Source organism: Thalia democratica, chromosome 8 (assembly GCF_965202585.1).
Source record: "Thalia democratica chromosome 8, ktThaDemo2.hap1.1, whole genome shotgun sequence".
In the NCBI taxonomy this organism is placed as follows: Eukaryota; Metazoa; Chordata; class Thaliacea; order Salpida; family Salpidae; genus Thalia; species Thalia democratica.
In genome coordinates, this window is record NC_139172.1 from 8,352,599 (window position 1) to 8,413,546 (window position 60,948).

At 26.5% G+C, this 60,948-nt stretch overlaps 3 protein-coding genes across 3 annotated transcripts in view; all 3 read left to right on the top strand.

Annotated features, from left to right (window-relative positions):
* LOC145842868 (uncharacterized) overlaps positions 1 to 532 on the top strand; it is a 15,355-nt gene extending 14,823 nt beyond the window's left edge. Inside the window, exons 10-11 of the mRNA XM_082950344.1 lie at positions 157 to 243; positions 436 to 532. Of these exons, the coding sequence (XP_082806470.1) occupies positions 157 to 243; positions 436 to 532 (184 nt within the window). The remainder of the gene's footprint in view (positions 1 to 156; positions 244 to 435) is intronic.
* Positions 533 to 9,426: 8,894 nt separating this feature from the next.
* Positions 9,427 to 37,057, top strand: LOC145842869 (galactosylceramide sulfotransferase-like). The gene is made up of 7 exons (XM_082950345.1): positions 9,427 to 9,526; positions 20,395 to 20,561; positions 20,902 to 21,016; positions 26,545 to 26,728; positions 29,132 to 29,233; positions 35,502 to 35,709; positions 35,946 to 37,057. The coding sequence occupies exons 1-7, from the start codon at positions 9,427 to 9,429 to the stop codon at positions 36,291 to 36,293; spliced, it is 1,224 nt and encodes a 407-aa protein (XP_082806471.1). The 3' UTR covers positions 36,294 to 37,057.
* Positions 37,058 to 37,330: 273 nt separating this feature from the next.
* On the top strand, positions 37,331 to 39,803 carry LOC145842870 (sphingomyelin phosphodiesterase 4-like). Its single transcript, XM_082950347.1, has one exon. The coding sequence runs from the start codon at positions 37,331 to 37,333 to the stop codon at positions 39,518 to 39,520; it is 2,190 nt and encodes a 729-aa protein (XP_082806473.1). The 3' UTR covers positions 39,521 to 39,803.
* Positions 39,804 to 60,948: the final 21,145 nt, after the last annotated feature.

The following is a 60,948-nucleotide window of genomic DNA, read 5'->3' on the forward strand; positions in this document are numbered from 1 at the left end:
TTTTTATATGATATTTAAAAAAGGCTGTTTGGCTATTAACAATAGTTTAAAAGTTTGTAGGTTAAGCTGTAAAATACAGTTTTGCGACTAGTTTCACATTTTAAGTACTAAATAAATAAATAAATAAAAAGTATTTAATCGACATATTAAAACTAGCTACAAAAATCTGGACTCTAACTTGAATGTTTATACTAATGGACTCAACGTTAAAGAATCTAATGTTCAAGAAACAATAATGAGCAAGTGAGTAAAAACGTAAATAACAAATATGCAGTTTAAGAAATAGTTATACAGACTTTACTGTGTATTACTTGGACTCTATCAATTAAAGGTTTTTGAAAAACTTAAAACACTTTCTTATGCAATAAATACTGAATTAATGAAAAGATATGTTTAACAAACTTCCTAAATTTGGTATTGCTACAAAATGAACAGATTCTTCAATCCAATAGTTGTTAAAGACTGGGAAGGTTTAGAGCTTAAAAAGTACAGGAAAGCAATGAAAGAAGGCCGGTATAATGACACTTTGTAATTGCAACTTGGTCGCACTATAGCTGGTTTAAAAAATAAAACACTTACTTATCTTAATATCTAACTGAACTATCGTTACTATATTTTAAATGAATTTAATGAATTTACTTTTGAAAAATAATGTTGCTTAGTAATTTTTTACAGACATTTTTTTTAATGATGATTAAAGCTTAATTTCCTATTTTGAGTGTTTTGAGTTGTTTCAAACTGTATTTGAACAAACTTTTATTAAAATTCCTTTTCATATTTTTGTTCTATTGTTTTAGTAATACCTAGCTTTTATTATTTTATTCTTTTATGAAAATGTATATACATAATTTCGCACCATAAAACTTAGCAGGCTAGTCCCCACAAGAAATTTTTCAGAACAGGACTCGAATATTAAAAACTTTAAAAAAAAAATTCAAATTGTAACTGACAGTTTGTTTAAAAATTAACTTAATTATTTAATCCAGTGGTATTCACAGTATGCACCTGGGTGCATTGTACGTAAGTGTAAATATAAATTGTTTTAGTTTACAGCAGTAACAACGCGTAGTACTTTTGTTAAGGGGTGTTGAAAATTTACAAATATTTAAAAAACTCCTTGATTTGATATTTTTTCAAACTAGTTTAGTTAAGCGTAGTTTACTGTACTACAAACGCTAGGTTCTTTTAATTCCTTAAACAGGCTTCTACGGAAAATGTTTGAGAGTCTCACTTGATAAGAGTTCGTCATTTATTATAACTATTGATTGAGTACAACAAAATTTACTTCTGTGAAGTTCATAGAACTTAAGTTAAAAAAAAATCAATAATGACAAATACAATATAATGTACTGACAACATTGTTGAAGATAGTGATATCTAGTTGTTTCGATTTGTAACAAAGTAACTAACACACGTCTAAGTTGGTTCCGACCGGTTCAGTTGCAATCCATTCATAACAAACTGTTCTTTTTTTAGTTTGTATTTGATTAAGTTTAAACTAACTATGACTATTATTGAAGATAAGTTGAGGTAATGGGTTGATTTGTTTGTTAGTTTACGGTAGACTTCTTTGTAGAACTTATTTTTCTCAGATAAAAAGAAAAAAACTTCAACTGTATTTTTTTATCGAGATGATAGTTTAAACAAATTTTGATAGATTTTTATCATAATCAAAACTAAATATAGTGAATATTCAAGCAAACGTAAACAAATTTGAACAATGAAGCCGTTGACTTAGCCAACCGAAAACTAACGTCTTTTCAACGTAAAATCACTGAAAGTTAATTGAAAGCTTCAGTATTATTATTTTAAATATGCTTGGAAATTTTTAAAGACTTGTACATTTCAAAAGAACTCATTGGACAAGAAATAATTCAGGTGTGAATTGATCAAGATTAGACTTAAATATTGCTAGTTATTATTGGTAAATATTTTTTGGCAAAATATAGTTTTTAGTGATAAATTGCACTTATTAATTTGTTCTATATAAAAGAAATCATAATAATTTATTGGTACACATTAAGTTGTACCGTGTTTTAACAAAAAAGTAGCTTACCACCAAAATGACTAAATAACTTGAAGAAAATAAGTTAAGTAGATTATTTATTTTAATATTTTTGTAGTACAAACGTTTTTTAAAAACTTTAAAATTTTACTTTTACATATTTTTGTTTATAAGGAACAATACTTCTAAGTAGATAACAATTTTACCGTTTTAAGTACACTTTATTTTCCTTTTCACAAAACTTTTATCACTAACTAACTTAACGGTAACCGTATGTTATGTAGTAGTTATTTTTTTCAATTTTCTGAAGTTATAGTTTTAACATAAGTTAATTAAAAACAATAACAAAGTTTTTATATAGGATTACTAACCAAGTTTTTTTTTTGTGTACAAAGTCCGCCCTAAACATTTTACTTTAAGTAGTAATAATAATTCTCATTTTTAAATCGCCTCATAATTCATTTTTATAAGAATTTTTCATTTATGAATTCTTAAAGAAAACACTAAATAAAAAGTTTCAAAATCCTAAAGTTATTTAAAATCAAAGATTATCACATTGTCTAAGTGTAAAGATTTAAAAATTGAAGTATAAACTTAATTCAACTTTAATTTATTTGACGAATTTACATGCCAACTTAAAATATATTTTGTTGCCAAAGTACTTTCTTTGAATTGTTTAAGTAAAATGTTAAAATATTCATCTTAATATCTGTTCTTTTTACAAATTAACTTTAATCAATTATGTTATTTCTTAAAGATATATTTTTAATAAATTTGATCGTTTTACCACACATTTTTGGAAAAATATTTTTTTTCAAACTAATTCAAAGGTTAATTAAATAAAAGCTTTATTAAAAGTAAAGTTTAAAAATTTATTACAAAAAACTATAATGATGTTTTTTTTTAGTTTTTTTGTTAATATTAGAATTAAACTACTGCCTAAATTACTTAAGATACCGATAACTAAGGTTTTGTGCTCTACATATCGGCAACCTTTGTTTTAAAACTACTTCGTCAGATTCATTCAAAAAAGACGTACTTAAGGCGCTAAGTTAAAAAAAGAAGTTTTAGTTAAACATTAAGATATACATAAAAGCAAATGTGTAACCAAATAAACATTATTTAGGTAGAAGTTTACTCGAAAATATTAAAAAAAAAAAGCATACTTGTGAAAATATTCAAGTAAAAAAGTTAGAAGTTGCTTTTACATTTTGAGATGCTTTTGCCTAAAACGGAGCACGTCGCGGAAAAGGTGGTTGGCTGCGTTTCGCTGACCCCTGATCTAGCAGACAACATCTATTACTTATCTAATAATTGAACCTGGTAAAAATCATAAAAAGTTTCTCTGCATAGTAAAAAGGATACTATTAACTTTAGTACCACTGATTTTTTAATCAGAAAACTTTCAAATCTTTCAACTTGTATGATTACTTTTATATCTACGTTTAGAGTGTGTTTTTATTTTTAAATTAAAATTTTTTTTTAATTTACCTAATACTCCACAACAGTAAGTTTCTTAATGTTATAGCTTATAGATTTAAATCTGCTATGTTTTATTAACACGAGTCTCAGGTAACTTAAATTTATAAAAACCTTATAACTGTTCAAAGTATAGGTTTAATCGTTTGCTAATAAAAGATCCTAGTGAAGTAACTTCACTGGAATATAAACAAAAACAAATTATACAGTAATCTTCCTTTATTCCACCAACATATGTTTCTGTGTGTTAACGAATCAACACACTTCAACTGGGTTCTGTAAAAAATAATTACTGTAATGAAAGAATAGAAGCATAGAATAAAGTGGATGCATACATGTTTTACATTAAGATAAAATAATTTCTACAGATAATAGTTGATAATAGGTAAAATACTTAATATTAAATCCGACTATTATAAAACTATAAAATATTTGTAATAATTAAGTCTAAAACAAGTAAAGTAAACTAAAATACACAACAAAACAACAAATCATAATGTAAACAAAGCACTCACGTTTAATGGGAAAGATAACTAATTGAATTATTGAATACTGTACTATATTTATATACTACAATTAGTGCAAGGCTTCAAGAGTTTTCATATAATATTTTATTTACACTATCAGACTACTAAACTTAGTAGTCTGATATGTTTTATTTTTTATCTTCTATTTTTTAGATACTGTTTAGACGAATGTTTTTCGAAACCTATTTATAAAATATATCTAATTTTAATCTTTTTTAAATCGAATACATAAGTTAAAAATATATATTTTTATATTAGAAATTAGTATTTTTTAAACTTTTGTCCCTGTCTAATGCTTATGGTTTTTTTAAATAGTAGATTTAAATTAGCAGAAAATGAATGCATGTTCAAGGTGAGATCCATATCCTAAATTCAAAAAAAAAAATTTTCTATGCTAGAAAAACCAGACTTACTTTTACCTCTACAAAGATAAACGTTTTTTTAAGGTCAATATACCTGTATCCCTACCTGCCCCTTTAAAACTAACCAAAAAATAAATAAAAACATTCTATTAAACAAAAAAAAATCCCTTGGTGACAAGTCATTTGGCAAAAACTCACAAGCTTGAAATCTCAACACTAAAAACCATAAATTGTGGGAAAAACAATGAAGCTCAAATCCTAAAGCAAGTATCTGCAATACTGCAACAATAAAAAAACCTTCACGCAGTGAAAAGTGTAAAGTAATATGGAACACGATTTCAGTAAAGTTACTTGTTAACTGTTCTTGAAATTTGTAAACGGCCTCTGCACGATGTTAGTACCGATAGAAATAAAAATCAACTTGGTTCTTTTGTTATTTTGACGTCACCATAGAAATCAAGAATTTGCTTTGGAACTTGATTCCAGCAAAGTTACTTGTTTATTATTTATGAAAAATTGCATAAGTCCTCTACACAACGTTAGTAATAATTTAAACTAAAATTAACTAAATTCTTTCATTGTTGTGACTTTACGATCAAAAAAAATTTACATTTACAAGATTATAATAAAATTTACTGTTTTAGTGTTTATAAGATGTAACGTTATAAGGCGTTAAATCCTGGAGATCCTGATAAGCTAAGCTTATCGGAATGTATATCACAGATGTTCTTGTGCTAAAACTTTATTTCAACTAACGGCGTTTCACTGCTCTCAACTAAGCAAACTACCTAGATAAACACTATACATAATTATACATGCTTTTTTCTGCTTTTTTTCTAATGTGTGTTAACATTTTATAGACTCCGTAGATCTGTTCTTAAATTTATTTGAGAGCAGTGAAACGCCGTTAGTTGAAATAAAGTTTTAGCACAAGAACATCTGTTTTAGTGTTTATAAAAGTCTGTTTATGTCTTATACACGATAAGACTTTAATAATCGTCGTTAAGTAAAAGAAAAATAATTTGTTGTTTAATGTGAATTTAACTTTGTAGTTAGGCATCATTTAGTATAACTTTAATTTAAAAATAAGTTTTAATTTTTTTACTCACGATAGCTTAAAACAGTAATTTTCACTTTAATTTAAAAGTATACACTAATGAACAATTAAAACTACAACTGGTAATACTTTTTTACTGTTAATAATAGTTTAACTATAATTACTTTAAAAAAGGTCGATTATCAGTTTTTTTATTTTATTTTGTAAAAATATTTATAACTTTGAACACCTTTTTTGGTTTTTCAACTGAATTTGTTACTTCAACTTAATTTAATATAATTAATTTCTTAAATACATTTAGATATACTTCTTTTTGGAGTGTAGTTAAAAATTAATGATTACCAGAAGGCCCTTAAATGTAATTTATAAAGATCATACTGCCGATCTCGAAAAAAAGTAAAGTCATTTATAAGTACAAATACCACTGTGACAATGTGTACATCGGCAGAAAGTCCCAGAGATTTCATATTAGAACAGACCAACATATTTTTAAATTCCTCAGAAGTTGGATGGACACGGATTTGAAAAAACCATCTAACAGATCATCGGCGATTGCAGAACACTTACTAAACAATTTAGATTGTGCAAGGAATTATAGTGATAGTAATTTTTCAATTATAAGTAAAGCTCGTAATGATTATCACCTAAACGTTTTAGGATCTTTATTTATAAAAACGTTCAAACCTAACTTGTGCTAGCAACAATACGTTCATAACTCTAATCTTTATAAGTTGTTATAAATCAAAATAAAATAAAATTTTAGATTTTATTTTGTTTTATTTGAATTTTTTCCGCTTAATTTATTGTTTTTTTTTTTTCATTGTTGCTTATCTTAGTTTAATTACTGTTTAAATATTTTCAAATATGTAGTTATGAATTATGAATGTCTAACTAATTTTTGGTTAATTATGCTAATTAGTAATAATAGATTGTTTTTCTGATGACATCTATAAATATTTATTTACTCAAAACTTAATCTTAAAATTAGTTGCTAACAGAAGTAGTTAAAAAGCGTTAGCCAAGATCGATTTTATTTGTTGTTTGTTTTAATAAATATGTTTTTGAATGAATTCTGTCTTAGATTTCTGTATAAATTATAAATAAATAAAGTATTGCTATGTTACAAACATACAGAACAAATTAAATTTGTTTGATGCTGAAAAAAAATCAATAGTAACAAGTTTTCACTACTAAATGTGCGGTAGCTTGGAAAATTTTAAGGTATATGACTTAAAATATTTAAATATGTGACAATAATAAAGTTCTTAGACAAAAACAGTTTTTGACGTTATGGCATAAATACTTAACACTCTGACTAAAATTTTAGATACTCTTAAATAAAGGTTATCATAAGTGAGTTGTTTTTCACTTAACAAAATCAGACTGGACAAGGATTTCTAATAAAAACAACTTAAATTCTTCAGACATGTTGTCGTATGTACATGTATGATCCTGTTTGTTTTTATTGGTCTATTTGCTCAGTCATCCATGGCTAAAAATTGTATTATGGATATTGTGCGTTTTTTGTATAAAAATGTATGTATTACAACTTCTTACACTTAGTTTTTAAAATTGTCTCAATAACTACTAAAGCAGCTACTTTCGAGCTTTTTTAGTTCTGCAATATCCGTGGATAAAATGTAAGGCCTCGCTGACTTACGCAAACTTTATTTAGTAACTTTATTAAAACAATGCTAATAAACTATTAATTTAGATGAAATATATAAAAGTCAGTTATAAATTATTAGTCTTGTTTGTTAGTTATTAAATGTTCTAAAAATTGTATACCTATTTGATTTTTTTTTTTAGTTTTGATCTTTTTATATCTTTAATTGTAGTGGTCATGTTTGAAAGCTATTGTTTTAGAGATGAAAAAAATAATCAAGGTATGAGAGTTATGTCCTTATTCGAAAAAACTAATGCATTCCATTCAAAAATATATTCAAATTTTATTAAAAATTTGTAAAAAGTTAAAAGATTAAATTTTAAAGTTAAGGTTTAACTATTTTAAGTTTTATATGAAATAAATAAATTTTACTGCAATAAACCATTTTGTGAAAACATGTTTCGCTTAATATTTACGTAAAAGTTTCTTTAGTTGTCAAGTTTGCTATAAAAATTATTCAAACAAAAGCAATGTATACAACACATAAAATTAAAGCTCACGAATAATTAAAATCATACAATTGTAATATTTGCTTAAAGTGTTGTCAGCAACCAAAACTTTTGTAAAAATTGTTAAAATTTTTAGAAATTTTTTTTTTTGGTAACTGTTGAAAATTTTAGAAAGTGAATTTAAAGCATTAATCTGCAGAACAACTATTTTTGAAGAAATTTATGCTTTCCCTATTTTTAATTATGCATTTAATTTTATATAATTGGTGTGTGCTTTGTAAGATATGGTTTGAGACTGTTAAAAGGTTATTTTACTATTGCTTTGAATTTAAACAAAAATGCTAAGCTAATAAAAAAAAGCTCCAAAAATCAAAATTGAAAACTTACAATTTAAATAAAAATACTTCAATCAGAAAAAGTTTATGACTTATTCTAAGATTTAAGTGTTTTTTCTAGTCGCATTGATTTGTTTTGTCAAAGAAAATAAAAATTAACAAACTTTGTTAATGATAAAAACTTATTTTTAGAGAGAGTACTAATTAAAAATTTAAATCAAGTATTACAATTTCAGTCAAATAAAAAACTGGTGTTATTTTTCTAACAGTGTTTTCGAGTTTGATACTTTATAACTACTAATTTTAATTTTAACACCTATATACGAAAGATAAAGTTTTAAAAAGTCAAAAAAATTAGTAGATATAGGCGAACTTACCTAAAAGATTATTTAAGTATGCGTTTTTAATTTACTGCGAAAAAATTATATTTATCTTAAATAGTTTTTAAGTTTTTGAATTTTTGAAAACATAAAAAACTTATTTTAACTTAAAATGAGCTAAACAAAATGTTTAACAATTAAAAATTTTTCAATATTTGTCAAAGCCAAAAACTGTACAAGTCTCATTCAAACAAACAGTTTTCAATAAAACAAAATTTATAGGCTTTTTTTTTTAGGAAGTCAAGTAAGTATAACATAATTAAAAATAAATACAAAGATAGATAGTTTTTCAAGAATTAGGTAGTGCAGAAGCATAAATTAATTTTTTAAGAACTTTATTTGTATATATATATATAACTATAGTTTTGAAGTTAATCAAACTTTTTATCAAACCCACCCTGTTAACTTTATTTCAAACTATAAAAAGGTAGCTTTTATTGAAGTACATAACTCATGTATAACTAGTTCAAAATTTTTTATGAATTAAATTCATCAATAAGCTATAAAAGAAATTTTTTAAAAATCATTTTTTTTTAATTTGTGTTTGAATTTAAAATTGTAACTTTATGTTAACAAAAAATATTTCTATAATTTTGATAACATAGGGAAATGTTAAGTATTATTCTATTGTTTTATTTCAGATATGATTATAATAAGATTTTAGAAAATAAAAAAAGTGAATTTGTCATAGGCTTAGACAGCAATTTTGTTTTTTTTTTTTACAAGTTTAAGCTTCAAAACTACACAAAGTAAAGTTAATGACGTCATCAAAATATTTGGTACTTTTTTTTTTGCAAATTTGCTGCAATTGAAAGTACTCAATATTTAAAACTACCTATAAAAATTCCTACCGTTTAATGAATGTTTTCTTGGTTCACACAAGTGGCAAGACATAAAGAGTCATAGGGGGTGTGGAGCAAATTAAATTGCCTTGTATACAGTTATCACTCGTACCTCAACATTCCATTTTTGATGTATTAACATAACTGCATTTTTCAGATTAAATTCATAAACATTAGAGGTAGTTTAAATTAGTGTGTTCCCTCTAGGACAGGGATCGGCAGGCAATTGGTTGTCGCGGGCCTAATTTCAAGTTTCAAAATTTTCCGCGGGCCGCAGTTTTAGTTTTAGTCAGACACTTTATGATAAAATGACGATGTGCAGAAATGTCGCAGCATCCTAAAATGACGCTTCGTGCTAAAGTGACGGTGTGCTTACTGACCTACCGTGCTAAAGTGATGCCGTGCAAATGTGACGCACCGTGCAGTATTGACGCAATTAAATTTTGACTCGCTATTGTATTTTTATGTTTAATATTTAAACAGAATAGTTTTAAGTTTAAAAACTATATGCAAAAAGTTTAAGTTTTGAATTATCAAAAAAGTAAGCAGAAATAAGCGAATTTATCTTAAAGATAAAATTTGTTTGTATTTTACTGTGATAAAGTTATATAAATGTTCAAAAATTTTTAAGTTTTTAAGTGTTTAAAAAAGTAAAAAGTCTTATTTTTATTTAGAATAAGCTAATTAAAAGGTTTATCAATAAAATAGTTATCAATATTTGTCTAAGTCACATGAATCTAAGCCAAAAGTTGTACAAGTCTTAAGTGAACAAACAGTTTTCAATAAAATAAAACTTATAGGATTAGTTTTATTTTCGTAAGTCAAATAAGTATAACATGATTAAAAATAGATAGAACAAGCAAGAAGTATGTGATGTAGAAGCAGAAAGTAATTCTTAGAATACTTTATATTGTATATATAAACTAGGTTAATTATCTTTCCATAATTAGTTAAACTTTTTATTGTAAATAGTTTGGTCTGCACCGTACAAAAATTCATTTTTAATGTGCATATCTTTTGAAAATTAGGCGATCCGCTGCTTTTAAAAGCTTCAAAAAAAACTAAATTTATTTACTTTTAAAACAAACAAAGTAAGCAAGCTGCACTTATTGTACACTTTACGCCTACCTACTTGCTCATTACCAATCAGCTAATAAGCAGGAAGCTTTTATGAAGTCAACAGTTAGTCATCCGCTTGTAAGTACAATAAGCTTTCTTCTCGTTTATTATGCTTGTGTGTTGTAAGCAGCCTTATTAGTTCGTAAGTTATGTAAAGATTAAATTATGAATTAAGTTTTGTAGATCAGCTGCACAACAAACTTTTTTTTGTGTTTATAATTCAAAATTTCATTGCTAAAAAATTGATTTAAAATGTGTTTTCAGACAGAACGGTTTACAGGATTTGTTTGTTTTGCTGCTCGTAAGGCAAGTATTTTAGAATCGTTAATTATATCATTCGTAGAATATAAATATGAATAAAAACTAACGCTAAAACTTTAAGCAGCCTGTTTATAATATCAAGAACTGAATACAAATAAATAAATAAAAGTTTTATTGGCAACTACTCTGTTATTTTACACCAGGGGTCGGCAGGCAATTAATTCTCGCGGGCCAAATTTCAAGTTTCATGCGGGCCGCAGTTTTAGTTTTAGTCAATTTTTAATTTCAATCGGTTTTAGTTATATTTAGCTACTTATAAGGGTCTGGCCAGTTCCATTTAAAATATTTTTTTTTTGTTTTAGAGTATAAAATTAATATTTGATATGATACTTATGTCCTAGAACTATTTCTATCATTATTTATATATTTATTTGAATAATATAACAATTTTGTTCTTTTCATTACTACCTAACTCTTTAACAATGAAATAAGCAATCTATCAGACGTTTTGTGTTTGAAAAAAAATTACACGTTACACAACAATAAAAGATCAACTGCAAACACAGTGATGCAGTAAAACAATTGATAAAATTTGATATCCATTTCCTATTCTAGTTCAGTTTCATATCGTGTTCTTTTCATATAGTGTTGTTTTTTCTCTTTCTTTTAGTCTTTTGCATTTTGTAGATAGTATTTCACGTAGTCATTTACAAGCAACTCTTACTGACATCTGAAAAAAATTAGCTTAAAAAACAGATGTGGATCACTTTGTAAACTTTTAATATAATCAACTTCTGTTTATTTAGTTATTGTTTTATTTTAAGTTTTTGAAAATAATCTTTATATATTCAATACATTACACATCACATGTTTAAAGTTACAGTTATTTTGTTAAGTTAATTAAAATACAAACAAACCTTATAGTATTAATTTAATTTTGAACAGCCTAAGTTTTTCTTTTAAAACCCTTAAATACTTTAATAATCTATTTAAAGTTTTCCTGTTTGCAACTTTTCGAAACAAAAAAGTTAAAATCAGTTACATCAAATTAGTCAGTGTTTTAAAGAATAAAATAAATGTAAAAAAGCCAAGATTCAAAAACTTAGCCATTTAAACAAAGTAATTTACAAATTAAAAAAAAAAATGCTGAATAGTTTTTGATTTCTTTTAAATGTTTCTTTACAAATTTCACTATAGTGATAAAATAATTATGAAAGAAACATTTTTATAATTACATGTCAAAGCAAAATACCTAAATCATGAAGAATTGACATGTTAGTAAAATACTGTGATATTTGTGCACATAAAAGCCTTTATACTAAATAAAATTACTTACTGCATTGTTAACTTACTAAAGCTAAAAAACTTTCCAATCCAAGTACGTAAGCTTTTGTATAAACTCCAAGATGTTGTTATTTGAAAAGAAAGTCAAAGTCTAAAATTTAAAAAAAAACTGCTAGAACTGCTATATGTCTTAATTCACATTTTTAAGCTTAAGCAATGAAGATAATAAACGGTTTTAAACAGTATCCAGGGACTAAAGGTAATAAAAATACAGTTTTTTTTCAAAAAAGTCAATTTAAAATATAGTTTTGTTTAGTGGCCCAAATTTTTATGTTCGAGGGCCACATTTACATGCTAGCGGGCCGAAGATTTTTACCTTCGCGGGCCGCATTCCATTTAAATAAAAACATGCTCGCGGGCCGCAGATTTACACATCGAGGGCCGCAGTTGGCCCGCGGGCCGCAGTTTGCCGACCCCTGCTTTAGGACGTTATCACGAGTTATTTCAGATGTTTTAATTTTTGCAGATTCGTAACTTTTTTGAGCTAGCTACCAGTGGCGTAGCGTAGTATTTTGGTCAAGGGGTGCGCAAATTTTTTTCTCAAAAAATCCCCTAAATAAAAACTTTTGGGCCGCAAATTTTTCGGGGTCAATTTTCTCGGAAATTTAAAAGATTACTAAAATCTAACTCTTGCCTCATTTTTCAAGCAATCTTCTTCAAATTTTAGAAAATTCTCCTTACATTACAAGAAAAAAACGTTACTTATTAATTTAGATATTTATAATAAATAAAAATTTTATAAATAAAAATAAATAAAAAAGTATTTATTTTCAAGAAAAAATTTTTACCATAAATCTTTAAATTCAAAAGTAATGTATATAGATTAAACTGTTAAAGTTTGAAGAAGGTTGCTTGAAAAATGTAGGAGGAGATAAATTTTAAACAAACTAGCTTTTTTCGCTGTTTTAGTTTTCCCTTCCCATAGGTAACCTATTATGCGGCCCGATTTTGACTGTTTATATCTCAAAAAATAATTCGAATTTTTTAAAGCAATAAAAAGCATCTTAAAGCTTATCAAAAAGCTTTAAAATAAGATCAATTTCGAAAAAACATGGCTTACCCCCCCATGGCCTTAAACTATAAATAAATAGTCAACTAAGTATAACAATTATTACCTCAAAACATCTTTCTCTGTGCAATTTCTAAATAATGTTTAATATCTATTTTACATCAACAAAAAAGAATTGTATTAAACTCAAAATAACTCATACTTTTAGTTTGTTGCAGCTTTTAATATACTATCTTTATTTTTTATATAAAAATGTTAAATCTTCAGTATTAAAATTGAAAGTTTTAAATTTTTTAATTTTTTGTAGAATAAATCTAAACTCTAGTTTTTTTTTTAACTTCTACATTTTTACCTATATTACAATATAAAACTGTAAAAATAAATTTTTGCAAATGAAGAAAATCTGAAAAAAAAAGAAAAATAAAAAATAAAAATTTCATACCACTTGGACAGTTCAAGGTAAAAATGTAGGTAAAAATGTAGAAGTTAAAAAAAAACTAGAGATTTATATTTATTCATGTCTTGATTAATAGCAATATCTGGTGTTGGTCTGCTATTTTTCAATTCAAGCTTTTGAACTTCAAATAGTTTTTCTATCTGACATAATTTAGACTCGCAACAATCCATAAAATATTACTTTGCATATATTTTTAAAATAATAATCTAAAAATTAATGAAAACAAATTTTTACTTTTTTTTTAGTATTATAAAACATGTTTTACAAAAAAAAAAACAAAAAAAAATTAACTTTAAAGATATCAAGATTACCTTGCCACTCTTTGAGTCAAAATAAATGTCCTGAGTTAGTTTAAAAATTTCATGTGTCATCATAAGCATTTCAAGTTATTTTAGAGAATTTTTTTATTGTTTTTAAACTAATAGAAACTAGGCATTATAACAAAGCTTTTAAAACCACTAAATCTACCCTGAGTAAAAAAATTACAGTTCTTTTCTTAGTCAGCCTGAGCTTAAAAATACTAAAAACATTCTGAGTTATCCTGATTTTTACTAAGTCATACTAAAGTTTTCCAAAACTTCATAAAATCCTAAGTTATCTTGAGTGTGTGGAAAGATTTTACTAAATGTTTCTGATACAAAACAAAATGTTTAAAATATAAATGTTTTAAGGTCAACTTTTTCAATGCTTTTTAAAATTCACAAGAAATATAACTTTTCACTTATCTTAAAATCAGTTTTCTAAGATCTTTAGGGAATAGCATTTTTTAAATACTACATACAGTTGATAAAAAGATTTTTTTTTAAATACCATTTAAAATTTGATTCTAAACTAAATAAATTTAAAATTAAAATTAATTAATTATGTCTATTAGACTATAAATTGATTGTAAAAATTTTGTTTTACAAGTTGCTAAAAATTTATTCATAATGTGACTAAAGAAATTTTAAAATAACTTGCTACAAAAATTGATTATTTTTTAAACTTTATGGGTGATAGAATAACAAAGTTTGATTTGTTTGTTATCTTAATAAAAAAAGAAACTACTTTTAATAAAAATTTTAAGTTTAGATAATTTAAACAATACTTCTTGTATAGTGAGATTAAAACTGTAATCACAGTATGAACTGTTTGTTTATTACTTATTTTATTTTTTATTTTTTTCATTTTTTTTTAATTATTTTATTAATATTTTTTATTATTATTATCAATTTATTTTTATTTTATTAGCAGTTGTTTATTGCTATTTTTACAACAATTTGTTTATTCTTGAATCATTAACACTATAAAACAGGTTTAGCTTTATGGTTTGTTAACAAAATGTATTTGTCCTTTTAAAAAAATTTGTCATAAGGTTATACTACTGCGGTGCACTAACTAGTTGCGTACTGTTTGAGTCTAAATTCTTATGAAGTTAATGAAGTTATAAAATTTTTCCTTATGGAATTTTTCATCAACATCGGTGCGCATTTGCAATTACACACCGAATCAGTATACTGGGTAATTTCCCTAACTTGTCACTAACTGGTATTAGAAATTACGAGCATAAAGTTATTGTTATAGGAAAATTTATTAATTTTTCAAAAAACATAAAACAAAAATGTCAATTATTTTCCTTATCTTAAAAGCTATCTAAAATTTTTTTTTTTATTTTAGAGAACGCACCTTTGCCTTTAATTAAAAAAAAAATTATTTAATTTGGGGTTGGAATTATTTCATGGGGTCCCTCCAAAAATAAAGGTTTTTTTTCGTTTTTTTTCATCAAATGGTATTAGAACCAAAAATAAATATTTTGTTTCAATTTTTTTTTTTTGATTTTCCTTAGTTTGCATGTTATAAAAACTCGTAAATAGTTATTTTATAAATAATGTTAATATCTTTTACGATTTGGCCCAAAATCAAAATGTAGTATATTACACTATCATTTGCCTTGGCCATTTCCTAGATAAAAAATTGATAAAAGGAAAAAAAAAGTTAATAAGAATGTGAATTACATCAAACTAAACTAAAATAAAATAATTTAATTAAATTTGTTGTATATTCACATTCTTATTAACTTTTTTTTTCCTTTTATCAATTTTTTATCTAGGAAATGGCCAAGGCAAATGATAGTGTAATATACTACATTTTGATTTTGGGCCAAATCGTAAAAGATATTAACATTATTTATAAAATAACTATTTACGAGTTTTTATAACATGCAAACTAAGGGAAATCAAAAAAAAAAAATTGAAAAAAAATATTTATTTTTGGTTCTAATACCATTTGATGAAAAAAAACGAAAAAAAACCTTTATTTTTGGAGGGACCCCATGAAATAATTCCAACCCCAAATTAAATAATTTTTTTTTTTAATTAAAGGCAAAGATGCGTTCTCTAAAATAAAATAAAAAATTTTAGATAGCTTTTAAGATAAGGAAAATAATTGACATTTTTGTTTTATGTTTTTTGAAAAATTAATAAATTTTCCTATAACAATAACTTTATGCTCGTTTAGAAATTTCGTTTTACTCTTCAAATACTAGAAAAACATAGTTGAAAAAAGGCAAATTAAGCAGAAAAAATAAATAAAGGATAAGGATTTTTTTACTTTTTTTTGGGTGGCACGCATGCACCAGTGTCCCTCCCCACGCTACGCCTCTGCTAGCTACGTCCCTGTAGTGGACGATAAATAATAAATAGCTATTACAAGAGTTTCGTCTTAAGTAGTCGATTATGACGTCAATAGTTGTTTTTTTTTTTGAAACTTATAATCCAAAGAATAGAGGTTTATTAGATCAGCATTACGAAATATTAGAAGGATATTATTAGTAAAAGTTGAAAAATTTCAAATAGTGTTGAATATTAATCTTCGCCTTTGAATATGGAGTCAACTATTGAATCGTATTTGTTTTTTTTGTTTATTCCAGTGAACTTGTTTAACTAGGATCTTTTGTTATCAAACAATTAAATCTATATTTTGAACAGTTAAGCTATGCATATGATTTATTATTTTTAATGTTATAATAAAGTTAAAAATTAAAAGATTTTTTCAAAGCAGTATAATATTTTGTTTGAAATACTGACTTTAACATAGTTGTTATATACTGTTTAATCAAAATATTTTACTAGTAATTCATAATTTTAGAATACTACAGATATTAAATAAATAACAACAGTTTAAGCTTTAACGTCCTACATGGTTAAGGAAAATGAAAATAAAAATAAAAAAGTTATTTATAAGAACCTTCCTAGGTCTGGTGATTTTATTATTACTATTTCTAGTTTACAGTAATTATAATGAACCGAATTTAAAGGAAACGAACAGAATGTGAGTTTTAAATTAATATTTAGTAAATTATTAAAACTTAAAGAAATAAAATATTTACTACTGTGTATAAAACTAAATTTTTTGTTTTTTAAGTATGCCTTTTTTTTAAATAAATAAACGGTTATGATTAACTTTAGGTGGGCACCAATATCGTTGTGTAATTCGATATACAGGAATTTTTCAGCTTTATTTTAACTAATTTTCAGTTTTATCTTCGCCCTACTTATGTACTTATACTACTGAATGCAATTTTAGGTGACTCTTTAACTGTATATAACAGTGTCATTTAAACAATGCGACTTTTAAACTATTTTTTGTTTTTTTATTATTATGGTTTATGTAGGTTACATTTCGCTGTAAATTAACTATAAAAATTAAGTTTGTTTTTAGATTTAGGCCTTATTTAACTCTAACGATAGTGTCATTTCAACTAAGCATCATTTCAATTTATATTTTACATTAATAGATAAATGGATTGTTTCTGTTCTTTTCAATTATACTATCATCGGAAAGCTAAATATATTTTATTATAACAAATACTTTTTTTTATAATATTATAAAAGCACAGATTTTTAAAATACTTGAAAATAAGTATATTAAATTAAATAAAGCACAAATAGTATTATTTTAAACTATCTACTATTTTTATAAAAATTATGTTAAATAGTTGTCATTTAAATACTATCCAAATACTATCTATAATTTAAGTTTTTTTCCTATGTCAAAAATGTAATAGTTTTATTTAACTTCGTTTAATAAATAAAGTCCTTGATATTACTGTAGTGTTGTACATAAAACCAAAAACTAGCTCTTTAATTTTAAAATAAGTTATTGTATTTGCTTAGTTAAAATGAAACTATCGTTAGAGTTAAATAAGGCCCAAAAACCGACTTAATTTTTATAATTAATTCACAGCGATATGTAACCTACATAAACCATAATACCAAAAGAATAAAAAATAGTTTAAAAGTCGCATTGTTGAAATGACACTGTAGTATACAGTTGAAGAGTCACCTAAAATTACATTCAGTAGTATAAAAATTTATTATTATAAAATATCTTTAGTTTTCCAATGTTAGTATTATTGAAAAGAACAGAAACAATCAATTTATCTATTATCGTAAAATATAATTTGAAATGACACTATCGATAGAGTTAAATAAGGCCTAAAAACCTATCGTACACTCAAGGACGATACTTGTCCAGTGGGACAAGCCCTGTCACGGAGTGCAGAGCATTGCGGGTCAATAGGCCGGGGCTCGACGCAGTCGGTTACTGACTCGTCTTGTAAAGTTAAGCTCACTCTCATTACTATTACTAGCCATGATGGAAACTATTTAGGGAATAAAGTGCTAAAGCCACACTATTGAATTGCCCTGATGATATTATTTAAACAGGGTATAGGGGTGCTAAGCCACACTATTAAACCATTAGTATCAAATTGATATAACTTAGTTTGATAGAAAAATGTTAACAAGTGAGAGAGACTGCTTGCAAATTATTTACTAAAATAACAATGATTTACACTTATGGATAATGGTAGCAAAAACTAAAACTTATTTAATTATAGCAACAACCGAATATAAATCAACTAACGGTTGGTTATTAGAATATTTTACTCAAAAAATTCAATTATTTTGAAACTCTTAGAACTAATCTTGACTGAGATAACTTTTAAGAGAAGCAAACTGTTTACAAATCTTATTAAATCTATAGCAAAAAACTTTTAACTAGTAATGTGAATGTAGCAACCATAAAGTTTATTTATTTATAGCAACTCACAACGTAAAAACAAATCAAAGAACTTATTATAACACGAAATTTACTGCAAAAACAATACCAAAACAGTATTAAATATACTCACTGCGTTTTATAGTCCACTTCTATGTAAAATTATATAAAAAAATCCAATCTAAAAACTCCAAAAAGCAAAACCTACTATCCAACTTTTGTTTGTTTGGCGGCAAAACAATATAACAAACCCCCTAATGTTTGCAATATTGAAAAGTTTAATTTTTTAGCCAGAGGCGTTACAAGCCGACTTAATTTTTATAATTAATTTACAGCGATATGTAACCTACATAAACCATAATAATAAAAGAACAAAAAATAGTTTAAAAGTCGCATTGTAGAAATGACACTGTTATATACAGTTGAAGAGTCACCTGATATTGCATTTAGTAGTATATGTGCTTCGCCCTGCTTATGTACTTTTCAAAAAAAAAACTGAAAATTATTAAAAATAAAGCTGAAAAATTTCTGTATATTGAATTACACTTTGATATCCGTGCCCACCTAAAGTTAATCATAACCGTTTTGTTTTTTATTAATAGCCTTGTTGTATATGAACTCTCTTAAATTTATGAGTTTAAATTTATTTAGAATAATAATTATTAAAACTCTGTTATAATTTATGAGCTACTTTAAAAATTAATTACTATTTTGTATAACGTAAAAGAGGGAATATCAGTTTAATATAAAGTAAAGATACTTTTTGACATACCAAAAAGTAAAAATAATTTTTCAAATTTGTTTAAACCAAAAATTAAATACTAACACCATTATAAACTTATATGTTTATTAGATAATAATCACTTTTCAAAACAAGCAAAATGTTTTATACAAAAACTGTAATACAATTAAGGTTGAGCTTTTTGTATTCTCAGAGTAGTTAAAATAAGTTGGAATGTTTAAAAAACATTTTAAACATAGACATATTTTGTCTTTTAATATTGGATTGAAATTTTATAATAAGTTAACTAAGTAACAATTTTTTCTCATATTTTTTATATCAACATAAAATTAAGACTAATAAAAACTTATTATATTTTATTCATGTACTATCATCCTACAATTTATATAAATATCTACAAATTAAATATTAGTTGTACAATAAAATTTAACACAAATTTCATTGCACATTTTCAGTTTAACAAATTTAAAATTTAACAGAAATTTTGTTGTACAAAAAGCTGAAGACACAAATCTTAAAGTAAAGACTGAAGAGAATAGTAGTGAGTGTAAGTATGTTAATATTATGTTAAAATCAGTTTCATTTAATAATTAGTTGTCTACTTATTTAAAAAAATTTAAATTTCTTGTTAATTTTAATAAAATATTAATCATAACAGATTTTAATGAAATAAAGCTAGCAACATTTATATATTTCAAATTAATAACACAGTTAGATTGATTTTTAAAATGTGCTATTGATTCAACATAGAAAATTAATTGAATAATTCAAAAGTTTTAATTGTTTTATTCAACTCAACTGTTTCTTTTGAATTTTTAATTACAAACCATCGTTGATAACTGATATTTTAAAGATTTCTAACATTTGTAATTGTTTAAACTTTAAAACAAAAATTTTAGAATTTATACAGACACTAGAAAAATACTAAATATTAGAAAAAAGTTGTATAAACATAATAAATCAACTGTATTTTTAATCAAACATTAGTTTATAATTTAAATCTTAAATAATCTAAGTATAATATTGCAATAAAAAAACACTTGATTTTCTTAACTAATAATATTTTTATGTTAAAAATTAAAATATTTAATAGAGAAAGTACTTATGAAGAAGTTTTGTAAAGTATATTACACTTATTTAAATCAGTTGTATATAAAATGTAAATGTATTTTAATAAACTAATGCAGTAAGTAAAAAGTGAGTCTGTTGGTAGCAAAAAAGAAGAAATAAAAGATGAAAATAAAAGTTTTGAAAATGATCAAGTTATACATAATGAAAGTAGTAAGGAAAAAATTAATAAAAAACACACTGATATTCCAGATAATGTCCTTAGTGAAAATGTATTGAAAGATGTAATACTTGACAAAAATGAAGTAACAGAAAGTATTAAAGACCAGTTGATTGAAAATTCAAACAGTGAAAAATGTGTACCAAGAAAAAACTTGGTGTATTTGAAAACTCACAAGACAGCCAGCAGTGCAGTTCAGGTTCATATAGTTTTAAAGTATTTTTTTCTTAAATAGAAAATTATTAAATTGTATCTAGTAATGAATTCTGAAAGTTTATTTGGTTTACCTAATTGTATTAATTTCTATATTTATATAAGTAGTAGAATGTTTATATTATTTGAAATATTTTAAATCTAAAGATAGAGAATACTCAAAGTCTTACAAAAGCTTGTATGTGTTTATCATTGCTAGTATTATCCATAAGTAGAAAATATATATTCTATTTATTGCTATTTAAATTAAAGTTTTTAATTGATTATTGTCTAAAAAGCAGCAAAAAACTGAAAACATGCACAATATTTTATAAACTTAAAAACAGAACATATTAATGAGAAAAGCGTGGAAGGAGAAATGGATTGTGTTGAGGCCTCAAAATGACCATGATTTTGGATATCCTGGATTCTTCACTGCGCCTCGCACAATGAATAACAAAGGTTCCCACAAAATTTTAAATCAAAAAATATTCTATATTAAGAATACTTTAGTACTTAGTAAACTACATCACACATACTAAAGTTACATCATACAAAATAAAATTCTAAAATAGTATTGAATATGTATTGACTAACACTTATTTTATCTAGTAAAACTAGCAAAATAGTTCATTTTAAATTTTCAAATTTTTTTGTAGGTAAACTTTTTACTATTTGTTTTATGGTTTAATAAACTAACTGACTAATAAAAGGTTTAGTTTTAAAGACATAGTTTTATTAATAGTTTTAATATTTTATGACAAGAATACAAATTAATTTAAAAATTACCTTAAATCTTTCCAGCACAGTATACTTTTCTTTATTGGATTTCTTTTTTCTTGATCGTAGTTAATTATTTAGGAAGTTGTACTTCAAAAATTTTTAAAAGAAATCTGCAATATTTTTGCTTAAAAAAATCTACGACTAGTTTCAAAAAATCATTCTCAAGTAGATATAAGAATTATGAACAGAGCATTTTTAGTTTAGTATAAAAAAGTGAAAACATGCAATATAGTGACGTAACATTCATTTTTAATTTTAAGTAAAAATTAATAACATTTTATACCACTTGAATTATTTTTCTTGAGATAAAGTACCTTTTTTACGTATTAATTGAAATTTTAAAAGTAAGGTTTAAATAAAAAAGGAGTACTCAAATTATTTAGGAAAGATTAAGGTACAAATTTTAAGAAACAAAAATAAGTTTAAGTATAATAAAGAAATTAAAAAGTTTTTTTAGTTTGAATGTTTATCTGTAAAAAGGTAGTATTGTTTTGTTTATATTAATTTTAACTTTTAGTTTATTTGTCCATTTGCTTTCTAAAAAATCTAGTTCTGTTTGATCTTCTGAGCTGTCCAAAAAAGTTATTGTAAAAGCATTTTCAAATTCTTTAAATATAGTTGGATGATTTTTGTTATAATGAAGTTTAAGTGCAGCTCGATCGTTTACCTCATTTTTATCCATGTTTTTCCAATTATATCTATGCGAGCACCACCTTTGCGAAAAGGATGTTATCGTCTGTCCAACATAATATTCATTACATTCCATGCATTCTGCCGCATAGATCCCAAAATTTTTACAATTTAATTTCTTTTTTAATTTAATTAATTATCCGGTTTTTAATTTCAAACTATCAGTGATTTTAACCTTTATTACCATTTTGATCGCACAGCATACATTTTCCACATGGGTAAGAAATACTTTTATCAGCATTTGGTTGATGAGCAATTATTTTATAATTGATAAGTAACGTTGCTAGTGTGTTTGGTCGTTTATATGTTATCATTGTGTTTGGGTAAGTTGTTTTTCTTTTTTTAGTTAGTTTTAATAAGTTAGGAAAATTTGTTGTCCATATGCTAATGTTTTCTTTAATGATATTTTGTTTTCTGTTGTTTTTAGGTGGTCCAAAGCGTTTTTTCCATTGTTTTGTAATTTCTGTCATATCGATGACTAAATCTTTACAAAAATACGAGTTTAAACATTTAACCTTTAAAACATTTAAAGCTTTTAAATAATCGTCATCACGTTCACAAAGCCTTCTCAATCGTATCGACTCGCTAAATACAATTGACTTGTATATAGAGCGTTGGTGATAAGACCTTCCATTGATGTATACACTATTTATTGCAGTTTGTTTTACATAATTCTTTACATAAAATCCACCTTTTTCTCCTTCATTCATAATGTGATTAAAATCCAAAAATTTTAATTGTTTTATATCACTATGTAGTGAGATTTCTCTAAAGATAAGTTTTAAATTATAATTAATAAATACATTTTCAAGTTTTTCTTTAATTTTATTTGTTGTTTCTTTAGTCTGTGAAATGAAAATTATGTCATCAATATACCTTTTAAAAATTATTGCTATTTTTAGAGTTGGGGCGATTTGTAATAAAACATGGTGTAGAGCAATATTTGCTATAGAAACCAAATTGTTAATTCCCGTTACAATGCCGTTAAGGCCATAGGGGGGGGGGGGGGTAGAAGCCATTTTTTGACCAAAAATAACATATAGACTTATATTAAGGTAAATTTCATAATCTTTCAGATGCTTTTTTTAGATTTTAAAAATATTAAGTAACTTTTTTTTTATGACCGATAATATAAAAATATTTATATAAAAAAATCAAACTTACCAAAACCTCAAAGCCGTTTTTCTCAAGTTTTTAAAAACGGACTATAAAATCTATCTTCTCCTTCATTTTTCAAGCAATCTTCTTCAAATTTTCAGGAAATGTTCCTTACATTATGAGAAAAAAACGTTATTTGTGAATTTTAATAATTTAAAAAATAAAAATTTTATGAAAAAAATTAGAAAAAAAAAGTGATTTTTTATCAAAAAAAAATTTTTTTTTTCAAAAAAAAGGTATTTTTACTTAAAATTTTTTAAAGTCACAATTAACGTTTTTTTGTTATTGTATAAAGAATAGACTGTGAAAGTTTGAAGAAGATTGCTTAAAAAATGAAGGAGGAGATAGATTTTGAATGCATTAGTCTTTTTTCGCCGTTTTAGTTTTTCCTTCCCCATAAGGAACCTGTTATGCGGCCCGACTTTGGCCGGTCATATCTCAAAAACTAATTCGAATTTTTTAAAACGGTAAAAAGCAACTTGAAGCTTAGTAAAAACTCTAAAAAATAAGATCAACTTGTAAAAAACATGGCCTACCCCCCCTATGGCCTTAATTTGTTTGTAGAAAGAATCTCCGTTCTGTACTATCACACTTTCTAAACAGAACATTGTGAGGTCGACTAAAATCTTACCCACCTGCTCTGAGTAGTTCGTGCATTTGTTAATCGCATTTAATAAACTTGTTTTTACCAAATTTCTGCTTATATTATGGTAAAGTCCCTGAACATCCGCTGCCACTAAATAAGTACTTTTGTTATTAAAATCTTTTAGAGATAAGTTGTTTTTCCATTTATCTAAATCTTCTAGATAGCTTTTACTGTCCTTGCAATATTCGTTTATTTCATATTTACAAAATTTTATACTTATAGGTTTTATTAGCATTTCTAAAAAACTTGTGATTCTTGAGGTAGTTATTTTTCCTGCGGATTGAATTAGTCTAGTTGGTATTTCGTAAATTGGTGTGTTTTTTATTTTTGATTTTTCTATTTTATGAGTTTTTAAAAGAGGGTAAGCGTATGCTGGTACATTACAATGAAAGTTTTTTGCTATTGTTCCTTTAATTTTAGAGTATATTCCATTTTTATATTTTATTCCAACAGAGTGTTTTAGTATATTGTCATCAATGCAATTTAATTTATGTAAGTTTATAATATAGTCATTAGCCCTTTTACGAATATTTTCAAAATGAATTGTAATGTCTGTTTGATTTAGATTGTTTAATTTGTGGAAAACTTTAAGTTCTCGATTCATAATTTTGTTGTAGTCATCGAAATTTAAAATAATTAATTTACCATCTTTGTCTGATCTGCATATTACTATACTTATGCTTCTAATTTTTTTGTTCAACTCATATAATGCAACTTTCAGTTTAATACTTAAATTGCTCATTTTAATATATTTCTCTTTTACTTGCGTATCTAAATTTCTAACTTTGTTTGTGGTAATACTGCAATAAGTTTTAATTTTTTCATCAACTAAAGTGTTAGGTGGTCTATTATGTTTTTATATTTTAAGCTTTTCAGGTAAATAAAGTCTATATTCTAAATTGTCTTTTTGATCTTTACTATTTAAAACATTTTGCCATTCTACAGATCTAATATGTTTCATTAATCTTAACCATTCTTGATCTTTTAATTTGTTATTCCACTTGGGTGTTGGTGCAAAGTTTAAGCCGTGCATTAATAAAATTTTATGATTATTGCTTAAGTTGAAATTTGATTTGTTGACTATTGTTGATTTTGCCTGTTCTAAAATATTGTTTTCTGAAACCCTTTCCTTTAACTTTTTACGATTTTTATACCTTTGATAACTTTTTTTATTTTTAATTGTCTGTTTTTTTTGCATTTAAAGCAATAATTTTGTCCTTTTGTTTATTGAATAGAAAATCAAAATTTTTTAAATAATGTTCTTTAAACTTATTTTGTGAGTATCTTAAGCGTAAACTGTCTAAATAGTTTATTCTTTGAACATACTCCTTTTTAAACTTCAATTCGTATTTTCTAGTTTCATTTTGTATAGACTTGAGTTTAAAATTTAAATTTCTTTTCTGTTGTATTAGTAATAAGTCATGGTCTATTCCTTTTTTAAAATTAGATTGAAGTACAATGTTATTCCTTATTATACGTTTTAAAAAAATGCTGAGTTCTTTAATTCTATAAAAATAAGCAAATTCTTTGTGATTGTGCATGTTTGAAAATGGAGATTTATAGTCTTAATCAGTTACAGAATACAAATTAATTTTAAAATTACCTTAAATCTTTCCAGCACAGTATACTTTTCTTTATTGGATTTCTTTTTTTCTTGATCGTAGTTAATTATTTAGGAAGTTGTACTTCAAAAATTTTTAAAAGAAATCTGCAATATTTTTGCTTAAAAAAATCTACGACTAGTTTCAAAAAATCATTCTCAAGTAGATATAAGAATTATGAACAGAGCATTTTTAGTTAAGTATAAAAAAGTGAAAACATGCAATATAGTGACGTAACATTCATCTTTAATTTTAAGTAAAAATTAATAACATTTTATACCACTTGAATTATTTTTCTTGAGATAAAGTAACTTTTTTACGTACTAATTGAAATTTTAAATATAAAGTTTAAATAAAAAAGGAGTACTCAAATTATTTTGGAAAGATTAAGGTACAATTTTTAATAAACAAAAATAAGTTTAAGTATAATAAAGAAATTAAAAAGTTTTTTTAGTTTGAATGTTTATCTGTAAAAAGGTAGTATTGTTTTGTTTATATTAATTTTAACTTTTAGTTTATTTGTCCATTTGCTTTCTAAAAAATCTAGTTCTGTTTGATCTTCTGAGCTGTCCAAAAAAGTTATTATAAAAGCATTTTCAAATTCTTTAAATATAGTAGGATGATTTTTGTTATAATGAAGTTAAAGTGCAGCTCGATCGTTTACCTCATTCTTATCCATGTTTTTCCAATTATATCTATGCAAGCACCACCTTTGCGAAAAGGATGTTATCGTCTGTCCAGCATAATATTCATTACATTCCATGCATTCTGCCGCATAGATCCCAAAATTTTTACAATTTAATTTCTTTTTTAATTTAATTAATTATCCGGTTTTTAATTTCAAACTATCAGTGATTTTAACCTTTATTACCATTTCGATCGCACAGCATACATTTCCCACATGGGTAAGAAATACTTTTATCAGCATTTGGTTGATGCTCAATTATTTTATAATTTATGATGAGCAAATATTTTATGAATAACTGTTTTTAAATTTTAGTTAAATTATGGTTTGAAATATGTCGTTTAGATAATAAATTTATTTAAAAGTTTAAAAAGCTTAAACAATGTTTCAAAGTACAGAAGTATGCACTACAATAACTCTTTTACAGCCAACATTTTGTGCCATCATACGAGATTTCATCACCAAAGTATTAAACAGTTAATGCCTGATGATTCATTGTGGGTTTCCAGTGTGAGAGAACCACTTTCTTTATACAGATCTTCCATCAAATACTTCAGACCTGTTGTTCCTGCCTTTGAAAGAATTGCAAAAAATGAGTCTATTGAAAATTGGTTTGTTTTTCAAAAACATTTAATGAAATAATTGTTCAAGCTAAAAATCTTTTATAATCTTTAAGAGAAATTTGACTATTATAAAAGAGCTAAATTAATTTTAAAAAGCATATAGATTTTGAAATCATAGATCTTTTAATTTTGAAAAATGTGCAACCCGATTGAAATAAATACTTACCTTAAATAAATAAAAAAATACTTTTTTTACTAGATTAGACATTCTAATACACTTTACTTGTACTTTTTCTATTTACATAAACTGCCACTAATGATTGTATAAATATAAGTTTTAGAAAATGAAAAATTCTCACCCTTGAAGTTATTAATACACTACTGGTTGTCACTAGTTAATGGCTAATTGCAACAAAAAATATTTCTTGGGTTTTTCTGATACATTTTCTATTTTGTTTTTCAAACAAGCAAATCAATTTCAAGATTACTGTAGTGCTAAGTTAACATTTATCTTTTTTTTATTCATTTTTTATAAGCTCAAAGTTGTTATTAACTAATGAGTATTTTTTTAAAATTAAGTATTTATATTCGAGTGCTTATAAAAACGCGACTTTTGAAGTTTTAACTTTTTTCAGCTTGGAAAATATCACAAAAGTTCCTTGTTTAAAACTTTAGCTTATTTAAAGAAACTTAAATTGAGAGGATTTTTTGAAAAAAAAGTTTTTTTGGCAGACTGTTGTTTTTAAGGATTTTTAAACAAACGTTCATTGTCTATTACAGGGTTGCCACTCGGTCAGGAAATCAGGAAAAGCCAGGAAAAATTAAAAAAAATGACAAAAGTCAGGAAAAAATGGGGGGTTTTGAAAAAAAGTCAGGAAATTTGATAAAATTACAAAAAAAGTCAGATTTTGTCAGTTTAAATTTACAAAATTCCTTGTTTTCCAAAGCCTTCAAATGGTAAAAACTTATTAAAAGTCCTTTAAAGTCAGAAAAAAAATCCAAAACTTTCCTAGAAATTTACAATAATATTTAATTTTATTTCAAATGCTTTCATTTTGTATAAATAAGTAAAATATCCTTTACAAAACTGAAATAATTTTCTATTAACATATTGAACAAGTACCCTACTTGAACAAGCAGATTTTGTAAGCTTTTTAGTATTGATGATCTGTAGCAAGGACACTTCCATAGTGAAACTGTGATGTATACACAAAAGTTTATCTAGTATAATTTTAGAATCAAAGTGTTTTTTGTTTAAGTAAATAATTGAGTTCTTTACAACTAAGCAGTTAGTTTAGTATTTTATGTAACAAGTTAATGTGTATACTTTACCTCTTTATAATTTTTTCAAAGTTGTTTAAATTTATAAAATAAGTTATAAGAGAGTTATATGCCAAGATTAAGTTTATTTGTTTTTTTGTAGAGTAACTTAGGTTTTTAAAGTAAATAAGAGTATATTTATTTGTTACAAATTTTATACTAAATGATAAGAGGAAATATTTTATAAATGAAAGTAAAAATAAATGAGTGCCAAAAGAAAAGAAATGAAGCCCACAAGTTGTGGCTTGATTTAGAGAAAACATTCTCTTTAACAAGTGTAGGGGCAGCAGATGAGAGCAATTTAAATAAAATGAGGCAAATGATTTTAACTGCCAAAAAATAAAGCAGAATTCAGTTCAGATGAAGGAAACCATATCTTCATTTGATGAAGAGGTTGAAGTGCTAATAAAAAAACGGAGACAATAAATTTTAGTACATACATTTAAAAAACAGTATTTTAATAAGTTCTCATTGTTTTGATGTTTTAACTGTAAAAGTTTGTTGTTGTTTTATTGTTTGGGTTGTTAAAGTTCTTTATTAATTCAAGGTTTTAATTGTAAAAGTTCCTTATATGTCGTTTCGTTTATTTAGATACATTTATGCTAGGAAATGCCAAAAAATTATGTCTTCTTTCAGACAAGCTGTGTTTATAAGGTAATAATACAAGTATTTTGCTGATAGAGCTGATTATTACAAACATTAATCATACTTGAGTGATGTACTGGAAGTTTGATGATAGAATTCAGCAAAAAACTGTTGTTTTTAACCTGTATTTAAATTAAATTGAAAGCTTTTTATAGTTTCAAGTGTTAGATTATGTATTTTAGAATAAATTTAATTTAAGAGTTTGATTTATAAAAGTCAGGAAAAAGTCAGGAAATTTTTCTCAGCTTCATCAGTGGCAACCATGCTATTAAATTAGCGCAACCTAAAGTTTTTTAAAAACAAAAGTTTAAACCTATTGTAATTTGTACATTACTTAAAAGTTTCTAATTTATTTAATTTTTATCACCAGAACAGAAAAAAACGATAGAACAATATGCTTACTCCATGTTGTAAATAAAACTTAAAAACAGTTTTTTTTCCTTATTAAACAAATAAAAACAAAATTTAAAATAATCATTTACCCAGGTATGACAATGCTGAAAAATATGTAAACACATCTCCAAAGTCAGCATTTTCATTCTTCACCAGATCTCATATGCTGTATGACTTCGGATATGATAATAAAAGGTTTGTTTATGTTTTTATATACTCTATTGTAAAACGTATTAATAAGTATGCTTTAAAAACCTCAAATTTATATATCTCAAAAATGGTTTTAACATTAAAATAAGGAAGGTTTATTTATCTAAAAACTATAAAGTTTAATTATTTAAAATGTAAAACTAGTTGAATCGTGATGTTATTAACTTTGAGTATTACTATTTAAAACAAATAAGAAACTAATTTAACACAAAAATTACATCATAGTTAATTTCAATTTTTTTGAGTTTATAGGTTTATATTTAAACTAATTTATTTTAAAATGTCAAACTATTGGAAACAGGTGACTAAAAAAATTGTAACTTGGGTATTACTTTTTACTGCCTGTTTTTAAAAATTGAATTGTACGTTCCAAGATTTTGGAATATCTAAACTAAATTTTTTAATTTTTTTATTTTAAAATTTCCAAATTCAAATTAAAAATTAATCGTTTGCTTATAAAGATCCTAGAAAACAATTTTACTGGACTATATGATAATAACAAACTTTCACAGTACTCTTTTCTTTATTTCACTAACATATGTTTCAATGTTTAAACAAGTTAGCACAGTTCAACCGGGCTCTGTAAAAAAGATACTGTAAGGAAAGGATAGAAGCTTAAGTAGGTGTATATATGTGTTTTTTAAAATAAGAATAAGTGTTTATTAAAAATAAAAGAGATCTATAGTATTTATTCTTATATTTAATTAACACATATACACACCTACTTTAGCTTCTCTTCTTTCCTTACAATTTTTTTTACAGAGCTCTGTTAAATTAGGTTAACTTATTAAAATACAGAAACATGTGTTAGTTTAATAAAGAAAGAGTACTGTTTAAGTTTTAAATTAGATTTTATAAATGAATTTTCTAAATCTGATTGTGTAAAATTAATATTTTTTTGAAGCTTATAAAATTAGTTACTTATTATTATTTTTTTTCAAATAAATTAAGTCCTGAAAACTTAAATTATTGTAATAATGTTTTCAAAGCTTAATTACTGAAAATTTAAACTCATTTTTGTGTTTTCAATATAACATCAAAATTTAGAATTGTCAGGGTTTGAATTGTCGTGTAACCACAAAACTCAGTATGTGACATTGGTGTCTAAGTTCTGATTAAATTAATATAACAACAACGTTTGGTGTTTTATTGTGTCTATATATTTTTATACAAACTCAGGCATCGTAGAAATATTAACTTAGCAGTTGTTATGTGTCTCCTTAGTTTTTTTTTTTATCAAAAAATTCTTTCACTGACATCTTAAAAGTGTTAGTCTTAAAATTACACTTATCCAGGGACGTAGCTTGCTCAAAAGAGATACGAATCTGCAAAATAACAAAAACACCAGACACGATTTGTGATGACGTCATAGGGGGTACAATGCAATTATATATAATATAATAATGTCGATAGAATAAATGTATATAATTTAGATGTATTTAATCTGTTTGAATTTTAAGCCACTTAAAGTGCTAAATCGTGTTTATATTTAAAAATTATCTCCCTGGAGCGCAAAACTAAGTATAAATGAAAACAAAAAGCTAAGAAAGCAGGGTCTTTTGAAATAAAAAATTTAAACAAAAGCACGTTTTTATTAGTGATGTACCAAACCCACAATTTTGGGTCCGGCCAGACCCGAATCCGGACTTCTTTTTCAAATTAGGATCCGGCCGGACCCGGATCCGGACTTTTTTTTTCAAATTAGAATCTGGGCGGACCCAGATTCAGACTTTTTTTTTCAAATTAAAATCCGACCGGATCCAGAACCGTATTCTTAATACTCTAAGTTATTTGTAATGTAAGTAGTATAAAAACTACTATATACGATAATGCAATTTTATATAACTAACTACTAACTAAGTATAATTCTGTGAAGTTTATCTTTTATGTGTTATATCTAAATATACACTTTTGAATTTAAAAAAATTAAAGTTTAAAAAAAATTTAGACTAAAAGTATTAATGTGCTGCTAAATTAATTAAATAATAAGAAAGTTTATGATATGTTATTAAGGCTAATTAAGATTAACAGTTAAAAATAGTAGCTGGTTGTTTGCTAATTTTCTGAACAATATTTACATTTGAATTTTATTAAAATTCAAAGAACAAAAGAAAAACTTAAATTAAAAGAACAGTAAAAAAAAACTTCAAATTGAAAGAACAATAAAAAACACTAAAATATCTTTTTTGCTAAACTTATAAACTTTCCATGATTTTTGGCAACCAGAATATCACCTAATTTAAGCTAATATCAGAGTTGCCACTCTTTGATTCAAAAATACTAACCTGAGTGATTATAAACTTTCCTGAGTCAGAATGAGGTTTTGGAAAACCAAAAAAATAACTACTTTAAGCTAAAAATCAGTAAAATAGCTAGCCACAAGGTTGAACATTTTAAGTAATGTTTACAATTAAGGCATTAGGGGGTTAAACATTGTTTTTTAATTTGATCTTATTTAATAGAATACTATCCTAGCTACCAGATGCTTTTTATAGCTTAACAAAATTCAAAGTAGTTTTTGAGATATAAGCGGTTAAAGCCGAAGAGTTCCATAGGGACCTAATGGAAGGCGCAAGCTAAAAACGTGGAAATATCCATTTCACAAAAAATATATTTCCTCCTAAGTTTTTTAAGCTAGGTACCTCAAATTTTCAAAAAAATATTCCTTACACAGTTTAAAAGCTTTTGAGTGTTGGAATTTCGAATAACTTAAGGTCTAAAATTCAAAAAAAAAAAACACCTTTTTTTTTTAAAGGGGACTTTTTCTCAAAATAAAAAATTTCCTACACTCAAATGATTTAAAATTTAGTAAACAATAAACTGTGAAAATTTAAATAAGATTGCTTAAAAACTGTAGGAGAAAATAGATTTTTAATGAAATGGTTTTTTTCGCCTTTTTAGTTTGCATCTTCTATAATGAAGCTGTTGAGCTGGCCGGCTTTGACCCCTTGTATCTCGAAAACTACTTTGAATTTTGTTAAGCTGTAAAAAGTATCTGGTAGCAAAGATTAAAATCTATCAAATATAATCAACTTGTAAGTATCAAGGTGGACCCCCCTATAGCCTTACCAATCTAAAATCAATTAAAATCAAGTTTTTGAACAAAGCTAACTAGAAAATCACAAAATATTAAAAACTGGATCATCTCAAACTCCATTCAAAATCTAAAAGAAAACTAGCCTAAGTTTTTCAAAAAATCTTAAAACTAGCCTGAGTTTTTATAAAAAACTAAACTAGTCTGAGGCAGCCTTAGATTTTCAAAAATTTTCAAACTAGCAGGGTTGCCACTGTTTAAGTCAAAAAAAACTAGCTAGAGTGAGTATAAACTAGGCTTAGTGAGTCTAAAATTACTTTAATCTAATAATCAGTAGAACAGCTAGCCATAAGGTTGACAATTTGGTAGTAAAGTTTTTAATTTTACAACATAGGTAAAGAGTTGCATTTCTGAAATGTTTGTTTCATAGTTTAAATGTAAATTAGTCTCTTGTACTAAATGAGCCAATCACGGTAGGTGTTTAATTTTCGAACTTATTTTCTGACAAAAATGACTCTTTTTAATTTAAACAGGGTTTGTTTTTGAAAAAAATACTTTTCTGTATGCTCTTTTTTACTAACTAGATCCGAATCGGCCAGATCTCTGTTAGGATCCGGCCGGACCTGGATCCGGACTTTTTTTTAATATCAATATCTGGCCGGATCCGGATATCAGACAAAAATGGCAATATCCGGTCGGATCCGGACCCGGATAGTGAGTCTGGTAGATCACTAGTTTTATATACGTTGCTGCAGGTTTGCAGAAACATGCCAAGCTACGTGCCTGCACACATATGTTAAAGTTAGAAACACTAGTTTTTAAATGTATTAAGGTGGCGATTATTGTTTTAAAATGTATTTAGTTAAATTAAAATTTTTATTATTAAAACAACTGTTTTTGAATGCAAATAGTTTATTTTACTGACAAAATTTCGCTGTTAATAGAAGTTGAAACCTCTACGGCAGGGTTTCCCAAACATTTTTCAAAAGGCCCCCTTTTAAAGAAATTGAAAAAGCTATGACTCCCTCCAACAAGATTTCTCAAAAAACATTTCAGAACTTCTTTTTTTTTGCTGTTCACCATCAACTACAGAATATCTAGTGTAATTTTCAAATTATGATCTCATGGCCCCCTAAATTTTTTTCATGGCCCACTTTGGGTAACCTTGCTCTACAGAGTCTTTGAAGACATATAAAAAATATACAAAAATAGTGTGAAGTTTTTATTTGTGTACTTGATATATAAAACGTTTGCTATTTTTCACGTGGTTGCCACTCGGTCAGGAAATCAGGAAAAGTCTGGAAAAATTAAAAAAAATGACAAAAGTCAGGAAAAAATGGGGGGTTTTGAAAAAAAGTCAGGAAATTTGATAAAATTAAAAAAAAAGTCAGATTTTGTCAGTTTAAATTTACAAAATTCCTTGTTTTCCAAAGCCTTCAAATGGTAAAAACTTATTAAAAGTCCTTTAAAGTCAGAAAAAAAATCCAAAACTTTCCTAGAAATTTACAATAATATTTAATTTTATTTCAAATGCTTTCATTTTGTATAAATAAGTAAAATATCCTTTACAAAACTGAAATAATTTTCTATTAACATATTGAACAAGTACCCTACTTGAACAAGCAGATTTTGTAAGCTTTTTAGTATTGATGATCTGTAGCAAGGACACTTATAGTGAAACTGTGATATATACAAAAAGTTTATCTAGCATAATTTTAGAATCAAAGTGTTTTTTGTTTAAGTAAATAATTGAGTTCTTTATAACTAAGTAGTTAGTTTAGTATTTTATGTAACAAGTTAATGTGTATACTTTACCTCTTTATAATTTTTTCAAAGTTGTTTAAATTTATAAAATAAGTTATAAGAGAGTTATATGCCAAGATTAAGTTTATTTGTTTTTTTTTTTGTAGAGTAACTTAAGTTTTTAAAGTAAATAAGAGTATATTTATTTGTTACAAATTTTATACTAAATGATAAGAGGAAATATTTCATAAATGAAAGTAAAAATAAATGAGTGCCAAAAGAAAAGAAATGAAGCCCACAAGTTGTGGCTTGATTTAGAGAAAACATTCTCTTTAACAAGTGTAGGGGCAGCAGATGAGAGCAATTTAAATAAAATGAGGCAAATGATTTTAACTGCAAAGAAAATGAAGCGGAATGCAGTTAAGATGAAGGAAACCATATTTTCAATAGATAAAGAGGTTGAAGTGCTAATAAAAAACGGAAAAAATAAATTTTAGTACATTCATTTAACAAAACAGTATTTTATTAAGTTCTTTATTGTTTTAATGTTTTAAGTGTAAAAGTTTGTTGTTGTTTTAAGATTTTAGTTGTGAAAGTTCGTAATTAATTCAAGGTTTTAATTGTAAAAGTTCCTTATATGTCGTTTGTTTATCTAGATACATTTATGCTAGGAAATGCTAAAAAAAATGTGCCTTTTTTCAGACAAGCTGTGTTTTAAGGTAATAATACAAGTATTTTGCTGATAGAGCTGTTTATTACAAACATCAATCATACACAGATGGTTTAAGTGATGGTAGTACTGGAAGTTTGATGATAGAATTCAGCAAAAAAACTGTTGATTTTAACCTGTATTAAAATTAGATTGAAAGCTTTATATAGTTTCAAGTGTTAGATTATGTATTTTAGAATAAGTTTAATTGAAGAGTTTGATTTAGAAAAGTCAGGAAAATTTTGGTAAAAAGTCAGGAAAAGTCAGGAAATTTTTCTCAGCTTGATCAGTGGCAACCATGCGTGTATTGCGCTTGACAACTAAGTTTTCAACTAAGATTTTGACAACTAAGATTTTCTTGAGGAAAAATGTTTACTTTGGTACGAAATTAGTAAACATACACAAAATTAAGTTTTATGACGTAATAATCTGTAAGTTGATTTTGAGAATGCACTATAGTTTTCAAAACTTTTATTGCGTTTTAGATTCAAATTGAAATTAGATACGGTTTCTTGAAATTGATGAAAAGTTAATTTGATTAAAATTTTAATTTGAAAAAAATCTTAATGAAAATTTTATAAAAATTTGTTTAAGCGTTACTAGTAAGTTCTGGAAATCTTTAACCAGTAAAACATTACCTTAGTACCAGTGTAATCTTGGTGACAATTAAGTAGAATAAAATTAAGTTAAATATGAACTTATAAATACGAAATAATAAAAATAAAAGTACTAGTTTTTAGTTGTAACTATTATTAAATTATTAACAGACAAGCCGATAAGGAGTATGTGAAAAAAGCTGTCACCGAAATCGACAATATATTCGACCTGATTCTGGTGTCCGACTATTTCGACGAATCAATGGTGCTGTTGAGTGACTTGCTCTGCTGGCCGATCGAAGAATTTGCTTGTCTCACTTTAAACGCCAGGAAACATACTCCTCATGATCCTATAGACGAGGAAAGGATAAGAGAAAAAGTATGCGATTTATATCTATGAAAATAATTGTACCTTAAATAACTTAAACTCAGTGGTATAGAATAAAAGTTATCATTTGAATGTTTCAGTCTATATTATTTTTTATTTATCCAAGGTTACTATAAAACTATTACTATTAAGTTAATATTTCTAAGCATTTATTCCAAGCTCATGCTAAAAAATATTCAGATTATTCTTTATAAAATATATTTTTTTATTAAAGTTGATATTTTCAGGTGCGCAGATGGAATGAGGCTGACGCAACATTATTCGATCACTTTAACGCCACCTTGTGGAGAAAAATAAAGGAGTATGGTATTGAAAAAATGTCAATTCAGTTGGAAAAACTAAACAATGAAAGAGATAGAGTAGCTGGAGAATGCTTAGAAGCCAGCCAACCAGTAGAAATTTCTGATATGAAAAATAGTAAATTTAATTATTACCAACCTGCTGGTGTAGCTATTACTGGTTATCAATTAAGTGAATATGGAAAAAGTAACGAATTGTGTCAGAATTTCGTTAAGCCTGAAAATTCATTTTCCAAAGAACTGTTTACAAGGCAACACGAATGCTGTGGAGTTTAAAGGCGTGTTAAAAGACGTGTAAATAATAAAACATAGAGAGAAAGACATAAACTATTTTAAATTTCTAGTTTTTTATAGTAAGTTTATTTTTTTAGTACAAACTTTTTTGAATTGCAATACATGTGCTACATCTGCTAATAGTTGTAGACCTAACAATACTTCCAAATTTGTTGCTGCTTACGTTTTTATGTAAAGTTAAGTAAAGACTAACTAACGTTTTTTTATTCCACGTTTTATTGAAAAAATATCTATGCAAGCTAAATGTCTCCTACCAAATTATTTTTATTATTAATTGTTGTTGATAATTTAGATTATTTAAGTTAAATTGTATTTTAGGTGAAAACTTTTGTGCAGTTCACTTATTTTATTTTTACAAAATTATTATAACTAACAACATGTCTACACTGTACAATGCACTACGGTGCTCAGCAAAACTAAAAAAGTTTGAATTAAAACAAACTTATACATTTGTACTGTTTTTTGTTACTTAAAGTATACTAAAAGCTAATACAGGTATAAGTTCTGTTTAAATACACGCTTCTATAACAAAGTTTAAAAATAAATCATATTAAGATTTCTCTTATAAACTTTATATTTTCAAACAAGTTTTATGTAACCGGAAATTTTGTACTTCTCACACTATTTATTGCTGCTATAAAGATTATAATTGTTCAATGTGTCTTCTTTGAAACTTCCATTTCGGTTTTATTTTGTACTAATTCTTTTATGATTAGTTTTATAATCCTCATTTTATTTTATTATGTACCTACTTGATTGCTTGTTCAAAACTATTCTTTTTATATATTATAAATACTTGTTTTTATAGGAGCTTTTTATATTTATTTCAACCCTAAAGTGCTTGGTTGTAGTTTCGTACATTATTTAAAGATGTGATCGATATTTTGTTTAACCAAATATTTGATATTATTAGACAAAAGTTCTATTGTCTAATAATAAATATTATTAGACAATAGAACTTACGTTAAATGTTCCGTTTTTGATTTATTTTATTTTCAGAAAGTAATTAGCTAACATATATGTTCAACAAGACCCACGAAAACAACTTCACGGTGGCGGCGAGCAACGCGCTGAAGAAGGCCAGCTACGCGGAAAGGTGCGCGGACCTGGTGAAAATATTCGAGCAGAGTCCGAACAAGAATGTTGATCAGGTGTACCAGCTCATCGTGTGTGAAATATTCGGCATTTCTGGGCGCGGCTGGATGTTGCTGGTCTGCCCAAACTGCGCCACAAAGCATCAGCAGATGGAGGTCAACGCGGTGAAGGAGTTTTTGGACCCCAAGGGGCCGTTTTTCAAGGTGGTAGAAAGGCTGCAAAACGAGCCCGGATGCAAGTACGAGCTTCCGGCGTGCATCGCAGCGAGCTCCATGTTATCTATAAACTTCGACAAATGTTTGAGGCTGCCCGCCTTCGAATTTTACTTCTACTGCTTCGCCTACTGCATGATGAACTCCACTCAGTACGGATCATTTGCCAACTCGCAAAACTCCTCGCCCAGCATCCACAACTGCCTCCTTTCCAGCTACCTCGAGTACTTCATTCCCGTCGACGGCTCCTACCCGCCCGTTTCCAACGTTTCCGTCGCTCCTTCGCGGTCCGCCTCGTCTTCCGTGTCGCAATACTCGGCCGGCACTCCGGTCAAGTTCGCCTCCAACATGATCAAGCGCGTCTCGCCCCGAGCTTCCCAAGCCGCTTCGTCCAAGGGAAATTTTTCCTACCAGGAATTGTGGCGGTCGGAGCTGCTGGTGCGGATTCTCTCCGACATGTGGCTGGTGTTTCCCCTCCACTGCAACTTGCAAATGAGGGAGGACCTGGTGAAGGCGGTCAGGATGCTCCTCATCCACCTGCACTCGATCCAGAAGAAGGAGGATAAGAGCGGCAACGGCTCGGTCATGGACCAGTTCCTCCACAACACCCGCCAGTTCGTGCAGCCCAAACTCTTCGCCTTTTTCGTCGCCTGCTTCGAAAGGTGGCCGCTTGACTGCAGCTTTCGCGCCGTCACCGAGACGTGGATCAGCTTCGTGCAGCCGTGGCGGTACCAGCCTCAGAAGGAAGAGAAGAAACCCAGCAAAACGCCGTGTGAAGAGGCAGCGAAGCGACAATTGAACAAGAACAAGGAAGTAGCGAATGAGTGGTTCGGCTTCATTTCCAAAAACATTTCCTTCTACAACCGGCTGTTCTACATGGCGCTGGTTCGCTTCATGCGCACCGACCTCAGCTTGGAAGGCAACGCGTTCCTGCTCATGCGCGCCACCAAAGTATTCTGCCAGCCCAACCTCAAGCAGATGGTGGACGAGGCGGAGTCGGGGCCGGTGGATCAGCAGGACTCAATGCTGATGTACCAGTCGAGCAGCAAGGAGCAGTTCAAGGAGAGCTTTCGAGACCGCAGCTTTCAGAACATGACGTCGAACGAAACGAGAGTTTTAGCCAATCAGCTCATCGGAGTGTGCCAGCAAGCTCTTTCCACCATCAGCAAATCGCAACCGGTGAAAGCTCCATCTTCGGGCTACTTCACGTGGATCGAGCGGTTGTTCGGCTTTGAAGAGTCGCAAAAAGGAGAAGTTAGCAGCTCGAGCAGAACTGCTAGGCACCTCACTAGCTCTATCACGTGGTTGAGCGAAATTTTTGGCATCGAAGTGAAGTTTAAAAACGACAATTTGGAAGGCTCTTTTGGGGGTGGGAAGGAAATAAGCGCGATGGACTCGAGCATTTACTACAAGGACGGCGTTTTGAATTTGACGGACGCAGGGCGGTACGAGCTGATGAACAACTTGAAAAAAGTGCCCGTCCTGCCCAAGTGCGACCCGGACCTGCAGCCGATCAAGAGCCACGAGTGCGCGTTCCTGGTGCGAAAGATGCACCGAGTTTCCACCGCGATCAACAAAAGGTACCAGGGCAGGCTGGAGCGGGTGTGCTCGAGGGACGACTGCTTGGGAGCGGTGGCGCGCCACTACTTCACCCCCGCCCACTTCTCCATAGAGGGACTTTCCCCGTTCGCGATGGACAAGTGCATGCGGAAGGTGCGGCCGCGAGTGAGCCTGCGGTTCGTGGCGCACCACCGAGTGTTGATCTACTTGTTTGTGTTGGCGGCGGTGTGCAAGGTGGGAGGGGTGTCCGCGGTGTCGCTGCTGTTCAACTTGTTCGTGCTCATCGCGTTTGTTGTGGCCCTCAACTCCCTGCAGATATGCTACAAGTTCAAGAAACAATGATCCTGGTTTTGTAATTTCCTTGTAGTAAATCATATGTAGTTAAATTTTTCCTTTGTAAAGCTGTTAGTTTAAGTAGGTCAAGCTTGATTTAAGCTTTTTACAGCTGAAATGTAAACAATTACTAAATGAAATTTGTAACTTCTGTTAGCTAGGTAAATGATTTTTTTTTTTATGTGTCTAATTATTAGCAAAATTCACTGAGATTGCGATATTTAAATGTTTAAATTTATGAATAGTAAACTGCAAAAAACTTAAATAATGAAATATAAACAGTTACTTATTGTTAACTTATTCCCACAATAAAATAAACTTTTGTCGTTATATTTTTTTTGATTTATGTTTTTCGAGTTGTTTGTGTTTTATGAATGTATAGCTAATGAACGATTAAAGTATTGCTAAACAATATTTATTTATATTACCTTGATATACTTTTTGAGAATTTTTGAATCCTTAATAATGATACTAACTGAATATGAACAATTGTCTTAAGTACTTTTAAGGGTGTATAAATCTACACATAGTATTAAAAATATATATATTTGTGGAAATTGATTGCTTTTTGTATAAAAAAGATAAGCTGCAGAAACCAGTTTGTTTAACATTCTTCATAATTTATATGAACTATTATACAGAGTTCTGAAGATTGGTAATATTTATGATTATTACTATGCTAAAAAATCAAAAATGTGTTCTAAGATTCATTAAGTGTTGTTTAGTATATAACCAAGTTATTGTTTGATAAAAAACTATAAAGTTGTTTTATTTTAACTGAAGTTAAGTTAATTTTGTAAAAATTACTCTTGCTTGTCAGTATAATTTCTTGAACCAAAGTTTAATTTAAAAATTAGGACTTAAAATTGTAAAATAGTCTTATAAAACAATATTCAAGTTTTTATCACAAATATTTATAGTTATCACAGAAAAGTTAATAATAATGACACGTTTAAAACATAAGCATTCAAGTAAGTTAAAAGTATAGAAGAGGTTATTAACTTGCTACATCTTAGTTAAACTATACTATTAATTTAGTATAGAGAAGTGTTTTTATTATATTTCAGCGAACTTGTTTTGATCGTATCTTTTATTATAAAAAGTTTTAAATTTAAACTGTTATAAAACTATTGACATTAACTATTTCAAGAATTTTTTTTAACTGACCGAATATAAAATGGCCAAGTTTAAAATGATCGAGTTTATCATGATCAATTGGAAAAAGTTTAATACAAAATAATTTCAATGACTGATATAATTTTTAGAATTGTACTAAGAAATAAACTTTTGATAACCGAAACTGTAGCAAAATTTCATTAAATCAGCATACTGTTCAATTAAAATAAAATCATTTTTTCTGTTTTGCTCCGGCTAAATTTAAGACAAAAACACTTTGTGGGCTAGATACTTGTGCTTGGCAAGTTTGCTGACATTTCGAAAACCTATCATTCTCAGCCTTATAAATAGTACTAATTTGTAAATAGATATAGCTTTTTTTATTTCTACTTAGAAATTAAAAAGTGTTTGTTCTTTTGGTATAAAAACTTATACATTGAAAACATTTGTTGCCATTGTATAGATATGTAAACTGGTTATAACAAACTTCTATCTCACTATCAGTTTTAACTTCACAAAACTTAATACAGGGTTGCCACTTTACCTGGAAACCTGGAATTTGACAATTTAGGCAAAAATAACCTGGAATTTGAGAAATTTTGAAAAAAACCTGGAATTTTTAAAAATTTTAACATTTTTAGTAGTGAAATTTGATTTGAAACTAAAAATTTTTCATATAAATAAAATTTATTTGCCATCATCAAAAAAAAATTTTATTTAAAAACACATTTAAAGTATTTTTACACTATTTTTTCAATGTTTTTATATTATTCAACACAGTTTCTTATATAGAAATTAACTTAAAACTAAAAATAGACCCAAAAATGTGTACTTTTAAAAACCTGGAAGAAATTAGAAAAACCTGGAAAAAGTTTTGAAAAAACGAGTAGCAACCCTGTTAATATTATTAATTTATTAAATAACCTACAATTAACTTAAATTTTAAATAGCTTATTTACTATTATAGGTAGTTCTAGTGAATTTTAAGTAACATACATATTGAATATAAGATACCTAAGTTTAAGTTCAAGTATTCCAAAAAATAAAATACACTGTTTATTATCTGATACAATAAATAATAAGATGAATAATTATCTAGTACAACACTTTTTTTTAAAACATATACAAGCCGAGATGTTTTTTAGGTATGTATTCTTTTAATTTAGCCCTAATCCATCTTTGTGATAACTTAAGACTACTAAAATGTTATTTATAAATAAAATAATTGTTCTTATATACTTTTTTTAACTCTATTTTTTTGTTATATAGAAAAAAATGTAGCTGTGTTAAAGTAATTATCATCATAGCAGTCTTGTTACAACTAAGTTGGTTTGATATAGAGTTTAAGTTATTTTATAATCACAAGTTTGATACAAAATACTTTTAAAACTCTAGTAATTATTAAGTAAAGTTTATATTGTGACAATATAGTAGGAGTTTTAGATTTAAGTGTTTTTATTTCAGCTCATGCTGACTAGATTAAATTTTATTACAATATTTTCAATTATTTCAATTTAATTTTTACAATTTTCAAGTATTGTTTTGATTTGTTTTGTATGCTTGTGAAGCGTAAAGAAAATAAAAACCTTGCAATTTTATTGAAATTTAATTTAGTAAATTTTTAAGCTCTAAATGTTTCTGTAAGTAATTTAACATTATTCCAATGTTTAAATATTTAAAAGACAGTCTGTAATATTTTAATTTTATGATTTAAACTTAATAATTTAGTTTAAAATATGTTGTAATGTTTGGTCAGCTAGTCTTTAAAAAATAAAACAACTAAACAAAAAAATTGTTGTTTACACAAAATTATTTTTTCTTTTGAGTATACAGTTACTATATATGTACAAATACTTCGAAAGTATTACTTTTAGTGTAGCTAAAATTATTTTTATCTTAGTTAAGTTTTTAAAACACGCTATAAATAAGTAAATATAATAATAAACAGGTTAAATTATAAATAACTTGATTTTTATTTTTAAATTTATGTAAAACTATTATTTAAGAAATTTACTTTTATAAAAACTTCACAAAGTTAAGTGGATCTAAAACTTACATTATTTTGCATTTTATTCTTCTAGACTAGGAGTGGGCAACGTTTTTAAATCAGCGGGCCGGATCCAGAAAAAAATTAGTCTTTTGCGGGCTGGAGCGTTTCGAACTAGTAATTTTCCGGATCCAGTATCTGGATCCAGCCGAAATATGACTTTTTAGAAATTGAATCCAACTGGATACTAATTTTAAGTCGAGATCCGGATCCGGTCGGATTTTAATTTAAAAAAAAGTTTTGGATCCGACTGGATTCTATTTTTATGGATACAGTTGATCACTTTTTGGAATCCTTTAAAATCACAAAACTTTCTGAAGTCTGACAACTTAAGATTAAGACATGTCCAGAAATTAAGATAATTTCTATAAAAAGAATTAACATTTTAATTGAAAAAGATACGTATGTAAAATATCGTATTAAAAAAGCACTTTGTTTGGGGTAATTTGACAAAAAGATATTCCAACTAAGTTAGAACAACAAAAAATATTAGGACAAAATTCTTACAGTTTCTTTTTGTAAAATATGATACAAAGTTTTATAATTAATTTGTAATATTGACCCTTTGCAGGCATGTCACTTCGCTCGCGGGTCGAATCCCATTAAAGTTTAAAAAACGGTCGGGGGCCGGTCATTTTCACTCTGCGGCCGGATCCGGCCTTCGGGCCGTACGTTGCCCACCCCTATTCTAGACTAAGCTTCAAGACAGCCTAAAAGTAAAAAATAAAGAATTTGCAATTGGTTGATTTACAAAAGCTTTATTTATAGCGAATATTTTTCAAACGTTAACTTCAACATTTCTTAATTTACTCTTTGTACCTATATGTTATGATAAAATACCAGATTTAAAAGCTAGTTGTAAAATACATCTTTATTAATAATTGCAAAATAGAATAAAATTATTCTAAAGGCTTTCTTAATCCGACAAGCTAAGGGAAGTATAAAACTCATCATCTATATTTTTTACACTAATATTTGCCTAAACTGAATCAACTATAAATTAAAAATTAAAGTAAAAAGATAGTTGAATAAGAATACCAATAAAAATTAAATCTAATGGACTAGTTGTAATCACAAATTTAATTGAAAACTTAACAAAGCAAATATTTTTTATTTTACTTTAAACGTTTATTTCTTATAAGTTTATTATAGTTTAACTTATAGTTTAACTTATTTTAACTTTAAAAGTTTCCTAATTTGAATTACAGTAACATCTCGCACCTTTACGCACTCGTGACGTTACGCACTTTCGTTTAGTTACGCATTTTAGAATTCTAAAAAACTCAAAAAAAAATTTTAATATTTTTAATGTTGCACAAATTAGGTTTATTTTATATTTTTAATATAAAATATATTTTTCAATGCTAACTCACTTCACTATATCTTTAGACTTTGTAAACTTATGTTCCGTGACTAACTGATAAACATTTAGTTATACCTCAGTATATAAGAAATTTTGTTAACAATAGGAGTTTAAATTAAAAATTCTGAAAGAAATATGACTGTGTTAAATAATGAAAGTATAATGAAATGATGAAAGTTTAAAACACAAACCAATAATACAGCACTCTTGCCCTATATATAAACAAACATCTAAAATAGAAATCTTATGAAACTTCCTAGCAAAAAGTAGCAGTGATACTTAATAAATGTAGAGTTTACATTTAACACAAATGCTTAATTATAAATTGAATTTGCTAAGTAGAATAGAATACAAATGTTTAGTATCAAATAAATCACATATAAATAAAGATAAAATCTACTTATTATTAAAGTTAGTATAAATTTTCTAAAAGTGTTATTACTTTGTATAAATTTAAATCCTTTTTTTTTTAATATATGTATAGTTTTATCTTTTGTTTTCATATTTATAAATAAATTAAACAAATTTTTTAAAAGTGAGAAAGTCCCCAGTCTGCTTTTAATTAGAAGCAATATCAAAAAACAGTTATTATAGTATGTATATTTGGTACCTCTCGTATTTTTACGATCTCTCGTATCTTTACGCAGTTTTTGTGTGGACACATGTGCGTAAATAAGCGAGAGGTTACTGTATGATTAAATGCTTAGGTATAAGTAGTTTCATTTTAATGATTGAGTATAATGTTAAGTATAGATTAAAATTTGCTGTAAAAATTCAAATCCATCTGATGAATACTTTTTACAAATTATGTTGAGTTATTTTGTTGGACATCGACGTGAAAATTTTATTAGTTTCGCTTCGATAGTCCAAAAGTCGAGTTTATAAGTAATTTCATATCTAAATCCTTTTCTTTTACTAATAATTCTTTAAATGATAAAAACACTGGTTTTAAAAACATTGTTTCGAAAAAATAATAACAACCGCTAGTTGACGAATTTTTGCCATGTAGAATTAACTACCGATCACGCCAGGTTTCATGCTTTAATCAGCATGTTACATCATGCAACCATGTCTTGACCAGGCGATTGTTAAGTAAGAAAGACGTATATAAACAACCGAGCAACTGAGAAAGCAGATCATTTGGATTTCGACGTTAACAAGAAGCATCACTACGCCAGTTTCCAGTCCGAAGCGTAAGCCGCCATCTTGGAAAAGCTAGCTGAACTCCCGAAAAACCTTCTCTTGGCGCTCTAAGTTAAGTTGCCATCTTGGAAAAACTAGACAATCTCTGGCGAAAAATTCTTATTCAAGTAGTTGCTTGTTTGTCTGAAACATTTACTTTGTACTTAAATTCATAAATTCGTACTTTTTATATCTTGTTCTATATACATTTTGTATACCTACTTTAACAACGTCGACGGGGCGTACAACTTGATCTGAGTTGTTAATGTGCCATACTCATAAGCCTACGCATACTGCAGCAGACAAGCAGCAACAACTTCCAGTTTGGATCAATTTGAACATTGAACTCGACCCATAAGCCCACGCATTCGGTGGCATAAATTTATTACTCTTATCTTTCATTTCTTTATTTAAATGTTGTATCTTTTTATCTCGCGCGCTCTACATCCAGTGTCAACGAGGAAGTATAAGTTCCTACATTCTGAACTAGTAAACTGTACGAGCAACCATTTGTTACAGCCCAACTAGCAATGTGAACTGCAAGAAGCCTTCTCAAGTAATAACCTTTCTTATCGTGTCTTTAATTGTATTGTATAATAAAACATATAGATACTTGTTAGTCTATATTTAAACTTAAATTATAAGTAAAATGAATAGGGTGTTAGCTCTTACACCAGGGGTCGGCAGGCAGTTGGTGGTCGCGGGCCAAATTTCAAGTTTCCAAAGTCTTCGCGGGCCGCAGTTTTAGTTTTAGTGAAATTGAATAATATTTTGGTTTTAGTTTTATTCACACTAAAGAAAGGTTTTAATTTTATTCACCTTATTATTTTAAATGACTTTTGGCTATACATAGAATACCTATTTAAATTAATATTTATTAGAATATAATTTACATTGACTAATATACTTAAGTGTTAATAAACTATGTACTTTCATAAGCACTTAATAAGTTAAACTTAATACTTTTGTAATTGTTAATTACAATCTAACTTTCTAAAAAAACCTAACTTGAAAGAAAATAAATGGGTTACTTTTATACATTTGTTATATTATCAACCCTTTTTTCATATTTCTAAGAATATTTACTTCAAAAAAAGTTTTTGCGTGTTAAATAATTTACACTCATTAGAAAATTTATTAATTAGTTAACTTAATAAAATTAATACCTGTTTGTATTCCAGAAAGCTAAAACAAATTCTTTAACATAATTAGTTCTCGATATTTTAATAAAATATCTCATTAGTAATTAGTATTTTACGTAGTTGCCACTTAAAAAGCAAACATGTCTGAGTTGTATCAAACCAGCTTAAGTTTATTAAAAGTTTAAAAAGCTAATTATTAGTTATTAATCAATCTTAAATACCTAGTTAAAATATCATCTTTATAAAAAAGTACACAAAATGTAAGAAAACAAGAAAGAATTACAACTAGTAAACTACACTACAGTCATAAAAACTATTCTGAGAATTGAAAAATTTTTTTTAAGTGTTTGAATTAAAGGTTTCACACACATCTGAGTTTTCAAGCTTTTAAAATAGCCTGTTTGTGTAGCAATCCAGTTAAAATAAAGTTCACAACATAAAGAAATAACGAAGGTTATTAACTGTAAATAAATTACATGCCAAAAAAAAATTCAGCTGGAGTGGACAATTAAGATTCTTAAAAAAATTTAACAAAAGTATAAAATTCTATTGAGTCATTAGCGAAGTAGAAAAACTTATTTGTTATTAAGCATTTTAGCAATTCTTTACCTGAAATAAGAATATTGAATTTAAAAATAGTAATTGTAAAATATAAGACGAGCTACAAGAATAAAAAAAACGTTAGTTAGGAGTTATTGCGAGAAACGATAAAAAAAGAAATCACCAAAGTCAGTTCTCCAACAAAGCACATAATTATCTTCAGTAACTACAGAATGATCAGAAAAAAATGCTAAGGCAAGTTATAAAGTAGCAAAATTTATTACTTAAAATGAGATACCGTTTATAATTGAAAACTTTTCTAAAGAATTTATGTTGGCGGTAATGAAAAGTTTTGTTCATTTCTTCAATGACAACTAAAAGTCGTGTTTAGGAAATGCATTAAGGTTATAGTCGCATAAATCAAATTAGGATTTAAATCAATCTGTTAACATGAGAGCACTTATAAAAAAAACTATTGCTCATCTGAGATTTTTTATTAGAGATGTTTTTACTAACTTTAACATTTTAGTAGAATTTCTTGGTTTAGTTTCAAAGCGAAGCACAACAGTCGGTGAAAATTTACAAGTAAAGGTGCAATGCACCAAAACAAAGTTTTTGGAAGAACAATTCCTTCTTTTATTTTTAGTAGAAAGATTATTTAAAGTTGAAAAAAATGTCTTGACAAATATATCAATATTAAAAAATACTGTTAAGCTACTTTAATATATTTTCTAATAGAAAAATATTTATTTGGTAAGTTTTTTGTGTCAAATCGAAATTTTATTACTTTTTATGTAAAAATTGTCTGAAATTCTAGGTTTTTTCAAAAATTCTCAAATTCAAGTTTTTTTCCAAAATTTTTAAGCATAAATTTTCAAACTCAAAGCTTTTCCGGGATTCAATTTTTCTGGCAACACTGATTGTTTACACTTATGTACACAATGATATAAATAACATTTTGAACTATATTAGCTGCAAGACTTAAAATTTAACATATGTTGTAGCTCAAACTAACACTGTGGATTGAGCAAAACATGCATCATAAGTTTAATTTGCCATTCTTTCAAGCAAAAAAGCCAGCCTGAGTCAACAAAAAGATTCTTGATATTTTTGTATACAAAAAGCAATTATAGCCAAAAACTTAAAAAATGACTTAGTTGGCCTGAGATTTTAAGTCTTTAAATAGTGATAGTCTAAGTGTATGGCAATGTTTAGTTGTTTATTTGCTTGAATTTGAACTATTTTGATTTGTACAAACTTAATAAACTTACTATCCCTAAATCTAGTTTATATTAAATAGGTAGCTCCAAAAAACAGCAATTGTGTGTATCGATATGCAAGGCATAAAAATTAACTAAGTTTTACAAAAAAAAATTTGAAAAATGAAAATGTATACCTAACAAAAACTATATCAATTTATGTCATATATATTGTTTTAAATGTGTGTGTACAATTTAGATATTACATGTAAAAACAACAATGTTAAAAAACTACGCATAAACTAAACTTTAACTATCTAAAGTATTAAATAAAAAGTGGTTTAAAATATGAGCATCTTTTTAAGTTGGTGTGCATAGAAATTAATTTAAAGTGCAAAGAAAATTTTTAAAAAATTAAAATGTGTCAAAACAAAAATCAAATAAACCTTATTTCTTATTACTATGTTATGTTAAATGTTTTTACACTAAAGTATAACATTTACAAATAAAAAATCTATAAAGGAAACTTAGGTATAAAAAATATTGAAAAAGAATATCTAAGCTATAAAGAAATGACAGTTTAGTTAATTACTGTGCATTACTTTTGTACAAAATGGAAAACATTTGCATTTAGTTTATTTAATAAATAGGTATTATATATCTAATTTATCAAATCCAAGCACTCTTTACACTCTTTTTTACTAATTAATATTACTTGATGTTGTAAAAAAGAAGTTATTATGAAACTGAGAAAAATATCCTGTTAGAATGCTAATCTGTCTTTTTTACATTTTTAAAGTAAAGCAGTAATTTCTTCTAATTATTTTTAAATATTATACAGAGACTTAAAGCCAAACTAATCAAATTAAATCGAATTACCGAAAAAGTTTAACTTGAAATATATTTTTGCTCAGCGGGCCACATTTACATACTCGCGGGCCACATTCCATTAAAAAAAATAACGTGCTCGCGGGCCGCAGTTTGCCGACCCCTGTCTTACACACTCTTACACTCGGTCGCAGACCAGTACAATAAACGTGCTCGCAGGCCGCAGATTTAACCTTCGAGGGCCGCAGTTGGCCCGCGGGCCGCAGTGTGCCGAGTGCCGACCTCTTGTATAATGAAATGATGAAAGTTTAAAACACAAACCAATAATACAGCACTCTTGCCCTATATATGAACAAACATCTAAAAAAAAAATCTTATGAAACTTCCTAGCAAAAAGTAGCAGTGATACTTAATAAATATAGAGTTTACATTTAACACAAATGCTTAATTATGAATTGAATTTGCTAAGTAGAATAGAATACAAATGTTTAGTATCAAATAAATCACATATAAATAAAGATAAAATCTACTTATTATAAAATTAGTATAAATTTTCGAAAAGTATTATTACTTTATATCAGGGGTCGGCAAACTGCGGCCCGCGGGCCAATTGCGGCCCGCGAAGGGTAAATCTGCGGCCCGCGAGCACATTATTTTTTCGAATGGAATGCGGCCCGCGAAAGAAAATTTTGTGGCCCGCGAGCATGTAAATGTGGCCCGCTGAGCAAAAATATGTTTCAAGTTAAATTTTTTTCGGTAACTCGATTTAATTTGATTAGTTTGGTTTTAAGTCTCTGTATAACATTTAAAAATAATTAGAAGAAATTACTGCTTTAGTTTAAAAATGTGAAAAAGACAAATTAGCATTTTAACAAGATATTTTTCAGAGTTTCATAATAACTTCTTTTTTACAACAGCAAGTAATTATCTGAAAAAAGAGTGTAAAGAGTGCTTGAACTTAATAAGTTAGTTATATAATATCTATTTATTAAATAAACTAAATGCAAGTGTTTTCCATTTTGTACAAAAGTAATTCACAGTAATTAACTAAAGTGTCATTTCTTTATAGCTTAGATATTCTTTTTCACTGTTTTTTATACCTAAGTTTCTTTTATAGATTTTTTGATTTGTAAATGTTATATTTTACTGTAAAAACATTTAAAATAACCTAGTAATAAGAAATAAGGTTTTTTTAATCTTTCTTTTGACACATTTTAATTTTTTAGAAGTTTTCTTTGCACTTAAATTAATTTATATGCACACCACCTTAAAAAGATGCTCATATTTTAAACCACTTTATATTTAATACTTTAGTTAGTCTAAGTTTAGTTTATGCATAATTATCTAACATTGTTGTTTCTACATGTATCATCTAAATTTGTACAGACACATTTAAAAGAGTATATTTGACATAAATTAATATAGTTTTTCTTAGGTATACATTTTCATTTTTCAAACATTGTTTTTGTAAATCTAAGTTAACCTTTATGCCTTGCATATCAATACACACATTTGCTGATTTTTGGAGCTACCTAATTAATATAAACTAGACTTAGGGATTGTAAATTTATCAAGGTTATTAATCAAAATAGTTCAAATTCAAGCTAATAAACAACCAAACATTGACACACACTTAGACTATCGCTATTTGTAGACTTCAAATCTCAAGCCAACTAAGTCATTTTATAAGTTTTTAGCTAGAACTGTTTTTTGTATAAAAAAATATCAGAAATGTTTTTGTTGACTTAGGCTGGCTTTTTGCTTGAAAGAGTGGCAAATTAAACTTATGATGTATGTTTTGCTCAATCCACAGTGTTAGTTTGAGTTATAATATATGTTAAATTTTTAGTCTTGCAGCTGATATAATTCAATATATTATATATACTATTGTGTACATTTAAGTGTGAACAATCAGTGTTGCCAAAAAAACTTGAATCCCGGAAAAGCTTTGAACTTGAAAATTAATGCTTAAAAGTTCTGGAAAAAAACTTGAATTTGAGATTTTTTGAACAAACCTGGAAGTTCAAACAATTTTACGATGTAAAGTAATGAAATTTCGATTTGACACAAAAAATTCAGCAAATAAACATTTCTTTATTAAAAAATATACTAAAGTAGCTTAACAGTGTTTTTTAATATTGATATATTTTTTAAGACACATTATAAACTTTAATTAAACTTTATACTAAAATTAAAAGAAGGAATTGTACTTCTAAAACCTTTGTATTGGTGCATTGCAGCTTTACTCGTAAAATTTCACCGAATGTTGTGCTTTGTGTTGGAACTAAACCTAGAAATTCTACTAAAATGTCAAAGTTAGTAAAAACATCTCTAATAAAAATTCTCAGATGAGCAATAGTTTTTCTATCAGTGTTCTCTTGTTAACATATTGATTAAAGTCTTAATTTGATTTATGTGACTTTATAACCTTAATGCATTTCCTAAATTCGACCGTTTGTTTTCATTGAAGAAATAAACAAAAGTTTTTCATTACTACCAACATAAATTCTTTAAAAAAGTTTTCAATTATAAAAGATATCTCATTTTAAATAATAAATTTTGCTACTTTATAACTTTCCTTAACAATTTTTTTTCTGATAATTCTGTAGTTACTAAAGATAATCTTGTGCTTTGTTGGAACTGATTTTGGTGATTTGTTTTTTTATCGTTTCTCGCAATAACTCCTAACTAACTTTTTTTTTTATTTTTGTAGCTCGTCTTATATTTTGCAATTAATATTTTTAAATGTAATATTCTTATTACAGATAAAGAATTGCTATAATGCTTAATAAAAAACAAGTTTTTCTATTTCGCTAATGACTCAATAAAGTTAAATACTTTTGTTAAAATAGTTTAAGAAGCTTAATTGTCCATTCCAGCTGAATTGTAAGTTTTTTTGGCATGTAATTAATTTACTGTTAATAACTTTCGTTATTTCTTTATGCTGTGAATTTTGTTTTAACTGGGTCGCTACACAAACAGGCTATTTTAAAAGCTTAAAAACTTAGGTTTGTGTAAAACTTTTATTTCAAACACTTTAAAGAAATCTTTTAATTTCCAGAATTGTTTTTATGATTGTAGTGTAGTTTAATAATTGTAGTTTTTTCTTGTTTTCTTACACTTTGTGTACTTTTTGATGATGATGATATTTTTACTAGGTATTTAAGCTTAATTAACAACGATTTATTAGTTTTTTAAACTTTTAATAAACTTAGGCTGGTTTGATACAACTCAGACATTTTTGCTTTTTAAGTGGCAACTATGTAAAAGACTAGTTACTAATAAAATATTTTATATAAGTATTCGAGAATTAATTATGTTAAAGAAATTGTTCTAGCTTTCTGGAATACAAACAGGTATTAACTTTATTAAGTTAACTAATTACTAAATTTTTTAATTAATGTAAAAAATTTAACACGCAAAAACATTTTTTTGAAGTAAATATTCTTAAAAATATGAAAAAAGGGGTTAATAGTATAACAAATATATAAAAGTAACCCATAAATTGTCATTCAAATTTGATTTTTATAAAGAGTTAGGTTGTTAGTAAAGTTACAAAAGTATTAAGTTTAACTTATTAATGCTTATGAAAGTACATAGTTATTAACACTTAAGTATATTAGTCAATGTAAATTTTATTAGCATTCTATGTATAGCTAAAAGTCATTTAAAATGATAAGGTGAATAAAAGTAAAACTTTTCTCTCGTGTGACTAAAACTAAAACCAAAAAATTATTCAAATGTCACTAAAACTAAAACTGCGGCCCGCGAGGACTTCGTAAACTTGAAATTTGGCCCGCGACCACCAACTGCCTGCCGACCCCTGCTTTATATAAATTTAAATCCTTAGGTATTAGCTCTTACACGCTCTTGCACTCGGTCGCAGACCGAGGTAGCAACTAAAGATAAAGATGGCCCCGAAGCTACTGCTAATCTGGCTTCTGTCGAAACTGCCGAACCTGTTACAGAGGCGGTTTCACATGAAGCTAGAGACCCAAGTAGCCCGAAGATCATCAATATAATTTCTTTTACTATTTTTTTTAGTCTATTGTTAACATTAATGTCTTGAAATTAAAGTTTTTGGATAATCATGTAAAAATTTAAGAAAGTTTAGAAAAATATTAGACAACCGAATGATGCTACCCAGAAAAACTTTGCAGCTACAACTAGCTAAAACAGTTTATAAATTCTATTTTTTTAACTAAAAGTTTACAAACACGCTTTATTTTTCGATCGAGAATCAACTTTTACTTACTAATGTGTTATCATTGTTTTTCATGAAATATTTGAGTATTTTAATAATAAATTAGTAATAAATTAATTTTATTAAAATTGTTGTGTTCCGCAGTTTTAACTTCGAAAAAAAAGTATAAAAGCGCAAGCTATGTTTTCCCTAAGTAAAAACCCAACCAAATAAATATAACTAACAAGCTCACTACAAGTAGAAATCGCATATAGGAGAGATATAATACTCGGTTAAACGAAGAACAACCAAACAAATCTAGAGCAAATTTAAATCACAACAGGGGCGTGTTTTGACTGATTTCCTGTTTCCTGTGAACCTTCTGAAAAAAAGAAAAAAATATTCTTAGAGTATCACTAAATACGTTGTTTATTGACTTTGTTTTGGTTATTTGATAAACTTTGAAAAATGAATGTTGAGTTTATAACACTGAAAGATTATCATGTTGCAGTAACATAAAATGCTAGTTTTTGCCCAGCTGAAATAGATTTTAAATAAAATTGTAATTGTGACGTCATCATAGGTAAAAGTTTTAAAGTAGCATTTTTTTTATAGGAAATTTTTTACTAAGATGCTCTTAATACATATTGTAAATTGTTACTTAGGTAAATAACTTTTGATTTATTTTTTTTTTTTTAACTAGTAAGTACAATTTTACTTAAAAAATTTTCAATATAATCACAAAGTTTTATTTTACTTAGTTGATTGTATATGACAATGTTGTGTTTGTACTTAAACATTTATATTTTTGTTTATGTGTCAACCAAATGGGTTTAAACCTTGAAAAGTTCAATTCAGAGAGTTTTCAAAATCATCTTTAGACCTTTACACCACCTAGCAATTTATTCTTATATCATTTAATAGTATTTTAATGTTTTTATTTCAGTTGTTTTATTTTTGTAAATCTGTTGGCAAAGTTTATTCTTGATTTTTTGAAAATTTTAACTAAGAAAGATTTCAAAGCAATCATTAGAATCCCTGCACCATTAGGCAAACATTTAATTATAAATCGGACATATTTTAATTTAATTGTAGAAATCTAAACATTTTTTTAGTGAAGTTTCAATTTTTATAGTATAAGTTACTTGAAAAAATATTTTTATTATAAATAGATATATAAATGTAAAGTATTTAAAATTTAAAAGAAATATTTGTAAGAACTTCATCTAAGCTAACATGTTAATCAAAATATAAATTCTCTTTATAAAAACTTATTCTCTTATTCTAGTTTTAATTATTTTATAATTTTGTTTCCTGATAAAAAGGTTAAATTTTTATAAATTAAGTTAGTTATGTCTGTAATATATCTGTTTTAAATAAGGGATTTGAATTTTGATATACAATTTGTAAGTTCATAACTTCTTTCTGGTTCTTTTAGTTTTAGTTTATCTAAATTTAATACAGTATTAAAAATTATAAATATAATATTTTCTTATTACTACTTACATGTTTTTATTTGTTTCTAAGCAAAGAAAAAGCATTTTAAACAAAAACACAGAGTTTTTCGGATAAATATTGCGTACTTAGCTGGCATTGCATACCTAAGAAATGCGTACCTAAGCAAGCAGAAAATTACGAACAAAAAAAAAACGTGAACTCCCTTGAAAAAAGTCTAGAGTCTAGACACGCCCCTGAATCACAATGGATGTGCATTCTATGCAAACCCTTGACTTTGTATACAGCTTCTACTAAAAAAAATACTATAATAATGATTGTGGTCACACAATGCTTTTATACCCTAAGCTGCTGAATATTCCACCAATGCGTCGCTGATTTGTTTAAAATTTGTAGCGCTAAGTAGCATAAAAAAGTTTTAAACTTTTTAAATTATTATGAAACCAGGGACAAAATGATGCAATAACATTAATAAAGCAAACATATTGTTTATAAAAAATCTAAAACAACTCTAATATTTTAAACTTTGATGTACTAAATTAGCTTGAAAAATATCTAATTTAAGTAATATAACATAAAACAGTTAGTTTTTATTAATTTAATTAGTGTTTTTATAAACCACTAAGTATTAATATTTTTTTATAATAATTACCTATAAAAAACCAAATTTACGTAAACTTTAAAATAAATAATTAAAAGAAACGTACTTTTGGGTAAAACAATGTAAAATAACCAATAGTAATTAAAATTTTATGTTAAAACTCAGAAAAAAATAAGAAAACCTTAAAACGTTATACCTAAATCACTTTCAATAAAAACAATGGTATTTAGTACATTTTGTATATAAAATAAACATTAAAACGTCGTTTAAATGTCATATATAGATCAATTTTTTGTATGTAAATATCAAAATATTATTAAAAGATGGTTTGTAAGAAGTTTTAAAAAAAAATAAGTAAAAATAAAATTTCACGTTTTAAGAGACAAGAATACACTTTAAAAACATAATGAATTCTACTTATAACCCTTTAATACACAAATGACAGAATATTAAATATATGGTCAAAACAGGTTTACCAAAGGAATTAAATCAAGGTTCGTACAATCAAAAACTTTATTTTAAATTCTCATTGGTTGATAAACCGTTTAGTAATGAGTTTTATTAATTCTTTGTTCTTTAAAACAATGTTTTTCATTTGTATTTAAGCTGTTTTCATTTAAAACACTCAGAGAAAACAAAATTTTAAATAAAAAATAACACAAAACGCTTACAAAACATCTTGATTCGAGATTTTTAACACATATAAACAAAAAATTGTAAACAAAATATTCAAGCAAGTTTTTATTATAAACTTAAAATAGTTTTTTTTTTGCGAAAATAAACATAAAAATATAGTTGAAAAAGTTTTAAAATTATTGAAAAACAAAGCTCTAAAAATAATTAAGAGATAGTTTAATAAAGGAGTAAATTTTATGAGATCTATAAAGTTTAGAAATAAAATGAGTGTAAGGGGTAGGCGTAGGATTTTATTAATTGTAGGTTAAAATATTAAGCTTATACTTAGGCATAACAGTTTAAATTAAAGTAACTATCACCTTTATTTAGTTTAAGTAAGTCAATTATCTTGTTTGTTTTATGTATTAACTTGTTGTGTGTATTACGTATAATTTTTGTTTTGTTGTTTTGTATTTTTTTAAATAGCAAGTATTATACTGGATTAAATATAATGATTAAATTAATTTAGTTGTTTTGTTATGTTAACAAAATAGTTACATAATTAATTATGTTATCATATTTTTATTGAATTAGTATTTATGAATAAATTTCAATGCAAAAACTTTTGAAAAATTGTTAAAATTTTTACATTAATAAACGCAAAATGTGCTGCTTTACACAGGCAACATGGACGAGTGGTTAAGGCAGTGTACTTTTGCTCAGAAACACCTGTGTTAGGGTTCAAAGCCCACCATTTCCATATTTTTATTTATTTATATAATTATGTAAGTAACCACATATAATTATAAAAAATAAATAAAAAGCCAATTATTATTTATCTATTACATTCAAAGAGTATCTTTAAGAAGTACATTTCCGTGTAAGATAAGGATAAGTTTAAGGGCTAGGGGTGTTAAAACACTTTTTCACAATGTGATCTTATTTTTTATAGTTTTTACTGAGCTACAAGATGCTATTTACAGATTTTAAAAATTCAAAACAATCTTTGAGATATAGCCGGTCTAAGTCGGAGGCAACAATAGGTTCTTTATGGGAGGCACAACTAAAACAGCAAATAACTAGAAATTACTAAGAATATATCTTCTCCTAGGTTTTTTGAGATAACTACCTAAAATTTTTGGAAATATTCCTTGCAATCTTTAGAAAAGTCTTTTGCAAAAAAAAAAATAAAAATTTTATAAAAAAAAAAAACAAAAAAAAAGTTTAATTTTTTATATATATATTTTTAATAATTTTAATAATTCCTTGCACCAGTATTTTCAAATATTGCAAGGAAAATTTCCTAAAAAATTGTGATCGTAATTTCAAAAATGCTAGGAGATACATCTTTAGTGAATTCTAGTTATTTGCTGTTTTAGTTGTGCCTCCCATATGGAACCTTTTGTTGCCTCCGAATTTGACCGGCTATATCTCAAAAGTTGTTTTGAATTTTTAAAGTCTGTAAAAAGCAACTTGTAGCTTATTAAAAACTATACATAACAAGATCACATTACGAAAAAAGTGTTTAAACCCCCCTATGCCCCTAAATCTATTTTTACAGGGGGGTTACACTTTTTCTTAATGAATAACTGACCTTTAACTAATATTTATTTCTAAAAAAAGTGTTTTAACCCTCCTATGCCCCTAAGTTTATTCCTACCTTACACGGATGCATACTTCTCAAAGATACTCTTTAAGTGTAATAGATAGATATTTTGAAAAATTTGTGCGTACCTTACACTGATGCGTACTTCTTAAAGATACCCTTTAAATATAAAACATATATGTTTTAAAAATTTAGTGAGTATCTTACACGGATGTAACCCCCTGGCCTCAACTGTAATTTCCTTTTGCTTATTTAATGGAAGAATCATAGTTATATAAATAAACAAAAACATGGAAGTGATTGGCTTTTAACCTCCTATACCCTTAAAAAAAGCTCTTGTGGCAAATTAGATATCTGTTGTTCAAACAATGTTTTAGATCCAAAACAAAGTTTTAAAAACAATCAGAGGCCTAAGTTACCCTGTGAACTTTATTTTATACATTTAACCTGAACTTAATTAAAACTAACTATAACTGTAAATATTATAACCTAATACTTCAAGAAATAATATAAATTAAATCCTAATATATACTTGTTTGCCACTCTTTAAGTCATAAAATCTTCTGTGAGTAACCTTAACCTTCCCAGAGTTTTTTTTTCAAATCCTTAAATATTTTTAATAAACTTTCCTGAGGTTTTCTTAAAAATCTTAAAACTGCTTTGAGTTTCCCAGAGTTTGAAAAAGTTAAAATTTTTGTGAGTTTCCCTGAAATTTTCTATTATTTGAAATTTCTTTAAGCTCATTAGTGTGTGGCAATCCTATATATATATTTTATTACATAAAAGCCAGTGTGAATTTTATAATTATCTAGTTTAATGTTGCACCAATATCTAACTGAAATCATATTGTATTTGATGTATTCTTAACTATAATTTTTGGCCAAAAAATTATATTTATAAGTACATAAATTGAGTTATATATCATAAATTAATAAAACTTAAATATATAATTGCTTTTATTAAACAATATAAAGCAATTAAATCTTTTCAATTTTATATATTGATTATGATATTGTAAAACATAATCAATCGAATACTTTAGTTTGTCATAAATAAATTTTATTCTCACTATGTATTTAAATCTTGTTTAAAACAAAGTATACTTCAAGCTAAACATAGTTAGCATAAAACATTGATTTTCAGCTTAAATAATGGTTAGAAAGACATTAAATTCAATATAATTTCAGCTTGACATTGGTGCAACTTCATCCTAGGTAATTACTGTGAATTTTTAAACCAAAATAATGAACCCCACCACTCATACCCTTATATTAGCAGTAAAAATAAATAATCCTAAGTTAAATTATTATTTAATAATTTCCTCTCATCCTACAGATGTATTACAGTTAAATTGTATACAAATTTCTGAAACTAGTAAGGTTTAATATTTGAGAAAATACTTTTTAATTTTAAACTAAGTCTTTTGCTAACTTGTAACAACTTGTGGCTCCAAAATATGATAAATAGCATCAAAATTTACGGTTGGATAGCTTTATCTCTATGAAAATAGATCAGCCAATCAGCGACACATGTGTAGAATATTCAGCCCTACCCTAAGTAATACTTTTAGTCATTTGTTATTCACTCTTAATTAGTTTTTTAGGTTTTCTTAACCTTGAGTTATAATCTGCATTTTTTCAAAATAAACCATTTAAAAAAAATTCTCCCCCTTTCTAAAACCAACACAAATACTTATCATAGAGTAAAATTTATTTTTGTTATAATAACAGCTCTGCACTTGCATACTTTATATAATTGATTAATACTTATAAAACCTGTTTGTTGTTGTATAAGTGTATGTACATATTTTGTAATTTTTGATTTTACTATGTGCATTTATTTACTTTCTTTTTGATAAATATGTATCATTGTTAAAGTGAAACTTGTGTTTTTTATAGTTTTATATGAAGCCTTAAGCCCCATTCTTAAATGAAAAAGTGTAACTTAAAACAGATTTAGAAATATAATGTTAGTGAAATTACTAGACTAGGAGTCGGTAGGCATTTAGTAGTCATATACCAAATTTAAAAAATATATATATTCAAGAGCCCCAATGGTAATTTTAGTTTTTACTACTAAAAAAAAGACACAAAATATCTAGTGTAAGATTAGAATTTCTCGTTAAAACATATATTATTTCTTTTTTAAATCTTCATTTCAAACCCGATTATACCATTTAAAGTTTTTTAATTATAATACTATTACAATGTTTCATATTTTTAAACAATTTAGAAAGAGTCTTTGAACATTGAGATCTTAATTGGCTAAGATTTTTTCTGGCTAAGATTCAAAAAAAGACTGAAAACGTTCTGCTTGAATAACTTCATCGCGGCTAATGTTGGCTAAAGTAAAAACTGGCTAATGTTGGCTAAAGTAAAAGTTATCTAAAGTTAAAACTTGGCTAAGATTTTTTTCTGGCTAAGATTCAAAAAAATTAATAAAATTAATAAAAAGCTAAAGTAACAACAAAAAGGCTTACAAACTGATGAAAAAATAAAAGCAAAAAACATAAATAAAAAAACTCAGTTTTAACTAATTTAAAACTCGAACTAAGGAAATTAAATCATAACAATTTAAAAAAAATCTAAACAAAAAAACTTAAGTTTTAAAACCTTATTAAATATAAATACTGTTGATGGTTATTATTTATTAAACTAAAAAAAGCTTTGAGAAAAGTCATATCACTATTGACGATGTTAAAAATAGTAATAATAAAAGTAAAGTATTTTACGAAGTACCTTTTATACATTAAATATCTATTATTAAAACTTCGCGAGTAATTGTTTTAAGAACCTTGCATATTAGGCAATCGAGTCATACACTATTGATGAATTTGATAATAGTATTAAAAAAAGTAAAGTACTTCACAAAGTACCTCTTATACATGAAAAATCTAATATTAAAACTTCGCGATATCTGTAAAAGTATATGTTTTAGAGCATAAACCTGTTCTTGCATGTAGAGTTTAAAAAGTAAAAACTTTATACAAATTACTATTTTAAGATAATAAAGTTTTTTTTTTCTAAATTTTAAGAGGTTAATTATATCAAAGTAAAAATAATAAAAATAATTTGTTTCCATACGCCATTTTTTATAAATTAAGCTACATATACTTGTATCCTTTGTTTGATATAAACGTTTATTACCTAACTTTTATAAGTTAAGGTTTTAAATCTCTTTATATCTTATATTAGTGAACACATAATTTAGTTTCTAAACATCTTAACAACTATTTTAAGTAAACATTAAAACTTTTGAAAAAATATATATAACTGTTACATAAACTTAATTACATTATTTAATCAGTACAGCCGTTGACATCCTTAAATTTAAATTCGACGAATTTAATTAAAATTTAATCGCGGGCATATTTTATTTAAAGTATTTTAAAACATTTATAAAGCGATTTTGTAAAATATGTTATTAAATTTACTTTTGTTACATGAATAATATGCGTTTAAAACTTAATGCTGTATTAAAAAAAATTTGTTCAAGAACTAAACACTGTCCTTGCCATTATCATAACTTCTACAGTTATACTTGAAATCTTGACAAACTAT

Coding starts and splice junctions, on each gene's coding strand:
- LOC145842869 (XM_082950345.1), top strand. CDS start 9,427: ATGTCGCAGCATCCTAAAATGACGCTTCGTGCTAAAGTGACGGTGTGC. Junction 26,729..29,131: donor AATGAGTCTATTGAAAATTG/GTTTGTTTTTCA, acceptor TCATTTACCCAG/GTATGACAATGCTGAAAAAT. Junction 29,234..35,501: donor TTCGGATATGATAATAAAAG/GTTTGTTTATGT, acceptor AATTATTAACAG/ACAAGCCGATAAGGAGTATG.
- LOC145842870 (XM_082950347.1), top strand. CDS start 37,331: ATGTTCAACAAGACCCACGAAAACAACTTCACGGTGGCGGCGAGCAAC.